Source organism: Nansenia antarctica (genome assembly GCF_963989245.1).
Source record: "Nansenia antarctica genome assembly, chromosome: 2".
In the NCBI taxonomy this organism is placed as follows: domain Eukaryota; kingdom Metazoa; phylum Chordata; class Actinopteri; order Argentiniformes; family Microstomatidae; genus Nansenia; species Nansenia antarctica.
The window spans coordinates 63437635-63509723 of NC_137675.1; the positions used below are offsets into that span (position 1 = coordinate 63437635).

Sequence of the window (72089 nt, forward strand, 5' to 3'; positions counted from 1 at the left end):
AAAGCCTTTCCTTGTATACATGGTTTTTCATGCTACTTGCATACAGTAGCTTGCAAAACCATATTATATACAGTATGTAACATTACTGATGACTCTGCAATGATACAACAATTCATACTTGAAAGAACCCTTGAAATAATTGTATATTGCACCTCAAATCGGTGTTTACTAAATGCATGTTACAAAATAGCAAATGCTTTTTACAAGCAAGGTTCATTGTGACATATCTGCGACACTGAAAGAGTAGAGTAATCCCCAGAGTTTCAAAAGAATGCCACAGGTCACACTGGTCCTACACACACGTCATACTGGTTATGTAAGGTCATAAACACACACTTTGTTTATGCCTTTTCTGAGGCATTCCATGGCTGATCTTGACATGTCATGACACATAAATTCTTTCAAGTCAAGTCAAGTCATCTTTATTTATAAAGCACATTTAAAAACGATTTAAAAAGATTTTATTTTGGTCTAAGTGGGACAACAGTTGGCTGAGAATGAACTTTTCAAGAATTGAAAAATGGGAGTTTAGAGATTACTAAATTAGTAATTTACTAGTTGACCTGTTTTACTGGTTACTAGGCAAGGTGGGGCTGGACCACTGCGTGCTTAAAACAGGTTGGAACAGTGCCAGTGGCCAGAGAGCTGTTGATAATAGAGAGGATGCTGGGACCAGCTGTGTCAAAGACATCCTTCAGGAGAGTAGTGGGGACAATATCAAGGGGACAGGTTGCGGGTTTCATGGAGGAGACAATCTCTAAAAGGGAGGGTAGTGTGATGGGTTTAAAACAGTTCAGGACAGATGAACAAGCCAGTGAGACAGCTAGGTCACGTGTGGAGGGGGAAATGTTAGTTCTGATGTTCTCAACTTTGCTAATTAAATAATGTTGGGTATACATCTATGCTGGTACTGGGGGCGGGGCAAATGACAGAGTTGATGATACTAAATAGAACCTTTGGGTTATGAGAGTTGTTGGCGATGTGGTCAGAAAAGTACTTAACTCCTTCCTGGTATTTGAAAAGACCGTCCCTCAAAATTTCGAATGAAATCTGGAGCTTATCATGCTCCCATCTCCGCTCTGCTACTCTGCACTCCCTCCCCAGGTCTCTGGTGGTGTCATTAAGCCAGGGCAGACATTTAGGTATAGGCTTTTTCATTCTGAGGGGGGCAACAGAGTCCAGGGTGGATAGGCATGTGGTGTTATACATGTGGTGGAATAGGGAAGTAAGTTCCTCAGTGTTGAGAAGGGGAGGAGGAGACTCAAATGTGCAGGTATTGGGAGCAGCTACGAGGGCCCTGGAGAACTTACAAGCAGTCGAGGAGTTAATGTAACGAGAACCACATACAGGGAGATGGCATTTAGTAGGTGAAAAGGGCAGAACTGAATCAAATAAAACAGCACTATGATCAGACAAACACGCATCAATTATTTCAATATAAAAAATGTTAGAACCAAACACTTAAGACTAGGTCGAGTGTATGGCCTAGTTTGTGAGTAGGGCCAGTGGTAAACTGAACTAGATTGATCGTGTCCGGTAGCTCTAGGTGTGCTAAAAAAAAGTCACAGTCATTAGGACAGATTTCCACAAGTGGAGCGAGCTCAGTTTCCATCACTAGCAAGAAATCCAATCAATGGGTTGTGAAGAAGTCATTTAAAATAAAAGTTTGATATACTGTAGATCTTGTGTTGATCAAAGTGAGAGGGAGGGTGAATGGGAAAAGGGTAAGGAAAGAGGAGAGAGAGACAGAATGGGTGTGTGGAGAGAGAGGAGAGAGAGAGAGAGAGAGAGAGAGAGAGAGAGAGACGGGAGTGAAGAGTAAAAGAGAGACTGTATGTCTTTGAACATCCAAACAGTTTCCCCATGTCCCTCAGATGCTCTTTTTACGTACCAGGAACATCCAGGATACAGATCTGTTATTCCAGCCTTTCCAGAAAATTCTGACCACATGGTTACTGTGACAACCAGGTGACATGTCATGTGGTGCCATGAAACTGTTATTATTTGCAGAGCAAACAAGCACGGCAGCCGGGCAGGGAGGGCCTCTTTATGGTCAGCAGTTCTGACAGGGAGAGAAGGCCACAACGGCTGACCCCAACCAGACCAGACCGTCACTGACGCAAACCACCGCACACTTCTGCTCTGCCAACACTTAGTCATTGCCACATAGACGACGTGCGCACACACATGCACTCTCACAGATCCAAGCACACACACTGCACCACCACCATTACCACAGCTGTAGAGAGCCCGGCATAGAGTCGTAAAAATGTCTGTCCTGAGTGCAAATAAATCCAGTGCCACTCTGGCGTTCAACAGCATGGTACATCCCTTTCTCTTCTGTGATGAGCTTGCCGTGGTGAATGGAGCAGCCTTAATGATGATCGCGCATGATTTATGAGTCAAAGGCCATCTGTGAATTGTAATCTCTCTTTTCTCATTCACAGGGATCAAATATCATCATACTCTACTCTGCAGTCCCGTCTAACAACACCCTGCACAGTTAACATCAGTGCAAGGTCTGAGGAAACCAAGTAAACACAATTGATTGAAACATTGCTTCAGTGCCCCCCCCCCCCCCCACACACACACAAACTGACTGCCAGAATCAATTGACACTGAGCACAGGGGGAGATAAGCATGAGAATGAGAGAGAGAGAGAGAGAGACTCAACATGTCCAGATTATGTGGCGGCAGCTGGTGAAACCAGGAACATGTCGGCAACCAATCAAATTGTTCTGACTTTTATTCATAAAAATGTAGATACATTTATCAATGACACACTCGCTAGTGAAGCAAAATTGCAAAATATTGCAATGCAATGGATTCGGTGAGTAATCCCCACTACTACCTAGGTAACTATAACACTACTTTACATTGTTAGCAGGCTCATAAAACAAGCTGTGTTAGTTGACTAGCAAGCGTGTTATTGATTTTCAACAACGTTGAAATGTATTTACATTTTTCCTTATAAAAGTCCCATACATTTGATTGGCTGTCGACTTGGTTTCAGCAGCTGCTGTCACATATTCTGCAGCGGATCATCTGACTAATGTGATCTTGTCATCGCTGGGCCTGCAGTGACTGCTGCTCCACAGGACATTGACCCCGAAAGCTGTGGAGGCTGAGACAGGAGAGAGCTCTCCTCTGGTGGAGGGTCGGAGCCCATTTGTCCTGTGCTGTGCCCACTGTGAGAAATTCAAGCTCCTCCGGTCTGAGGTAATGCCAGAAGCTCTTCAGGCCACTGGATGAAGTGGATCAGATAACAGCAGGGAGACGAGGGGTTGAACTACTTCATCTTTAATCACCTCTAGGCAGTGACACACACATCCTTTCTCATCCACACATGAATGTGTGCACGTGCACACGCGCGTGCACGCACGCACACACACACACACACACACACACACACACACACACACACACACACACACTCTCTTTCTGAGGAGAAACACATGGTCATTTAAACTGTGCCTCTCACAGTAACTGACGTTCAGAGCCTGTTTATCCCACAGGTCCACAGTTCATTGACTGTTTATACATGCCTATAACACAAAGCCTGTAATCAGGTGTTCCTGTTCCAGGAACTATCACAAGGGGCTGCCCTTACTGCACAATGTTAAACATCTCGTCTCGGTTCCCATCTACTGGTGATCTTGAGGAAGTTGACTGTTCCGTAAAACCCCTCAGGGCACAGACAGATACTCGTTAGTCAACAGATACGAGAATGAAGGAGGGAGGAGCTGTCATTCTTTCAGGACATACTCACCCAGGTATGAGACACAATGAGTACCACAGAAAGTCACGAGACATGTACCATAGTTACTGTAATCTCACACTATCCATTGTCTAAATGGCACATAACCAACTGAATGGGGAAGAGAGAGAGAGAGAGAGAGAGAGAGAGAGAGAGAGAGAGAGAGTGTGTGTTTGTGTGTGTGTGTGGGTGTGTGTATGTGTGTGTGTGTGTGTGTGTGTGTGTGTGTGTGTGTGTTTGTGTGTGTGTGTGGGTGTGTGTGTGTGGGTGTGTGTGTGTGGGTGTGTCTACTCGAACGGGTCTAATTTTGAAAGTGCTAAACCTGCTTGTTTTACTGGAATACGTACTGTATCTTGTTGTTATTCATTCATCCATAATCTAGTAAATGCTATTGTTCTGGCCACAGAAGGTGTCTCCCCAGAATAGACAGAATGTGAGTAGTAGACAAGGTAACAATCTGTTCTTACGATGGAATTCAACAGTTCTTTTTTTAGGAGTATCTGCTATTGTTCACAGCAAAGTAAACAGTCCACTTCAAAGGCTACTACCCACGTCACCATATCACCTGTTTGATAAGAACATTTAACTGTGTGACGTAACATTTTGAACTTATCTCTACTAGTTCAAACAGCTACTACGATTTTCATTTCGGTGTAATCTGACTCACTTTTTCCCAGGAACTTTTTTTTCCATATTACCCAATAGGTCAGTTTACAAATATGGCTTGATAGTCAATCATTAACCTCTGAGTGCAGGAAGCCTACTACGTTACTGTAAACCCATGGATTTGTGTATGGAGAGCAGGCTTGAATGGGATGTGTTGACTCATTGTGTGATTAGTGATTAGGTATGGAACGTCACATGACTCTTCTGAATGATCCAACAGTTGCGATGAATGAATGAATGAATGAATGAATTAATGAATGAATGGTCTTTATTGTCATTGATATAGTACAGGTACCATACAACGAAATTTGGGAGGGGGGGCTCCCCTGGTGCTAGGAAAAAAACTAAAAACAAGAAGGGAAAAGAGCTGGTTTACATAAATAAAGGCTATGTACACTATCCACTATACTATACAAATAAAACACTGTGCTGTACTCTATGCTATGCTATACCTATTCTAACATTTCCTATCGATGGCCTGTTCTGTACAACCTTGCCGCTATAACAGCGCAGTTTTGTTCTATTTCATTACATACATGGTGATGGCAAAGGCATTTATTTTATTTATGTTCTACCCCATAACTTCCTCAATTTTGTAATCGAACAATGACATAGACCATAGACTAAACTCCCTAGCCGGCAATAGTAACAGTAATGGAAATCTTAACACCTCTCTCCCACCCAAATGCTCAGCTGTCTCACCTCTTCCTCTCCTCTATTTTCCAATATTCACTTCACCAAACTGTGGAAATGTTTTTCCCCTGCAAACCCAGCAACACAATTCTATTCACACCATTACATCATTGGAGAGAGAGAGAGAGAGAGAGAGAGAGAGAGAGAGAGAGAGAGAGAGAGAGAGAGAGAGAGAGAGAGAGAGAGAGAGAGAGAGCAAACATGTGAAAACCTAAATGGGTGAACAAACCGAATGTGTTTGATATCATTACAGCTCTGACCGCTCTTTACCGTAACACTTGGCCTGGCTCCTGTGTGGAGAGTCAGTGTAAAGTCTGCCCCACCCCACCCCACCCCATCCAACCCCTCTACTCCTTTACTGGAGAGAAGAGGAGAGGAGGGGGAGGAGGAGGAGAGGAAGGGAGGGCTGGCAGGGCCAGCAACAATGACCTCATGCTTGGCTTAACTTTAGCTCCATCCCCCGGGGTACTGAGCAGAGCTTACCTTGAGGCTTGGGGCCCCTTTATTAATGTGGGATGGGAGGAGGGATGTCCCTCTTCAGACTGGGAAGGGGAGGGGCTGGCAGGAGGTGATAGGCGGAGACTAGTCTCCTTCTATCAGAGACCTGGAACTTGTTTGAATTGGAACCAGATCCACAGCCTGTCTACGGGAACCAAGTCACATGATCACCTGGACCATGATGGCACAAGTGACACGGTCAGAGTGCTTCTCAGAACAGATGCGTCTGCAGTATTAGAAGCCAGAAAGGTGCAAATTGATTATCCATGCGAACGTATTGTGTGTCTTTACACACCGCATATATTTGCTGTACATGTTTGCGATTCGTTTCCAGGAAGGAATGTTTATTTCCTCCCCAAAAATGTGTTTACATAAGAATTCAAATTCCCTCCCTATAGCTAAATTGAAAACAGATCCCCTCAGAGCTTGGCAGTGAGACCTGTTCCACGTGCTGTGATGGAAGAACAAAAGCTTTTCTTCTCCTAAGAGACATGGGCGTCCTCAGCCACATAAAAGTCCTTGGCTAGCTACCACTGTCCCGCCAAGTCCTCTTTGGACACAACAAGGATGCCTGAATCTCTCACAATAGGGGAGCCTGTTGCGAAATGACAGAGTATAAACGGGTCATTTCAGAGCAAATCCTCAGGGAGAGCAGGAAGAGTTCAGTTGGGTCATTTTGAATGCAAAGTCAGTGACTGTAAACAATGAAATACGCGATTCCGTTCGGAGGTTTACAGTAACAGCGAGGACAGGGATCTGAACTTGAGACAACAGAGGACACAATCATGCCATTACACCTCTGAGATAATGATGCCTTGGCGTCACGATGACTTCAGTGCATTACAGCCACTCTAATCACAGGATTGTGAAGGACACACATAGCATCTGTTGGTGATGTGACAGATCATTATTACCCTGCATTCTTAGTTAAAGATAGCAGTGGTTTGAGTGGATCATACATTTCCTGGAGCCTTTCCCACAACACCAAACAGTAGCAGCAGCAGCAGAGCCTGACTGAGGGAGATGCCTGCCAGGAGAGGGGCCAAGGGCCGGGAGGGGGGAAACAATGCAGCAACTACAATGTGGGCACACCCTGCCAGCCTTTACTGGAAACCAGAAGCCAGCTGTGCCTTCTGGTTTCCCCGCCTTGACACATTCATAGGAGCACATACCCGCCAGATGGAGGCATGTGAGAGCACACTTCCGCTTCACGGGCGGCCAGGAAGAAAGAAATCTGTCACTCAGACACAACAGATGGTGACAAGAGATATACAGTGAGAATTGGAAAAAATGATGTGTGCGAAATGCAACAGAATCTGCAATGAGTGTTGCTTTTGCAAAAATGCTTCTGTGATGCTCTAAGGCCAAGGTTTTAGTGCCAGGGCCTGCCCTCCAAAGATCAAAAAGCATGATTTTGTTTTCTTGCTTACTTTGAATAATGTTATATTTGTTTTCTAGTCTAGCACACACCACCCATATGATGGCTTATTCAAAGATGAAAGAGCAATTTTGGCAATATAACAAACAAAGCTGTGTAACTGCTGGACCACAATATCATGTGCATACATGTAAAACAACAGTGAGTGCCTACAGTACAACTGTACTTCCAAATGATCCAAATGATAAAGTATGTTCTGTGAATGAGAAGCGGTTGTGGCCACAAACATACACCTGTAGCAGTTGCCAAAGGAATACGAAGCTGATAATAATAAAGGAATATGATATTGCACTGCCATCTAGGGGACATTAATATGCTGACAAATATGACAAATAATTTATACGGCTACTGTAGATTGAGTGGTCTGTATCTTTCCCATTCAACAGGTTTATCTATACATATGTATATACATACAGGTGCATCTAAAAAATATATAATATTGTGGAAAAGTTCATTATTTTCTGTAATTTAATTAAAAAAGTGAAACTTTTATATATTCTAGATTCATTAGACATGAAGTGAAATATTTCAAACCTTTTATGTTTTAACGTTGATGATTACGGCTTACAGCTCATGAAAATCAAAAATCCAGTATCTCAAAATGTTAGAATATTACATAAGACCAATCAAAAACAGGATTTATAATACAGAAATGTTGACCTTCTGAATGAATGAAGTATGTTCATTTATGCACTCAATACTCCTTTTGCACGAATGCAAATCACTGCATCAATGCGGCGTGGCATGGAGGCAATCAGCCTGTAGCACTGCAGAGGTGTTATGGAAGCCCAGGTTGCTTTGATAGCAGCCTTCATTTCGTCTATATACAATGGCTTTCAGGGTTCCCTGTCGCGTTATCCATCATCTGTTCCACCTGCTCATTCTACATCATTGGCTTCATCACCCCATCATTAGCTCTGCTGTAAAGACCGGTCCAGCCTTCACATCAGTGCCAGATCATAGCTTCTGTTACCTATTTAGTCACGGTTCCAGCCTTTTGCTAAGATTCTGTTCTGTCCGTCTACTTAGCACTCTGACCGGTTTTCCCTCTCCTACCTGACTCCTACTCCTACCTGACTCCTGCTGTTGACTCCTGCCTGCCTGTCTGCCCCACCTGCCCTGTCTACCTGCTTGCCCTGCCTGCTTGCCCTGACTGTCTACCTGCACGACAGCCCCACCTGCCCTGTCTGCCTGCCAGCCCTGTCTGCATGCCTGCCTAGCCTACCTGCCTGCCCTGCCTGTCTGCCCTGCCAACCCCTGCCTGCCTGCCTGCCATTGGAGCTCTTCTCCTATCTCTGTTCACTCAATAAATACACCCAGCTTTGTGTTTCACCTTCATCTGCCTCTCTGGTGTGTTCTGCATTTGGGTTCACTAGTCTGACCGTCACAGACATACCTTTTTAGTTTAGCATTCTCTTAATCCATATTATTTTAATCTACCCTCTTTTACCGTGCTACACTGGTCTCTGTGTTCTACCATGTCTCTTATTTCCTATACTACTCATTTAATAATTGCCTTATATTACCGTTTATATTTTATACTGTATTGTTGTACTCTTATTGTATTGCTGCATTGTCATTCTATTGTTAAGTACCTTGTATTGCAATTTTGCATGAAAGGCTCTATATAAATTAGGGAAACAGTATCTTCAACATTAGAAAGATAATTTGTATGCTTGTTTACTCAGTGATTCATTTCCTATTTTTGTTTTATTTTCTTGTTTTATTTATTACCCAAGGTCTATTTTGTTATTATGATGGAAACATGAGCTGAGAGGAAGAGGAGAAAAATGAGATGAGTTGACTTGGATGGATTGTCCCTAGGCTACAATCCTGTATGGGGAGCTGTGAGTGAAAGAGCATGAGCTCTCTAGGAAGATATGAGGATTGGTTCAGATGTTGTTCATATCCTCAACCACACAGTATCTTGACAAAAAGAAAAACAGTGGTGAAGCTGTGAGCAGTGCAGTCCTATCTACATTTTGTCTTGGTAATAAAGATTACCAAGAAACATGTCCTGAGGTTTGAATGTATTTTGTATGGATCATCCATCTTATCTTCCCTTGGAGCATCATGTAAGTCCAGTGCCATGGTGAGTGTTATTTCTGTCCTGTTGGAGATAGAGTGCTTCCCACTCACACTAATATATAGATGCATTCCCTACTCCATTATCTGTTTATCGTTCACCACATAAGGAAAGGGAATTTTCTCTTGAGATATGTTTGCCCTTTATTCCACCAGAGATAATGTTTCAAATAAAGAGGGAGAGAAGTAGAGAAAATTAGGCAATCTTATGTCTATTATTTCCATGGTTCAATGTGTTGTTTACCTGAATACATTAAGATGTTCTAATTGATTCAAAGAAAGCAATTACACAGAGATTTACATCTGTGCCCTCTTTGTTCAATTTATAAATCTAGCACATCACTGGGGCCTCGCTGAGCAAGGGAAGGGACTTGGCTAATTATCTCTTCAAGTGGTTTGTCCAGAAAGCAGAACAGCACATCTCATTCATTTCCCTCAGGGAATTGAGCCCCTCCTGGGTTTATGAGACCACTCCATCTTGAGATATGTGACTCAGACACCCGCCTGGACAACAGTGTAAGAAAATGAAGAAATCCTCCTCTCAGTAAATACCGAAAAACATGCTGGTTCATTTTTAACCAGTGTAGATTTGTGTGTTCCACTGGGTCTCTATTGCTCACTTCTTTATGGATCAATGCTAAAGAGAGGGAGTTCCCCCCAGAGCAAGTGGAATAAACAGTACAGTATGCATCATGTTTCCTGGAAAATGCAGGCAGGTTGAGATTGAGTGAGTGCGTTTCTACCAGAAATAGTCAAAAGTAACAGTGCATAAATACTGGCTCCTGCTGTACTATGACACTTAACACAATAATCCACAGTGTGGCACCCCACCATTTTTAAATTACCCCCAGATCAAAGCAGGACAATGAATGACTGCAGTGGTGGGAAATTAAATACTTCTCTGTAAGGCGTTCTCTCCAAGTGCTCAGTTGAATTAAACCAGATATTTTCCCTTTTTTTGACAGAGGGACATTTTGTGCTGGGTGGAGAGTTGTTGTTACAGTAGTTCCCCCTCAAGCAGCGTGGAGGTAGGTAAGTCAAAATGACTCCACTCTGTCAAACCCCTGCAAGGGCACACAGATGAGAGAGGAGGGGGGGGGGGAGAGAGAAAGAGAGAGAGAGTCTTGCCACTAGCTATGCTCTTATTATGCAGCTAGAGAGGGTTGAAATATTAGGCTCCATAAAACTTTAATGTGATTTTGGCTGCCCTAATCGATAGCTGCAGTGCTGCCTGAGCCCACTGCCAAAGCGTGGTCATTCATTCACAGTCCCCCACTCCACAATCTGACACCTGAATACTGCTGAGGAGGAGAGCTTCTGCACAGAGCGCTGAGTGGACACAGTCTATCACGGTTTAGAGTAGCCTCGGATTCCCTTCCGTAGCACAGTACAGTATGTTGCAATTAACCGTCATGTTCTCACCAAAGCAGTCTTTTACTGCAGCTCCCCAGTTCTTCTATCTTGAGCAAACACTGTTGCTGCAAATATTGGCCATCCAGGAGGATGATGGGCAATAGTATTGAGGAATTACAGGTGTAGATTTGCTCTCTGAGTCATGGGCTCTAGAAAGTGGAACCAATGACATCTGTGTGACCAAAAATCGATCAAACACTCAGCCACACCAATATCTGATTTGCTCCTTGCCCTAACAGCCCAGCAGATCCTGCTGCTTCTCAGAGCAAACAAAGGTTTCGCTTTAAATCATGGTTAGAGCCCAGAGTTTTTCCTGGTTAGGTCTCGCAGATAGGAGAAACTCCTGGCCAAGCATGGCATGGCACATGTCTGCTTTCATCTTTAGTCATTCATATTATAAAAAGAAAATAGTCATTTGCTCAATTACGTCAATTAGGAGTGAGAGCCAGAGTTAATAATGCCATTCATTCTGTAGAGTTTGAGTGGTCAATCTGAAATTACTCAAATTACTCTCAAAGTATTAGTGGTAAATTACATTTAGAAGAGGAACATAGGTAAACCTACAGCAGTTGTAGTTTAACAGAATTATATGGCCAGACTAGACCTATGTTGAAATAGTATTACATACACTGTCTGCTTGGTAGCCAGATGGACATTATTTGCAAATTTGGGACAATTCCATTGGCACACATTGTTCCATATTATGTGCTAGGCAAAAAAAGAAAGCAAAGTTGCATTTTTCCTCTTTAGTATTCCATTCCCCTCCGAAAGTTCAGAACACTAATCTATACAGATGGGCGTAATGAAGATGTAAATTGGCCTATTGGCACAGTGCCCTTTTGCACTAAACACATTGAAGCCGCAAATATATTAATGCATGGCAACTGAATTATGCCACCCTTTACTGACAAACATCCCTGCCTGTCTCGAATGTCACACAAAATTCCACTTAGAAACCAAAAGGGTTCCTCAAAGGGTTCTTCCACAGGGACGCTGAATAACCCTTTTTGTTTGTACAGTCATGGTGAATAAATATATCTAAATATAAATATATAAATAAATAAACAAAAACATTGGCACTTCTGTTAGATAATGCACCACTTCTCCCGGATTTTTTTTTTGCCATTACAAATGCTTTGGTATGCTTATGTTTTGGACATGTTTATTTCTTTTTTTTTGCATTGGAACAACACAAACAAGCTGAGAAAAAAAAAATCTAAATCTGATGTCATTCCACACAAAACTCAAAAAAATGGACTGGACAAAGTGTAGAACCAATTATAATTAATTAATTTATTAAATTTATATAGCGCTTTTCCAAGGCTCAAAGACGCTGACCATATAGGACACACATGGGGAAACACAAAAACAACAAGTAACAACAACAAGTAACATGGAACACAGAGTCAGCGAACGGGGAGGGGGGGGTGTAGAGTCCGGTGTTGATGTTGCTGGGAGCCTCGATGGATGTGGCGGCGGCAGCGGAGAATGCCTGCCTATGGAGTCTAGCACCAATTAATTAGAAACAGTTATTCAATTATAAATGTCCCATTACACAGGATAATGTATTTATTTTGGACAGATTAATACATCTAATCAGATTGATCTAAATCTGGGGTAAGCAGGCCTGTAAGAAAGGCTGAAACTTTACAAACAGTCCCCCATAGTTTCAAGGTTCAATTTCTCATTATTGTCATCTCCTCACAGTACAGTATACAGTACACAGGTGTATGAGTGGATGTGTCATACCACGAACAAAGCAACATCATAACACTTCTGATGCATCACATCATATTATATTACAAATTATATTATATTCTTAAAGATGGTGCCACACTATCATACTAGAATTATGAACTATCTGGCTTCAATTTGCAGAGGTGTCAAGGGGAGTCAGGGCAGCTACATTGTGTGGGAGGACTAAAATAGTCTGTACTGCCTGTACTTTACATGGAGTTTTCAAACTGCATGTCATGTGGTTAATATCGGAGATGTGATTGCCTACAGCAAGAAAACCATCTTCAACCCTAGTTCTCAATTTAATGTTGACAAAGGATATGAAAGAAGCATACAAGCCAAACAAAGACAGCTATGAACAATATTCAGACTGTTTTGTCAATCCAATGTTCATAATTCGTCAGCTTGTTTACAGTAATAATTGCATTACAAAGCATTGTCTATATTTGTATGTTAGAACATGAGCATGTTTAAAATGTAGTACATCTTTACAACACAGGTATGTAAAACATTAAAAAAAAAAAAAATTTACAAAGGATTATCCTCATTTGAATTAACAATTATTGAGACACAAATACAGGACAACAGAATACAAAACAGTCTGATCTATAATTTCAATAATTTCATGATATATCCTATGTACAGTACAGTAATATGTCAGAATCAATGAAGATGTTTATGTATGGTCAGTCGCTGCAACATATTTATATATCAGGCAACAGCAAAAAAAAAAAAAAAAAAGGAAGGCTTTGCTAAGAGGTTGGGGGTGTGGAAAGGGTGTATAACCAAGACTTGCAACTCAAACGTCACATGTTCGACTGGACTGCAAAACTTACCCATCCTAAACGTACCCTTATCTGAACCACTCAAAGTTAATTCCTAACTGTAACTAACCCTAACCACTCAAAGTTAATGCTTTACCCTAATCCTAACTCTAACCAAACAAATCAAAAGTTAATGCCCAACCCTAACTCTTACCAAAGTTCAAAGTTAATGCCTAATACTAACCGCCATGTCATTGCAAAAGTCATTGCTGAAGCAGTGCTTTGTGGAAGATATTTAAATCTCACACGGAAGTCACATCTTAACATTGTTACATTTTCACACAAGGGTCATTACGTACAAATGATTGATCACACAGGAAAACAAGCAAGAGACTCAAAAACACTATACAAGCAGTTAATTAAAAAGCTCTTACTTCACTGCCAGAAACTCTTCAATAATTCACAACAGTGCCACTAACTGTTTAATTTTTCATAATTGCTCACTAAATAGCAAAGAGCTATTATCTAAGATAATAATGTGTGGTCAAAGTACCTTGCTGAGTGCCCTGAGGAAACCATTGAGTAGGTAAAGCAGCGGAGCCTTGTGATTGATGCTTCATTAACTCTCCAGCCATTAAGGATGTGGTTGTGGTATGTAATATCATTGGATTATATTTGTGTGTGTCTGTGACTGTGTGTAGGTGTAAGCTTACTCTTCAAGAGATGCTACAGGATTTTTTTTATATTTGCAGAAACTAGTCCTAATATTAGCACTCACAAGCCAAAGATAATGAATGGAATAAATAGAAATATGTGACCGGGTCTGGTTTAAAAGGTCCTCAAGCAGGCATGGTCATTTAAAGAAAAAACAAGATTATGAAAGTGCATATTATAAGATTTCAAATTATGTGTCATACATTGAAATCTGAAAATAGTTGAAGGTATGCTCATTTGAATGTGCTCTGAATCAAAACACAGGCAAAACAGCTGCTAATAGCTAGCGCTAAAAAGGAATGAACATCTAACTGCATGTTCAGCACATTGCATGCTAAAAACACATAACTACACATAATTAGTTGACCACACAGTCCTTGCTTTTGAACACGTCCTTAAAAAAATGTATGTTTGTTTACAAGCCATGTATCACTTACCAGTAGGCAGACGAGACAGTGAATCCAATTCACAAATTATAAGTATTTAGTGATCCTAAAACTGTTGTTTGTTAGTTGTTTGATCTTGTTGTGCTCTTCAACACTTCAACTTTCGTAATATGCGAAATTTAAATGAAATCAAATGAAAGAAGCTTTTTGCTGAATTTGTGCAAAGAGAATTCAAATAATTGTGAGAATTGCTGACATGCCCTTTTCACCAGACCGTGTCACATTCTCTTTTTGGGGGGGGATAATTTGTTTTATTATTCTTAACAACTCGACACAAAACAAGCACATTACAAACAATAACAACAATTACAATACAGAACAGTAGGAAAAAAAGTGAATACCTCCCTCCCCCCTACCCCCTCCCCAAGCCATCCACTCCATCAGGTGGTTATACTCAAGAAGCTTTTGAGGCTTAATGAAATTGAGTTCCACATCACCAATATTGACTCTTTCGCCCCATGCTGCCGCGCTGTTGATAGTTCTAAGTAGACTATTGAGAACCACTGGTCTAGTAGTATGTAGCATTCAAGCTTTCTAGTGGCATTCAGGGAACGAGATCCCGAAAGAAATATTACATTTACAAATGCTGCTTTGCACTTTCTAAAATGGAGTGTCCTACCTGACCCTCAGTTTGCATACAATGTATGAACATGTTGTTAATGGCAGGGATGTTCTAGGGGAGTGGACTCACCGATTGTTGCTTTTCTGTGTCTGATGGCTGTCTCTTTGAATTGTGCATGCATGCAGAAACACAACAGCTAATGACTGAGAGGACAAGCCGAGAGCATGCACACTTCCAGTGTGTCCCTTGCACTGGGGAGTCTGATGGTGTTTTTGGAGGCTCTCAATAGGTCATGACAGACTCGCGATGTCCCTGTACTTGGGCCGTCTTGGCAGCCACCATCAGCAGCAGGCCAGTAGCCACCTCCAGGCTTAAGGAGAACCAGGCCATGGCCAGAGACCAGCCGAATGACACGTCCACGTGGGCCATCTCCTCTGGCCCCAACTCCTGCTGGAGCTCTTCCAGAGCCTGCTGGGAATAACTGATGTAGATACTAACTCCAGATAGGGTGAACAGACCTGGGGATGCACGCACACACACACACACACACACGCACACAGGTCGTTAGTTATTTTATTTTAAAAGGTCCAGTATGTCTTTTTTAAAATAGTGTTAACGACCATGATAAATCGGTAGCGCTCAAGGAATGACATTACATGATAAAGAATGTTCAGTGAGCACTGTTTTGGTCCAAACTAAACTACATGCATCACAATTTAGTCAATGAGCACATTTGCATAAAAAAACAAAGATCATTTATCAGTGTTTTCTTTGGGGGTAAAACTGGAATAAAACAAAAAAAGCCACATTGGATGAAAATGCTGAACAGCTTCTGATGAAGCTCAGTCAGTGTGGAGGACATGCCAGGGAACCAGTGACTAGCATCTGATGAGCACTAATAATCAGCACCTTGTTTGATTTGAATTATGAATCATGAGTATCTTTGATAAAACAGGGATAAAAACAACACTGAGCAGGGGCAACATACAACGTTTATTATTAGATTCAACCTGTCATTGCACGGAGTACAACAACATGTATTTTTGGCTCTAGGCACACGGTCAGCATCCCTAGAGCAATTAGGGGTTAAGTGCCTTGCTCAAGGGCACAACGGCAGTGGTAGGGACCTTAGATATGATGCCAGCAACCCTGCAGTCACTTCTGACCTTCCGATTGCTAGCCGGCCTCTCTAACCTCTCTAACCTGCCACCCTCATAGGTGGGTCTTAAGCCAGGTCTTGTCATGTCCACTGTCAGAGGCTCTGACTGCAGAGCATGTGCAGCAGAGAAGATGTACGACAAAGAAGAAGGCCCCGTCACCCAAGGTCTTTTACTTTTTGGGGAGGACCAGGAGATGATCAGAGCCTGAAGAATGGAGGGAGCAGGAGGGACAAGTAGGGTGTGAGGGTTGAGTCAGATAGGAGGTGGCAGAGGCTTGTGCTGTATGTGTAACTCTGCTTCATTTCCACAAAGCATACACTGGGGTAAGACAGTATACACAGTACTGTATATGATTGTGTTACAGTTGTTTTCTAACATGGTTCAACAAATCCACTTTCATGAGAAAATAACACACCGACAGTAACACACATATTGTCACATGTTGGTAGTTTTCTATAGTTTCCCATGGCAACCACACAAAGATCTATTGTCTGCGCTTTCAACCTACAGTAGCTATACAAGTCTCATCCATCCAATTAATCCATCCAAAATAATTCCAGGTTTTCATCATGAAGGGGTACAGCACATATCTGATTATGGTCTAAAACCCTTATGGAGCTCTTCAACGCAAAGGAATTACAATAATATTGTTCAAAAGCTCATGACATGTCATTTCACTTCATGTCCATTCAAATTCTCATCAGATTCCGCTGCCTGTGTAACTGTGCTTCATTTCCACATACAGTATACAAAGAATACACTGGGGTAAAACTATTTTCAATCAACAATGACCATTACAAATATGGACCTGGACACAGAACATCTGCATTTTAAACACCCATCTAAAAGCCAATCTCGATCAGATTACACATGTTACGGCTGCCTGGGCCTTCACACACACACCCTCCCCCGCCCCCACAGCTCGAGCACAGCGTGCTCTCCACCGCAAGTGAAGCTTGTTCCCGGTAATTGGATGGTTATCCAGCCTCAGACAAACCAGCACACCTGTCTCCACTCCCCAATCAACCCTCTGGCTACTTCTACCCTGGACTTCTACTCGCTCATCGTCAGTTCTTCCCTAAGAATGGCCTGGCAAGTATTATCTGATACCAGTCGTGTACTTTGCTCTTGATACTATTTTTGCGATTTGTATTCTTCCCGTATACAAATTCCCTTGTGCCTTTTTGATGTGCACATACCTTTGTACTGGTCTACCATTGAGACTTACTTACCCTGTTTCTCTGTTCCTCTACAGCCCACGCCAGCCACTACCCCCAGTCCGCCAGGCTGAAACCCCCGGACTCATCATCCCTGTTTTCCCACCCCCCTTCACTGTAAATAAATACCCTACGGGGCTAACACTGTATTCTGCCTCCGGTGTCGTGACTCGTGTCCTTGAGCCCCCTAACTACCGTGGCTTAACAACACAATTGCCACGTGCACAGCTAATTACCTGGATGGAGAATGAGCAAAATAATCAAGCAGGAGATTTTTTCTCCCATAAACAGAATGAACAGATTACAATGTGAAAGCATTATGACACTAAATAAAGACCATGTACAGTAAATGTGGTTAATGTAGCTAATTTGTTGTTCATTGATGTTCAATTGTTCATTAATCATCTTGTGGTGTAAATTACACCTACTAATCTCATTAGTGATAGAGGCAATAAACAAGTAGGTTGTACCGAAGGTTGCCCTTGTAATGAATTTACCATTTCTATAAGATAAGATAAGACTTTATTGTCCATTCAATAAAATGGCACAAGAATATCCCCTGATCTCATCCAGTACTGTCAAGCTATGATTGGTTGAAAAAACACACCAACTATATTTCAGTAGTACAGTATATTGTAATTTGTTATAATTTTGACAGACATACAGTACCTGTAAAATATTCTTACAAAAATACTAGAGAAAATGTTCAATATTTGTGTGAGAAGGTGAGTCTTCCACACACTTACAAGGGCACCCAACACTGCCTGTGCCTGCTCAAATTAGTTAATGCACTTGTGTGACTGGTTCACTGCTCACTCGAGTTTTTACTCTAGGTTTAATCTTGCCCCAGCACCATCTCACATGCAAGGTGACTGCTTTGTTGTTTTTTGAATCCCATATTGCCCCTTTAACTTCCTGAGTAGAGCGAGACGCTGTATTTTCCTGGAAGGTATGTAACAGGATGGTGTGGTTGGGGGACCAACCTTAGCCAGACAACGCCACCTTGGGAATTACACCCAAGGAAATAATATACAGGGGGAATAATTCAAACACCTTGAGTTACAATACACAGTATTCCCTATTGTCACAGCTCCGCCCCTGGCTCATCAGCCGTCTATCAGTGGTGCCAGGTGTGGCCGATTAAGACCGCGACTGGCTCCTACTTAAGCTCTGCTCCTGCTTCCAGTCAACGCCAGATCGTAGCCATTTATGGTTGGTTCCTAGTGTTCGTACCCTCTACTCTATTCGTTACCCGTTATCCTAGCCTAACCCTATTCTCGCTGTTCCCCGTTGAAGGATTCCCTGCCTGCCGACCTCCTGCCTGCCTGACTACCCTGCTCCCTGCCTGATCCCTGCCTGCCTAATACTACTCCTCCTGCCTGACCCCCTGCCTGTCTGCCGACCACTCCGCCTGCCTGACCCCCTGCCTGTCTGCCGACCACTCCGCCTGCCTGACCCCCAGCCTGTCTGCCGACCACTCCGCCTGCAAAAGATTTAAATGTATTAACATGTAAAAAAGGTATGGCTGGAAGCATCTGTGGGGGGGAAGGGTCAATATCATCTAATGAGGAGACAATCGATACTCAATTCAATGATCAATAACCAATAATCACTTGTATCAATAATCAAATCAATTTTATTTTACAATTTATACTAGATGCAGAAGAGTATAAAAATGGAGATCACCACACAGGGCATATATCTGGGTTCCAGCATACGTGGCAAAATCTATTATCTAATAATAATTATCTACCAGGTGGTGGATGTCACACCCCTCTGGATCCCAGTGACTGTCCTGCCTTTCACAATAAAGGTCAGTGGCAGTCCTACCTGTCACATAATCAACACTGATATAATCAGATACTTGAAATGTGTGACATACCTCCACATATCTCCACTTCCCCCCTGTTGCCTCCAAGACAGTTCTTTGGTTTTAATGACATTGAGGTCAAGAAAACTATCATCAAACTATGAGACAAGACAGTCTATGAGCTGGGAGTACAAATGATCTTATCCTGTTGGCAGACATCCAGGGCCATGTCGCCCGCATACTTAATGAGGGTGAGGTCACTGTTGTTGCATTTCATCTAATTGATGTACACTTATATGGGATAGGACACATCCCAGGAGGCGGTCAGAGAAGGTAACCTTTGTTGCAGACCTATTGGAGTCGCACTCTCAAGACCTCTTAGGACCAGGCTTGTGTTGACGTTGAGGTCACACAGATGTCTAAGGAGATAGTGGGGCTGAAATGTGTTGAAGGAGAAATCAATAAAGAGAATTTATGAACTGTATATGTTGGCCTTGTCTATTAGTGACAGCAGAGTATAGAACAGTTTCTCAGTACAAACCAAAAAGATGACCGCCTAGCAGATCATGAACCTCATTGAAGCTTCTCTGGATACTAAACAATTTAAATAATGAAAAGGTTTCTGGTAACGCCCTAAAACAGATTGACAAGACACTATTTATTGTGTAGAACGTGTGTATGTCTTTCTAGTGTAGAATGTGTGTAGTGAAACGCACAACATTGAGGTGCGTGAGGTGCTGGGCAGAATAACAAGAAACTGAATTGGACTGACACTCAAATAGCAAAACCTGTCATGGTGCAAGCAGACAGTCATCATAATAAGTAAGTATTGACATGGATGGAAACAAGGTATGTATCAACTAGGACAAGGTACTGTGCAATGAGCATGGCCAGTGCTATTATTCTGTTGTTACTGAGAAAAACTAAAATCTTCTTGTAGCAATTGGGTGAAACTGGGAGGCGGGCAAAATGAGAGCAGCTTATTTTCTAGTTCCCTGGAAGATTGATGTCTCTATAGATGTTGTGAACTTGGGTGTAAAAACAGATGTTGATTGCTGTGCCTGTGATGTAGGAGCCTACAGTGACCCCGTAAAATTGGCAATCGCTACCCTTTCAGTGAACTGCACCACAACAATTAAATCCTACAGTACTTCAATCATGAACAATTAAAAGCCAGATTTAGCCCCTCTACAGCATCGAACCAGCAGCTATACCATTCATAATTGTGACACGGCCTGGTGAAAAGGGCTGCATATCGGCAATCCTCAAGTTTTTTTTTTTTTTTAAGTGTTGAAGAGCCCACTCGATATAATAAAGAACAGTTTTAGGATCACTAAATACTTATAATGTGTGAATTGGATTCACTGTCTCGTCTGTCATAGGCTACTGGTAAGTGATACATGGCTTGTAAACAAACGTACAAGTTCAAAAGCAAGGACTGTGTGATCATCTAATTATGTGCAACAATGTGTTTTTAGCATGTTGATGTTCTATCAGCATGTTGTGATGTGCTAAATATGCAGTTAGATGTTCATAGTGATGTTCCTTTTTAGTACTGGCTAGTACTATTAGACCCTGACACAAATGCTCTAGCTAGACATACAGTAGATCAACCTGGAAAAAAATACTTTACAAATGAATTTGATAGTTCAGCTGCAGCTTGCTAACTACCTGCATTATGCTACCCACTCATCTCGTTAGTTAACCAACTAGGGTCCCTGGGTGTGAAGAAAATCCCTCCCCCTCCCTAAACTGCACCCCTAGCTCCATTTAGCCCGATGAAGTCCAGGGGGGTAGTGCTTTAAAGATGCACAATCAAGCTATTCACCGCAAGTTTAGTGCTAGGGTGGCGCTATGTGGTGCCAGTGAGTTAGATGACATAAAATAGTTTACTACATCAGCCTCATGCAAGGGGCACACGCTTTATGTGTAGAATATTGACAACTCATAGGGTCTGCATGGATCTTTAGTAAATAAGCTGGATGTTGGATGGACTGAACCAAAAGCCACATTTTCATTAGGAGTTGCTTGTCTCCCCTAACCAAAATTGTAATAATTTTTTTTGTTTGTTTCAATATTTGCATAATATATGAAAATGATATTTGATTTTACTAAGCTACCTTGAACTACACTGGGGAACCCCCTTTTGTAGTTTTTAAACTGCCTCTGCTCTGTGCTTGCTTGCCCAGAGAAAGCCTTGCATTAAAACTACGAGTATTTGCAAGGATTACCAGGGTTTCAAATAGAATCTTCAAGCACCACTGAAACCCGGACTGTGGAAAAGCAGAAGCACCGGGAAGCACTACTGTTAGCCCCACTGTTGAAATGGGGCTATTGATTGTGAACTATTATTATAATTGCTGAACAATAATTCAGGAATATTTCACCAGTTATTGCTGAACAAGGATGCTGTAATATCATAAATTATTACAGTATATAATACAGTATCTCCCAATTGAATTCATGAAACGTTGAACACATGAATGTTTAGTTCACACACTTCCTCCCTAAATATGATTTCAACCTGGAGTGTGATTCGATTCTATTCCGTTGAGTTTGCTATAATGCCAGATCTAATGATGTTAAGTGACGGATTTGATGTTTTCTGTCAGTGCTCCCCGCTGAACCCTTCACGACCCAGCCCAAAGCAATCACACTGCCTTAGTACGTGCCAAGAAAATTATTATAGAGTGATACTCCATACCAGGTAAGCAACACAAAATCAATCCCCATTTACTGTAGCATATACAGTACATACAGTACAAGCTACAAGCTACATGCTTTGCCAACCCTTGGCATTTGGCATGTTCATACCATTGAAGCACTATTAAAAGGAGTAGAAGCCGCACACTCTAGTTCCAGATGCAAAAAAGTGTAGATTTAATATGACAACGGTTTCGATTTAATGACTCTCCTTGTTGATCAATTAAAACAAGATCTGAAAGACATTGATCAAGCTATTGAGGAAAAAACCTTGTCTCTACGCCTTGTAGGCCTACTGAGTTGAGAGTGGGGTAGTGAGTTGAGTCTAGTGGGGTGGGTGGTCTAGTGGATAGTGAGTTGGACTTGGGATCGGAAGGTTGTGAGTTCAAATCCCGCCTGAAGCCACACCACTACTAGTGTGCCCTTGGGTAAGGCACTTAGCCCTCAGTTACTCCAGGGGGAATGTCCCTGTAATTCGTAATTGTAAGTCGCTTTGGATAAAAGCGTCTGCTAAATGACAAAATAAAAAAAAAAAAAAAAAAAATCAATAACTCTATTCAGTCGAATACCCCAGAAACCCAGATTCCTCCCACGTCTCAAACGCCGACCCACATTAAGACACCTTTTCGGGGGGAAAGCCTATTCATCCCTCCCAGTAATCGTAACCCCTCTATTGAGACATACTGTAGACTAGTGACACATGACGTGACTGCCCTCGCTCAAAATAAGCATAAATCAAATTCCTATAGTAACCTTAAGGTAGAAGAGAAGGCTGCCTTAAAGGATTTGCAAACTGATAACTTCATCATAATTAAACCAGCTGACAAGGGAGGAGCTACTGTGGTTATGAATAAGACTGATTATGTTAAGGAATGTTTACGGCAACTTGCTGATGAGACGTTCTATAAGAAACTTCCTGGTGATCCGACCCAACTATTTAAGAGGACTATCCATGATACTATTGATCATTTTCTTCAAATGGATGAAATCATTTTGGATGAATTTTTTTTTCAAATCTGATCATCATCAGAATCAGAGTTTCTAAAAATGTAACACCCAGTAATGCCTGCCTTTTATACTCTACCTAAAATTCACAAGAGCCTGGTACAACCCCCTGGCCGCCCTATTGTAGCAGGCATTGGATCATTGACATCATCCATCTCATCCAAGTCGACTTTTTCATTCGACCCCTAGCCGAGTACGTCCCGGCTATCCATTAATGAGGAGAATAACACTTTATTTTACGATTTGTTTACCAAGCTGTGGGGAGCATGGCGCGTTCTGGCCTGCAGAGGGAGCCAGACTGCCGTTGTGAGGGGGTTATTAATGAGCTGATTACGGACAGGTGTCAGTGATCAGACTCGTTATCCCACTGGTCTATTTAACCTGTGTGTGTTTGTTCGTTCCCTCGAGAGAAGGAAGGAGGCAGGAAGTACCTGCCGCATGGAGACACACCGTGAGACCGGGAGAGAGAGCCGGGCAAACTGAACGCAGCGGCGCAGTTTCCAGTGGACTGTATTATTATTTGAAAAGACTCGCTCAGCACGTCAGTGACGGTGCTGAGCTATGCAAGGCATAAATAAATAACGATTCTGCAACAGTTCCTCTGTGTCGACCTCCCTCTGTGCTTAGAGACATTTACACAAGCCCACTGCATATAATAGTCTCCTTAGAGCAGATTCCTGTCATCCTCTTCCACTCAAAAACAGCCTTCCTTAGTAAATTCTGTAGAGTTAAGAGAATTTGTAGCAGGGAGTCAGATTTTGAGTGAAACATGAGTGCCATGAAGAACAAATAACAAAGAACAAAGTACCATGTACCAAACTACAAATACCTTGGCATTCAACTGGACGACAGCCTCTCTTTTCAATTGCATATAGACAACCTTCTAAAGAAACTAAAATTGAAGCTAAGCTTTTTCTTTAGAAACAAGTATTTTTTCTCAGCTGCTGCAAGAAAACGTCTGGTTGCTGCCACCTTTCTGCCTCTCTTGGACTACGGTGATGTCTTGTACATGAATGCCTCTGCTACCTCTCTTCAACATCTGGATGCAGTTTACCATGGCGCTTTAAGATTCATTACAGGCTGTAAACCCCTTATACATCACTGTGTGCTATACTCTCTGGTTAACTGGTCATCTCTCTCTATCCGCCGAACCCTTCACTGGTATATTTTCATTTACAAATCCATCCTTGGTCTGCTCCCCTCCTACCTTTCTAACCACCTGTCACGCAAGCAATCCGTCTACGGCCTTCGCACACAGGACATCATCACATACTCCATCCCCTTGGTCCGGACCATGAAAGGCAAAAGGGAGTTCTCATTTGCAGCCCCTTCCTCTTGGAATTCATTACAGCAGAGTCTGAAACTGTCTCAGCTGATCCCTCTCTCCAGTTTCAAGCTCTTGCTGAGAGGCATACAGTGCGAGTCCATGATTTGTTCTTGCTATTAAGTTGACCCTCCCTTTTGCCCATTACTGACCCCTCCCCGTCCCTAGATCTTTAGCTGTCTAGTTTTAGGTTTTTGTAGTTTTAGTTTAGTTTTAGATTATCTGAGACTGTTTTAGACTAGTTTTAGTTTTAGACTATGTAGTTTTAGTTTAGTTTTAGTCTATACTGACGGAAAGTTTAGTTTATCTTAGACTATTTTAGACTAGTTTTAGTTTTAGACAATGTAGTTTTTAGTTTAGTTTTTAGACTATGTAGGCCAGGTTTTGTATTGTATTTGTTTGTGGTGGATGTTGTATGCCTGTGAACAGGTCACACTTGAAAATGAGCCCTTGGGGCTCAATGTGTTTCTTACCTGTATAAATAAAGGTTAAAAAAAATAAAATAAAAATGTTTTTAAAAGTTCAGCGCAAGAGGTTATAAACAGACTCAAACACCCATCCATTATCTTCTCTACCCAGTATTCTTAACGCTCTGAACAGATAAGAGGCATCATTACTAATCACTGGCATAATACTTAAATCTGATACCAGTCTGCACAATACATTTAGGGATCCCCCCCTCACTGTGTTTAAGCGGGGTAGTAACTTGAGAGATCGACTAGTTAATTCTGATCTACCTCCCACCCGTGTTGAACCTAGTCAATTTCTTCTACACCTATCGACGCTGTGGAGCCTGCTCTCAGTGTAACTACACCCACCGTTGCAGCACCTTTAAGCACCCTCATACTGGGAAGACCCTCCCTATCAAAGGGGTGATTACCTGTAACACTAAATCAGTTCTACCTGATCACCTGTCCCTGCGGGAAGTCCTATGTTAAATTAAAAACCTGCATAGCGGAACATCGAAGTACCATTAGGTGTAAGAATCTCAATTATCCTGTAGCAGCGCATTTTTCGGAACAAAATCACCCCATAGCTAGATATATAGGTACGAGACGTGATGGAGACCTTGACAACCTGCTATCTGTGAGGGAGAACATCGATATCCATTATCTGAATACTTTGTCTCCTCTGGGTTTGAACGTTGAATTTGAATTGAAATGTTTCCTTTAACTTTATCGACCGATCGAGACTTTGATGTCATTAGGATCACCTGTTACTTGTTACACCAGCTTATGACGCCCTTTTTCAGGGCTGATGATCCAGCTGTACTGTGTATATTCTGTTATTTTAGAGTTGGTCAGGTTGTGTTTCCCACCCTTGTTTCCCACCCAGGTCCCCCCCCCCCCCCCTTGTCTCTACCGGTAATTAGGGACTCAGAACTCAGCTCTCTGCTTATGGCTACATGTTATTTATATCCAGCCTTCACTGATGGGTCTATTCATGTACATAGAATTTTGAGTCAGTGTAAAGCTTATCTGTGACACCGATTGTTTTTATAGTTTTTTCATGTATTGATGACGTAATTGTAATCTCACGCAGGTGTCCTCACAGATGTTACCTATTCAATCTAGCCTACCTGTCTATTTTTATTTAAAGCACTGTATGTATATGACTTGCCAAAGGCTACGGCCGAAACCGTTGTCATATTAAATCTATTTTTTTTTGCATCTGGAACTAGTGTGTGCGGCTTCTACTCCTTTTAATAGTATTTTGTTCCGTTGCCAGCACCTCGCCCAAGTTTTCTGCGGTGTGCGTTCTCTTCCTTTCCAATACCATTGAAGCAAACAGGATATTTATACGGTGAGGAATATATCTATCTCATTCTGCAATCATTCAGGTAGGATATAGGTAGCCCCATTTTCTACTAGACTTACTAGACACTACTTTTTACATTTGGATATTGTTGAAGACTAGTCACAGATTGGTAGGCAGGTTGGTGACTTACTGGAGCTTCAAAGGGAGCAGACAGCTAAACGACTCACATTGTGGATTTTAAATTGCTTGGCATCAGCCTCTGATGACTTCAGGCAAAATTCCGAAAGATGGCTGGGGTGAAATCAGGGTCACGTGAATGCAAATGTTTTTTTTCCGGTGGCCATCTTTCGAAATGCTGATTGAAATCGGGGAAATGCCTTAGACCAGGTAATTCTTTCCAGTTTATTGTACCCCTACTCGTAAAAATGTCTTCAAATATGAGTCGTTTAACTGTCTGTTACCTTTGAAGATAAGTCACCACCCACCCAATCTGTGGCTAGACTTCTACAACATCCAAAAGTTTACAGTCTACATTGTTATAAGATATAGGAAATATTTTGTTATTTCAACCACACACACACACACACACACACACACACACACACACACACACACACACACACACACACACACACACACACACACACACTCATATATACACACACAGGTCTGGATAGAACCGGAGCAGCCCAAACAGACCACCGGAGGTTGGAGACATGGAAACCATGTCTGACGTTGAACCTGACGACGTACCTGACACATCTGACTGACACTGAATTCACACTGTCCATGCCAGACCTAGAGCCCGTGGGAAAGATCACCATCAGAGAGATAAGACTGGTGAACTGTATCTTAGATGGAGTGAGAGACAAGCGGAGAAAAGGAGGAAGGGCGAGGTGCAAAGGAATGGAGGGCCGGAGACTAGTGACCAGGCCAAACGGAGTAAGCTGATCCGGAGTCCGCAGCTACCGGTTACGGACGACAAGAAGCTGGTGTGTTCCCTGCCAACACCGGCAGCATGGGGGATACTGGGATCGAACATCGAGACACGGGAGACTCCCCTGCCTGAGTGGGCCAGCCCCATCCAGTCCGGATGGAGTATCGTGTGACCACCACCACCGCCAGCAACGAGTGTTGTGGAAACACCACTCCCGCCGCTACCACCACCAGAGGGAAGTGTTACGCAGCCACCACCGCAGTACACCGTCCTGATACCAGCAGAAGGAGACGTTGTGCAGCCACCACCGCGGACGACCCCATACCAGAGTTGGGCCTCGACTTGAACTTTGACATCGACCTGTACAGCATGATCAACAAAATGGGGCACTGCCGACTGCTGAGGAGATCAGCAACAACGCATGCAAGTTTGGTCTATGTATGGAACCATGTACACAGTGTGACTAATGCATCCGCCGTAGAAGATTGTGTAACCACAAATCTGCCTTATACTGTAAACCACAAGATTACTATAAAATGTAACCACAGAATGGCTATATAATTATTATCAAAACAGGTCATCTGATGGTAATCACTACACTCACTATACAGTGTTGATTGTTTCATAAGGAAGTGTGGTGTAACCAGTACGAAGTAACCATGTAACCAAAAGATCAATGTAATCAAAAAGACTAAAAAGAATGTAACCTAGGATGATTCATGTTGTAATGAGTATTATACAACAGTTAGTTCCGACCAAGTAATTTCATTGGACAAGAGGCATTCCATGAGTGCTGATATACAGTATAACAGCACTGGGACTTTTAACTATATATTATGTATCACTCCGCCGCACAGATGTTCTACTAAATGACCGTTAATTAGACTACATGTTTGTGTTCAGGTTACTAGGCAACAGTCCATTTGAAGTTCAGTTGCGGAACTATTTATAGTTTATTTTTATGATTAAATAAACGAACAAATATTGTCGCTTATTACTGTTAACTAATACATCGCGCTGTAGAACTGTTGTATAAAAGCAATATCACACTCGAGGTTGTGTTGTTATAATGAATATCAGCACGGCTGTGATCGTCTTCGGTACTCGGCCTGCGGGCCTCGTACCTACGACCGAATCACAGCCGTGCTGATATTCAGTATAACACACTCCCTCTCGTGTGATATTGCTTAAATGTGATACATGTATTCTCTATATGGTTTATCACTCAAATGTTGTTTTGATGTTGAAATGTAACCAAGACTTAGGGACAGTACGGTTGCACTAGGCCTTAAGAAGAGAGGTTAGGTGAGGACTCAACTATGCAGCAGGGTTGAGGATTGCCCTGCAGAAGCTGCAGAGGACTGGACAACCCCAAACTTTCCGTAAAAAACAGGATAGGAATGGTAAGGTCCATGTGGGTCTAGGAGAGAGAGTGCACTGAGCTGGCGACTCTCTATCTTGCTATACAAGTGGATGAGAGATGCTCTGGCTATAGCTATGACACCAGATCGGGGGAGAGTGTAAAAGGAGATGTCAAAGACATCTCAACGGGCACTTCCACTTCGAAGAGATTGCGTTAAGACCTTGGGACCTGAAGGATCTTGACAACTAGAGGTTCTCTCTGAGTAATTACACAACCCCCTCAGCCTGTAGTCTTAGGGCTAAATTTCACTGGCTGCGTCAACCTCAGCAACGTGTGTGGCGCCCATGTTAATGGGTTAGAGCAGCCATACAGCCCTCGTGAGAGGCGTATCTCACGCGAGCTAGAGAGTCGGAGTGTCGCCTATTTTCTCCACTTGCCGCCCGCCGGAAATAATCATACCAGCAACATACACTACAGACACTACAGTTCAAATATGTCTTCTTATTTTTTTTTTTTAATAATTAGCAACACTATCTGTTTCAAATTAAGCCATATTAAAATATGGTAGTCACAGCAGAAACCCCACGTAGGCTATAATTATATGTTAAGTTAACATCAGGTGAAGGGCAGTATTGGTGATATCTCTCTCTCTCTCTCTCTCTCTCTCTCTCTCTCTCTCTCTCTCTCTCTCTCTCTCTCTCTCTCTCTCTCTCTCACACACATACAGACACAGACAAACCCCCGGTTTCTCCTCAAGATTCGGAGCAACAGATAAAGTGCTGGCTCTCCTTTTGTCTAGAAGCTCTAAAAAACGAAAATAAAACAATAAATGAATTAACCACATTACTATTATTTCGAAAATGCGAATAGACAAGTAGGCTAATAAAGTAACATAAATAGATAATACGTTGTCCTACTAGGCAGTCTATTTCTTATTTTCACATGCAGTTTTACAATTAAACAAATAACAGAGGTACTATTATACTATAGTAGGTGTTGCTGAGGTAATTAAGTAGGGCTAGTTTGTCTTAGTTTTGGCAGAATGGTGTATCAGTGAGGACACAGGAATGAAGATGAGGAGACATAATTTATTCTCTGTTGTATTGTGTGTTGTATTCTATAGCTGTATTGTGTTCCAGCAGTGGTTATTTGTAATGTTCACACTCAGTATTATCATCAGTCTGAAATAACAAATAAATCACCATTAGGCTCATTCAACATAACACAATCTTAGGAGGAGAGACCTGCATAAAAGGCCCCGCAACCTGCCGTCTGAGGCTTGATCAATCTGATCCTATGTGGTTAGTCGTCTCGCTCCCTCGTTTGTCTCCTGTGAATTCTAGATCCGAAATTACTTGTTTATTTTTCCCAGTCGTTTTATTTATTTTGTTTGTTTGTTTTCTCTCCTCCACCAGTCCACTCCTGCCTGCCTGCCTGCCTGCACTGCCTACCCTCCTGCCTGCCTATCGACTACTCCTCCTGCCTAAGCCCCTGCCTGCCTAACGACTACTCCTCCTGCCGAAGCCCCTGCCTGCCTAACGACTACTCCTCCTGCCTAAGTCCCCTGCCTGCCTGCCGACTACCCCCTCCTGCCTAAAGCCCCTGCCTGCCTGCCGACTACCCCCTCCTGCCTAAGTACCCCTGCTTACCTGCCGACTACTCCCCCCTGCCTGACCCCCGCTTGTCCTACGACCATTCTCTGCCTAGCCCCTTATAATAAATACTATTATTATTACCCAAGTCTCTGTGTCTGTCTGTTCTGGGGTACTGCCACATTTGACCGCTTGATTCAGGCCGTAACAGAGCCAATCTATCTCGGCGTGACATTGGACAGGACGCTCACGTTTCGCCGACACCTCGAGTCACTGCGCAAGAAGTTAACAGCTCGTGTGGCGTTGATGAGGCGACTGGTTGGCTCGGGCTGGGGCGCCGGCGCAAGGACCTTGCGCACGGCAGCCCTAGCCCTCGTTTATTCAACTAGTGAATACTGCGCCCCAGTATGGTGTCGCAGTGCCCACACCCGCCTCATCGACTCGCCTATAAACGAAGCCTTGCGCATTGTGACAGGATGCCTGCGTCCTACCCCCGTGGACAACCTTCCCATCCTAGCAGGCATCCAGCCCGCAGGCCTCCGCCGCATGGGAGCCACAGCACGTCTTGCCTGCCGGGCCATGGAGCTTAATAACCATCTGCTCCATGATAGGCTCACTATAACAGCGGAGCCCTCCCGGCGTCTCAAGTCGAGACACCCATTTGTGCCTGCCGCACAGGATCTCAGGCAGCAATGCAGAGATCTCAACATCAGTGGGAGGCTAACACCACCAAACTCCGCGACCACATCCCAGTCACCGGCCCTGAGCCCCTCGGGATGGACTTGCCAAGGCTATCCTGGGTGAGGCTCAATCGTCTCCGGACCGGCGTCGGGCGTTTCCGCTCATCAATGCACAGATGGGGCTTGGCCCCAAATGCGTCGTGCGAGTGTGGCGCAGAGGACCAAACCGCAGACCATGTTATCCTGGATTGCCCGGTGTACCACCCACCCAACGGGATGCATGGTCTGTCGGTATTAGATGACGAGACGATGACGTGGCTTCTGGAGGGTTGTCCAGAAATATAGCCCGGGTGAGCCCCTCAACCAGGTCTCGGGGTGGTAAAAGGGTAGCCCCTCGGCCCCGAGCCTGGTGGAGTGGAGAGGAAAAACAACTACCCATACGCCGAAGAAGAAGAACATAACACAGGTTCAATGCTCATTTTACAGAAATAATTACCTAGAATCACATAGGCTACACAAACTTACTCCAATCAGCATGAGTATCAGCATCAGCATGAGCATGAGCGTCGGACAACATTGGAAATATTTCTCATCATAGGTAATTCACAGGAAATTAAGTACTCTTGCTCTGAAAGAGGGTAAACAAAAACAATGTGACTGCTTTCTGCTTATAACCGTTTCACCTTTCGAACCGCTCATTAAGGATGGATGACAGCAGAGACTGCACTGAACCCAGAACAATTTATAATGAAGTGAAATTAAACATTATATTATTGACGGCCATTATCAAAGGCAAACTCAATATACAAAGATAGGGCTGGCTGCAGCAGCTCCGCAGTCCAGCAGCAGTACAAACGCTACCAGTGGGGAAGAGGCGACAGAAAGTGCAGCAGCAGTTCCGCCACGCGCACGCGCCGCTGAGGTAACACTGTCTGTGAAATGTAAGCGTTAAAGTAGTTTCTCACCGTGTGGCACTTAGTTTTTAGGTCCTGGATTAGAGATTGAGAAACGGCTTACCTGTTTTGGGAAGCGAAACTCAAGCCCAAGCCCCCATACCGCAAGTGTCCACCTCAGACGCGTGTGTTAACGGGTTAGAGCAGCCATGCAGCACATGTGAGGCGCACGTCTCAAGCATGTCTCACGCGTTGCAGGCAAAACTCAATGTACAAAGATAGGGCTGGCAGTAGCAGCTCCGCAGTTAGAGCCACAGAAGACACGCAGCCAGTGTGGAAGCCGCAACAGTGAGAGCCGCAGCAGCCGATGCTGAGGTTGGCGCTTGCGGTGTATTTTCGCCGTTAGGCATAGCTACCGGGCTGAATAGAGGAACCGAGAGTGTTTGGCCGATGCTGCTCGGGACTTCTCCAAATTAGAATTAGGACAGGCAGTGTAGGGACAGGCTAAGGTTTTATTTCATTTTTACTTTTGTTATATTTTATAATTGCTTTTATTTATTTCTTTTATTTATGTATTTTCTGCCTGGTTAAATTGCTAATATCTAACCCTTTTTGAGAATTAATAAAGATATTACCTGCATTTAAAGTTTTAATAGATTTTATTTAGAAAGCAACAGTCACTTAATTTTACCCTTCTTGTCAACTGTAAAATGTTAGATTTTCACTGCGCATATAGGATCTAAATCTAAATGGTTAGTCTAGCACATCTTAAAATTATCTCCTTTGGGTGAAGGTGTCCTGCAACCACAACAACTCATTTAAGGATAGAGCTGTCATTAACTATGGGGACTTATGCGACACGTTCTAATGCTTTGGTCCTCATATCAGGATCCAATATACAGTTAGGTCCATATATACTGTATTTGGACACAGACAGATTTTTTTTTATTTTAGCTATTTACCAAAACATCTTCAAGTTACAGTTATATAATGAATATGGGCTTAAAGTGCAGACTCTCAGCTTTAGGGTAAGGATATTCACATCCAAATTGAAGGAAGGATTTAGGAATTACAGCTCTTTAATATGTAGCTCCCTCTTTTACAAGGGACCAAAAGTAATTGGACAATTGACTCAAAAGCTGTTTCATGGGCCAGTGTGGGCTATTCCTTCATTATTTCTTTATCAATTAAGCAGGTAAAAGGTCTGAGTTGATTCCAAGTGTGGCATTTGCATTTGGAAGATGTTGCTGTACACGCACAACATGCAGTCAACGGAGCTCTCAATGCATGTGAAACAGGCCATCCTTAGGCTGCAAAAACAACCAAAAATCCATCAGAGAGATAGCGGGAACATTAGGAGTGGCCAAATTAACTGTTTGGTACATTCTGAGAAAAAAAGAACGCACTGGTGAGCTTGGCACCACAAAAAGGTCTGAACGTCCATGGAAGACAAGAGTGGTGGATGATCACAGGATCCTTTACATGGTAAAGAAAAACCCCTTCACAACATCCAGCCAAGTGAAGAACAGTCTCCAGGAGGTAGGCATATCATTATCCAAGTATACCATAAAGGGAAGACTTCACATGAACAAACACAGAGGGTTCACCACAAGGTGCATGCCATTCATAAGCCTCAAGAATAAGACCCTTCAGGCTCTAATCCGTAAGTAGGAGGACTAGGCCGGGGTCCTGTACTGGACTTTTGCCGGGAGACAACACACACACACACACACACACACACGCACACACACACACATCAGTCCTACGTGCTACTGTACCAGGGAGACCAAGAATGTCGCTTGTCACTCGATGGGTGACACATGGTTTCAAGTCGACAAGATGTGACAGTACTGTATTTACCACACGATGAACAGCTTTCTCTGAATAGCTTTACATAAGAATACTGTAGATGCAACCCCTTTTTTTGCAACCCCTTGTTTGCAGTGTTGTTCCACTCCATGTATTGCAATAGAGAGGCTCTTATATAAATAGAATATCACTCAGACATCGCCATGGTTTCAGAGTTTGTTTGGGAAAATTATGTGACAAATGTGTCAGGATTTGTTGACCACTCTAAAGGTTCATTTTTGGCATTTTTGTTTTTTGTTTTTTTTCCTAGCACCAGGGGAGCCCCCCCTCCCAAATTTGGTTGTATGGTACCTGTACTATATCAATGACAATAAAGACCATTCATTCATTCATTCATTTACCTGATGCCTTTATACAAAGATACTTACAGTAGGCACAGTAGGAAATGGTCCAACACCATCTGTCCAACACACACGCACACACACACGCACACACACCCACACACGCACACACACACACACACACACACTCACACACACACACACACACACACACACACACACACACACACACACACACACACACATGCATGCAAGAAAACATGCAATACAACTACAATAACCATTTCATTGATGGAGGATATTCCAGTCAGACTTACTGCAGAAGAGGAAATAAGAAGCAGAGCCAGCGAGCAGGCAGGGACTCCGGGCCAGAGAGCTGTAGAGACCACAGATCCAGCCAAACACCAGCAGGACCAGGCTGAGGGGCAACAGGATGACTATCACCTTATGCAGGTCTGCAGGAACACCCGGAGAGCAGGGTTACAAAGCAAGAACAACACGTCTGGATTCACAGTACATCCTCATGTTTTGCAATTAGCATGTCAATGGGTACATAATTGTATGCAAGTGGAGAAAAAGAGCATGCTGTGAACATATGGCTGATTTGCAGATTAAGAATTCATCATTTAGGCTTAGGGTTAGTTCATCATATAGGCTTAGGCGTCATTCTCTTTTGACAGTCTAACAAAGCTACTCACTGAGAAGATGCCTCTCTACCTCAGAATAGTCTGAGTCATCCACAGAGAACGAGAGGATCAGATGTGAGCTGGCATCTTTTCCTATAAAGATTATTGACATGAGGAAATATCAATGACAGCGTATACAGAACACCACTGCAAATACCCCAGTGTAAAAATATGTTTACAGTACAGACACAAGGGGGGTGTAAAAATCAATGATTCCAATGACCTAAAAATATCAAAATACAGCAGGATAGACAGACATAGAGTATAGTACAAAGACATCAGTATACATTATAAACATCAATATACATTATAAGAATAGTCCTCAGAGTCCTATTAGAAGAATATAATCAGGGCTTACTGTTTGTAAATAAGCCATGGTGTCATTAATCACACCAATCTTCCTTGCTGTACAGTATAGCTGAAAAAGAAATGATTAATGCAGCATAGTGCCTGCATTGTGTATGATCCAGAACCTCTGTGTGGAGGTCCATACAAGCCATCCTGAACTTGTAATATGTTCAGCCAGTGTCTCTAGGGGTCCTGGGGCTTTAACATCAACATCCGTTTGTATTACTTTGCCTTACTACTATGCCTGAAGACTTAGAGTAATAAAACAAAACAAAAGCCTTGATTAAACACGTCACTATGTGTAGTTATTGATACTGTACGTGTGTGCTATCTGCAGTAGTGCCAGGCATGTGCATGCCTCCATAAGGTGCTTGTCTGTAGAGAACCTGCTCTTTAGTTGCTTGAGGTAGCAGAGGGTAGAGCAACAGGTCGGCTGGGTGAGCAACTATCATTGTTACTGTATGTGCTGAGTCGGCATGACGTGGAAACAGAGACTGCTGGCCTTATTATTAACTTATTGGATTATTTTGATGTAGCACTATAATCACCAGCAGACATGAAATGTGATTATGCTGTTCAGCTGCACCTGGACATTGTCATTGTGTGGACATAGTGTACTGTCAGTAGACAGGTGTGGCAGTATAGGCTACTTATAGTACTGTACATAGCATGGTATGGGGTACAGTCTAAAGAGGTTGGGGGTCAATTTCAAAGCAGTAGGAAATTGAGGGTCAATTCCAGTTCAATTAATGAATATGCATTTGCATTCGTTAATAGGATCATTACTGTAATGGAAGAGATTTCTGCATGAAAAAAGCTAATCTAAAAAATCCCTCTTTTATCGGAGCATGAATGTACACGCACAATGAGCTGATGGGCGATTAAAAACACGCGCATATTGCTACTTGTGCAACTGCAACAGGTTATCAGATAAGTGCATATTCCTTAAAAGTGACAGCCAAATATTTTAAGTGATTATTACATCGACTTACCCTCATTTATGCTCCAGAGCCCGGAATGGGAACTCTGGTCCTCTGTGTGATTCGGTTTATTCACCTCAATGATGTACCAATATTCGCTCCCAATTGAAACAGCAAGGACGCTAAAGCTGAGTAAACCCGTAAAGGCAGCAATAAGAACAGCCACGCCGTATGTCGTCATTGTGATGTGAACTATGTTAACTAATTCAAATTAGTCAATTCAAACCAAGTCAATTCAGCATCATCAACGGTCGGCACTGCACACTAGGAATGCGCAAAGCTCTCCAGGTCCAATCCATCGGCGTCGAGTGATGTGTTAACTGTACTTTATTTTGTCTCTAGGAGGCTGTAAGTGAATGCAATTTCTAACTTAATGGAAATAATCCTACTGCGAGCAGATTGCATATTAGAAACATATTAGAAACATAAAGTATAAAACGGAAGAGTACGTGCCGTTCTCGCAGTGCAGGCATACTACGGTACTAAAATCTCCCCGAGAGATTCTGGCATTCTGCCTGCATTGACTTTTAGGCTGATGTTGGAAACAATTTGGAACTCTGTTGCATAACCCTGAACTAGTTATATGTTTTATTTATTTAAAATTCAATAGCACTTCAATCAATACAACAGAGATCTAAAACCAAGTTCATTCAAACCAAAGACACACTAGCAAGGTTGCACAGCCTTTACTTTTCCTAACATTGGTTTCTGTAGATTGATGTATTCTTGGCTGTCTCTCTGTCCATCTGTCTGTCTGTATTGGTCTGGGTAACAACAACAGTATGCCTGATACACTCCCACTTAGTTTATGTTAGATCTGTCACCCCTGACTAGAGACTGAGTGCAATGTTCCAAAATGTAGTGAGTTTCCGGCTACAGACTCAGAGATGCTGGGCATGAGCTGCATGCCTAAACTGATGAGTCCTGAGGCTAAGGACTGCTCAGGTCTCAGACAACCAAGCCCTGCAACGACAGCCTGGCTAGAGAACTTCTCCTGATGTCTAAAGGCCTTAATTATAAGATATGCACTGGGCTGGCCTGGTTAAAAGTCATCCAAAGTTGCCTTAAAAGAGCTGGAGGAGAACATGTCATAGGAAAATATGGAACAGCAGAGTACACTTCAGATCAGCAATCCCACAGTTTACACCTGGCTGTACACTCCACAACACCGGAGGCTCATGCACTAATTCATTCATTCATTAATTAATTAATTAATTAATTAATTAATTAATTAATTAATTAATTAATTCATTCATTCATTCATTGGTCCGATCAGACAAGTGGTCAACACTCACATAGAACTTTACTTTGCTTTTGAACCTGTGTAATAGCACTACACTTATTATGTGACTGCATTGTAATAACAACTGTATTGTAATGGACTTGACTTACACCCTGAGGTTTCATTCAAACATTTGAAAGAGAAGCCAATTTTCTGACATTTTAAAAAGGCTGTGCAACCTTGCCAAGTGGTGTATTAGTTAGTACTGGGCTGAAACAATAATTTATCAATAATTTATAAATGTAGAGTGGTCACAGGACCAGAACTGAAAAGAATTTAAAAATAAATGAATGTTCCTAATTTGCCCTTCAATGGGAAATAAATCCGAAAATGCTGGTGATGACCACAATGAGACAGATACATACATTGCACATGTTACGGAAGGTCACTAATGACATAGTTTGCTGCACACACAATGTTTAATTAACCTGCAGTCCAGCTCTCTGTCATGTTCAGAGAAGTGTGCTGTAAGCCTTAATCTGCAGAACATTCTGGTGTAGAGAGGTCAGGCCTGAAATCTAAAATAAATTATGTGGTTTGTGATTCTCAAAGATAAATCAGAACTTAACAGCCAGGTCAGGTCAGGCCTGAAATCTAAAATAAATTATGTGGTTTGTGATTCTCAAAGATAAATCGGAACTTAACAGCCTATTTAATTAAAGAGCTATATCAGAGAAGCCTCATTCAGCTTAAAACTGTCAACAGCGTGTATAGTAAAAAGTTGTCTGTGGCACAGCAGTTTGATGATTGACACAGCAACATGACTTAGAGTGTTATTAAAAATGAACCACGTATGTCCATTAAATGAACATTAGACCGATCACTTGTACCTCCAGTACTGTACCTCCAGGATACACAATTAGATGGCAATGGAAATGTGATTAAATAACCCATGGGCAGTGTGCCCAGAGGGTAACAAATCTGTTACATTGACCTGGGGCGTATTCCATAAACGTTGCTAAAGGAAAATTCTGGCTTATTCTGACAAGTCTCGCAAGACTTATCAAAGAATCCAGGCTTATTTTGATAAATCTTGTGAAACTTGTAAAAAAATAAGCCTGGATTTTCCTTTAGCAACATTTATGGAATACCCCCCTGCATTGCAATACTTAACCATAACAACAACAACAAATTATAAACATTTTAAGTAATAGTTACATGATGAAACATATTTCTATGAAGTGTGTGGTAGTTTAGAATAATGAAATCATGGCAAATTAAATGTGTACTGCATTATGAGTAAAATGAATGACACTCATACAGTAAAGTACTGTACAGTAGGTCTACTAAGAAATGTTTGCCACGGTTATTGTATGACAGCAAGTAACACAGTGACAGCATGAGATGAATGCATCATCTAATGTTGGAATAACAGACAGTTGAAGCAGATGGCAGAATGTACAATACAATCATACTAAATACTATGATTGTTTGTCAACTAGTACTTGTGTACTTGCCTTACCTATGATTGCAGAATCAGAGTGCCTGCTGCAATGCACCTGTTACAATTGCCTGTGATCTTCTTTCTTTTCAGTAGATTAATTGGTATGCGAATGTTAAAAAGAGTGTCCTGCCACCTAGTGTTGGAAGGTGGATCAGTCATCACCATAGAGTTATATCCCTAGAGAAGGCACATGCCATAATTCCCATGTATTGCAACTAACTGGGTTAGGGTTAAGGCATCAGCCAATTGGGTTAACGCATGGTCTTCTCCTTCAATAGGTTCATCTATAGATTTAAAATGGCTTTCGGGGGTATGATACCATTTACTGGTTCTCTTATTTTCCTCTGACTGATGTGAAACACTGCAATTGTGTTTATACGTGAATGGACTCTCCAGCAGCTACTCTCCAGCATTGGATGTATGCCTGCTCAAATCACCGAAGATGAAGAAAGTTGACTACATGGTGCTCCCCATATACTGTAATCACTGTACATTTAGGACGTAGGGAGGCAACTCTATGGTAGTCACATTTATTAATTCTGAACTGCTACTGCGTGCCTACAGCCTCTGTGTCAGATTAAGCTCATTAATTACAACTCAAGGTCATTTGAATTTAAAGTATGAGTCTCAAAGTTCAACAGACTAGCTGTGATGATAAAACTGACATTATCAGCAGTTTATCACAAGAATGTTTACAACAACAATACAAAATGTACATGCATATTGTTGATTTTATTATTAGCAACACTGTGTCTTTTAAAAATCAATTCAGGGAAAAAAAGAGAAAGAGAAAGATGAAGATCTATTTAACTGACAACATGTGAGTGTATTTCAAAATGTGACCACAGGATTTTCTCAAAATGATAAAGGATGCAGGATTTGACACTCCAGCATTTGAGACAATGCTCTCTCCATGATGATCTGCAATTCCGAACACGTCTCATGCGTCACAAAACCATTAGTTTGAATGTAACACTACATTTAAACTGCTCTGCATGTGGTCCCTACGGTAGAATTGGTAAATATCTAGGGGGCGTAGATTGCAGATTATTAATTCCATATCAACCCCTAGCCCCAGCCACTCCTGTAGATCTGAAACAATTTGATTGGTATATGACAAAATTGACATCCAGCGTATAAGAGGGGAGGGAAAATGTGTCTATTGTGTCTATTGCCCAATCATCGTAGACCTCCAGGAATGGAAGGGGTGAGAGATTGATTTAGAATTCAACAAGCAATTCCAGAGGGGCATGAGATACAGGTTCTAGAGGGCATAATAGGAAAATGTTAAGGCCCCTAGGCAGGACACCAGAGCAGCACTTGAAGATTTTCCCACTGGTACAGTAATTATTATAGTCTTGACTGCAGATTTCTAGCCTGATGGTACTGAAAGTAAATCCAAATTGCTTGCCTTCCTCTAATTAGAAAACACCCTAAGTATGCTCCACTTTCAAAACAATTTTTGTCTCTTGCTTTTCCCACATGTTGATGTCTGACAACTTTATAATGCTTTGCTACTAGGGATGCACCGGTACCGATTATTCATAACACATTCGGCCAATATCAATTATATTTACCTACAATATTTGTACCCTGGCATAAATTAAAATGAATATTTTTCTGATGTTTTTCAATGAACACATATTCAATCATACAACTACAAAGTGATGGAAGAACTTTTATTATTATTTCTATAAAAAAAAGAATGATCAAAACAATGATGTAGCATATACTGTAGGTGTGTACACTTTTAAGGGCCCTGGGAATTATGGGACAGACATGGTTAAGGAAGACAGAACAAGTTAAGAAAAGATTCCGCATCACTGGATGCCAGGTTATAAATCAATAATCGGTCTGAATAATCAGATATTCTGACAATCAACGATCACCGATTGCGCACAATTTTGCCAATATCAGCCGATACCAATTGCTGAGCGATCAATCAGTGCATCCCTATTTTCTATTAGTGGATTGTCCCATGTAGTGGAGAATCTGATGTTTGATTGTAGTTACTCTGTGAGGCTTTCATACACTGTAGGTTGTGAGTGGGACTAAAATTACCGATTTTATTTTGTATTCTCTGATGTTGGCAATGTCACTTGGAAAAACATGTAACACAGATGCTCTTAGGAAAAAGAAGAAAAAAACACAGACACACACAAATAACCTACATTTTCACTTCTTCCCAATACAAAACCAAAAAGTGGGGATCTCTCAGAGAGAAAACAAACAAATGTGAAAATGTTCTTCAGTCAGTCTGTTGGCTGAGCTGTTCATATGGGTAGGTCCAGGTGGTCCCTCTCTCCTCCATCCTCCACCCTCCTCCTCTTCCCTCCTTCCCTGAGGGTCCCCAGAGATCAGTACTCCCACAGGGAGGTGATGTCGATGCTGACAGCGTCACCCTTCAGCGTGCCACCCTGGTCTCCACGTAGGTACTTGCCATTGTTGCCCTTGATGCCCACCCGCCCGTGCTCCAGAAACTGCAGGAAGAAGTCCTCAGGCTTGTCTCCGTCTGAGCACACCAGGCCATTGCTGGAGACGTACCAGAACTTTCCACTCACACCTGGCCAAGGACAACATGAGTTGGTTAAGGTTATTTTAAATCTGAGCCAAAGCTTAGCCATAAAACTTTAAGTTGGTTTACGTAGCTCAAGGTTAACAGATGAGTCCACTCACTCTTCTATCTTTTTTGACAAATGCACATGCAGGGCACACACAATGAAACACATACACAGACACACACACACACACACACACACACACACACACACACACACACACACACACTGACCTTTTATGTGGTAGGCGCCATCACTGAAGAGCAATGAGAAGATGTCATATACAGAACGGTTGGCATCCAGTGTGTTGGAGCTCTTGTGGTGACAAACAAAGCCATTTTCCCCTCTCAGGATCAACATAGGGCGGTTGATGAGTTTCATCAGGAACAGCTCATCATCACCTACAATAGAGAGACAATAAGATATGGCTTCAATGGCAACATCTTCTACACATTTGGTAATGTTTGCATTATCATCACAGACATGTACAAATACCCTCTACATCTTGATTCGAGCGACTGGATATAAGAAATATTGTTCTCAAAGTACTCACCTACAGCATCACTGACAGCTGAAAGCTGCCCGTTCTTTTTGGTGCAGACATACTTCCCATTGCTAGCCTTGAGAGCCACTCTTCGGCCAAGCCACTCAATGTCAAACATTGTGTTGGTCTCCCTTTAGTTTAAGGAGAGGGTTGGAAAACAAAGAAAGACAGAGGTGCATCATAAGAATTAAATGAAAACCCTAGGAGCTACACATACAATGTTTCTCCCCTGTGGCCAGGAGTAAAGATTGCAATTACAATGAGCATTTTTCACACTAGTCATTAGTACTAGCTAGCATCCATCACACAATTGCTAGTCAAGTGAACAGGTAATATATTTCCTACAAATAGTTTTGATTTCCATACTTTATGTAATGAGGATTCGAATGACGATTTAATAACAGTGGCTGTACTGGCCAGAAGTAATCAATATTACTATGCTATTAAATTACTTTTAGACACTTTCGCTCCATAATCCATGCAGATTTTTCAAGAACATGTTATGCTGTAGTACAGTGAAAATGACATGTGTAGCTCCTAATTTACATATATCATTATCAAGTTAAAAAACGTTTCTCACACTTCTGTGGCTGTGGACTGGATCCCTCCATGAGACACCAGTGTCCAATAGGAGCCTCCGTTGGTCCTGAACATGCACTTCTTGTTCTCCTTATCAATCTCCATTTGGAAAGTCTCCATGTCTGTCTCCACATCCTGATTGGCTGAGATGCTCACCCCTGACAAATAGAAACAAGAGAACAAAGAAGGACATTCAGAAAAGTATGCCTTTGTTCGCCAGACATAATTATAATGTTATCTCTCCTCCACACCATTTCCACATACAGGCATTTCCTAGCTAGGATACAGCATTAAGGCGACATTTAATTACAAACCTTGCTCCCTCTTCTTTATTGTTACACTGTACTGCAAGTCACCTTTACACAACCTTGGTTAAGCAGTGTGTGTACTTGTCTGCATGGAGTATAGAATGTGTAGACAGACACAGATCATGTGTAACACATCATATCACATTGACAGCAAGGTAAGCTCTCTCCCGCATGCAATGCTGACAACACTTGATAAACTCTTATCAACTAGGATAGGGTTAATGGCAAAGTAATTTTTGTCATGAATGAGCTATTTTTGACATTTTTGAAATTAGAATTTCTCCCCTAAAATGTGTCAATTTGTTGTCAGAAATCATTATATGTTGTCAGAAATGCACTCTCCTCTTCTGCACTATAATAGTTTAGGGTCTTTCATAATGTAGACCATACCAGAGTACCTGACCAAAGGTACTTGGTAAGAAAACAACATGAATAATGGCATGCTGCAGTGTGTGCTCCATTACTGGATAATGGCCTTGACAAAAAGCTATTGTTCAGCTTCAGTAATGTGCATGAGTCTGGACCACTGAGCTGAGATCCCTCTCTGGGGTGTTGGCAGACACACAAGGCGGTGTAGGTCGACCTCGTCACTGGGTTACCCCGAAGCCAGCCTGCTTTTTTACATGTCTCTCTTATCCTGTCACTTTAGATCATTCAGTGAGTCTGTATCACAGCACAAAAGAGTTTGGGATCAATGAGAAACAGGGTGTGACATTTGGAAATTAATAGCATTCAATTAATAAGTTCCATACGATAAAATCCACATTTCTATGGATTGCATGTGTGTTGCATCAAGTTCTCTCACACACGTTTCTCCTCTAAACCTACACACCACCAATACAGTTGAATCTTGTAGTAGCGTTATCTCCTTCAAGTGACACTGCATATACACTTGTGCATATTATGCATATTCAATTATTGTTATTATTATTATTATTATTATTGTTGTTGTTATTGTTATTATTATTATGATATATATCATGCATATGGATATATGTGCATACACTTCATGTGACACACCATATGGCATTTGAGACCAAATAATTGATAGGAGGAATGGACCATCTGACCAAAGGGTCTTAATGTAGGTATAGAAATTGACTTATGATGCACATTTGTCAAAAGTATATTTGAAAAGCAACGCATTAGAGAGATAACAAGTAGCCTATCACAACAATGATTCTCTGTTAATGGAAGTACATTCAGCACAATAAATAATAAACTCAAGCTCATCACTATGCCCTCCACTTGTGCTCTAAAACCAAATGAATATAATCACAGTCTGTCTGTCTGTAAACTGAATCAGTTGGAGCACGCAACACTTATATAGCAGATTGTGTCTGCTGTAGTTCAAATTAGATGCCACAGAAATATCCTTCAACCTTTCTCTTAAGCCTGTTACCACCCTAATCCTACACAACCACCCCTCCACCCATCCTGCTCATTCGCTTGCAGTAATTCTCTGAAATGCAAATCTGCACCACAGGGCCCACTAAGCAGCTTTGTGTGCCTTGTCCCTACATTTTTTTTGTAAAAGTGGCAACACGGGGCAAAAGGCTCCATTTCATAATGGCTGGGTTTCCATGTTAGAGTCCCATGCCCTTGCTGTAATATTGATCCAACAGGTGAAAAGTGACCTTCCAACTGGACTATAGTTATACTTGACTAAATCATGAATATATGTAGCCTAGGTCGACTGTGTTGCCTTAGCTATGATAGGGTAAAGCTTTTCTATAGGCTATGATATCATGCATCTTTGAAATATGAAGTCAGAACGAGTTGGAAATATGGAACCAGAACAACAAAGTTGCTCAAAATAGAACCACTGAAAATAAGATGCCTGTTGTAAAACCAGCGTTCATCCTCACAAGCCCTCACAAGCCTTTAAAGGCCTGTCTCTGTGTCACTTTCTGAAGAGCTCATCCCCAGATACGCTCTCCGCAAAGTCCTCAGCGATAACGGAGGACATGGTAACTGATCTGTCTGCCCAGTGCTTACCATTGGTCCAAATTAAGCTGCCTGATAACTGCCTATCCAGCCCGAATCAACCACTAGCTGCGACAATACAGGAACTGCACTTGCATTACAACCACTGGTTTGGGGGAAATAACTAACACTCTTGCCCCAAAGAAAAAGGTTCAAAGTCCAGTATCAGTCTAACTAATGGCTGCAACGGTGATGCTCATTAATGGCAATGAAGTGACACCTCCCCTTCGTGTCTGACCGGAGACATCTGCACTCCTTAATCTTCTACGGCTACACAGTGGAAATGACAAAGCCCATTACCATGATTACCCCTCTGAATGGATTTTAAACGACTGACTGGATGAATGATTGAAGCAGGGTAGACAAGCATGGCTCCCTCTCCGTTGTATGTTTGCCTCCCATTATACATTAGAATATACTGGAAGGAATTTCAGGTTTAACAGTTTACATGATTATAGGACCGTATGTTTTATTTCTGCATGTCTGTAGGAATGTATAACTGTATGTTTTTAGTTGTGTTTGTAAACCTCTGTTTGTGCACAATGCAGTAGGCCACAGCCACCATTCATTCTTTCCCCACTGTATTCTGCTTAGCTCATGTTGACACGTGGAGCATTTCATCAATTGTAATCACTCACTGAAATCACCTCTCTAACAGGATACCTCCTGATATCTCAAGATGATTATCTCCCCTATTGTATTATTCTCTTTACCTTGAAGATCCATTAAGGATTTCGAGTATCTATGGTTCTTATCTAAATCCATCACAATAGACAGACCCAGAAATATCCATCGACCTCTCTGCTGTATCTACTCTGACTTGGTATTCATTGGCCATCCCAAACAACACACCAGCATCCATAACTGAAAGAATGTTCCAGTCATGCCACCAGAGATCGGAAGTGAATTTTAACAGTGGACTGTAACTCATCATCTTTCTAAGGAGTACAAGAGCAAGTGGCATTACTGAGCTTGCTTTTTTCAACCTCAGGTAATTCTATTTCACTATGATTGGCTTAATCTGCGATATAACCAACTTGTGAGTGTTATCTCTAACTTTGGAAAGTATTGATCAGAATACGAAAATGAACTGTTGGAACCTTTCACATTCAATGAACAGTGGCTTCACTTATCAACTGCAGTTTTGGTTGTCCCGGATTTGTCCTTGTGTTAAATTGCAGAAAGAAACCATGTAATTACTCCACTTTTGTGAAAGAGCATATACTGTATGTAGAGTACTATAATTGTAGTTATTTGTGAGGACCCCAACAATTAAGCATGAGAACCACTCAGCACAGAGGGTCGTATCGGCCTACGCAAAATCCCATTTCTTTTCCTTTCTTCTCTCCTCCAACCTCCTCTAAGCAGGTGGCTTCACAGGAAAAGATGGTAAAACATATTTCCTAGCAACCACTGATCACCCTGAAACCCTCAAGCTCTTCTCCCACTTCTTTTGAATCTTCTCTCTTACTCTGCAATTACTTTCGATAAAATCAGCTTTATCATTCAAGATACTCCCTAGACAAAAGAACTAAAAATCACAAAACACTAACAGAGTGTTCATCATGTCAACATAGGCTGTTTACCTTGTTTGACAGAGACAAATCTTTTGTTGGCTGCCTGGAAAACTACTTGTGGATGGCTCTCCTCTAGGTCAAACAGCTCGTCCTTGCCGGGCTTGGAGCATCGGCCAGAGCGGAGTGTGCCAGTGGGGCCCATGGGAGTTAGGTACTTCCCATCATAGTCCTTGAAGGCCAGCTTGCCAGACTTGAGCTCCAGGGTGAAGTTAGTGGTAGGGATATTCTCCTTCACCAGTTTACCATCGTTACTGAGGAAGCGCCTGTCGCAGGTCTTCAGGCAGTACTTCCCCTCCTGGTAGAACAGGGTGACCAGCGAGTCCACGCCCCAGGGGATGTTGCTGTCCACCGAGATCTCCCCTTCTCTAGAGGACAGGTGGGCATAGCGCTTGCGTGTCACACTGAGCAAGCTGGCCTGTGGGTGGAGGGCTAGATGGACAGCCCACTGCTCTGGCTCCCCGATGACCTGGCCAAAGCAGGAGAGGTAGTCAGCTGAGCCTCCGAAGTAGCGCAGGTAAGGCTCAGACTGCAGGGCCCAGCGTCCATCTGACTGGGCCACGATCAGGAAGCGGCAGTCCAAGTTGGGCTGTTCTGCCCCACAGCTCACCTTGCCGTCCTTGTCGGAGGCCAGGTAACGGCCCAGGTGGCTGCGAAGGAACACCACCTGACCATCCTGATCATCCTGCTCCAGAGTCCAGATCTGCTTCTTCTTCATACTGATGGCCGACGCATTCACCTTGAAGCCAAAGGCCTCTGCCGTTAAGTAGCGGTTCTCGTGGTTGATTAAGCCAAACTGCAGCTTCAGGGCTTTGTTAATTCCGTTTGTGGACATTGTTGATCCGTCCACACACCAAGGTTTGTCGTGAGTTTTAGGATGAACCAGGGGTAGGGTAAGGGGGGGGGAAGTGTGCATAGAGTAGTAGAAAGTGAGCAAAGTATTAGATCCCCCCCTGTTCCGTCTCTCAATGTGGAAATTGGCCCCGCTTCACAATTTACCGAAATGCTCCGTTTCCCTATCCTCCTGCTCTCAGTCCTTCTGTCTCTCTTCCCCAGAGGGCTTGCACAGGCGCTTGCTCTCGCTTCCCTAATCAGTTGGGATTAAAATCAGCAGGACACAGCACCTCAATCCAACAAGCCGCTGACGTCACATAGTACCAGTGCACTAACTCCACCTCTCCCTCTTTCTCTCTCTTACCCTCTCTGTAGCCTTCCTTCTCTATCTCCCTTTCACATTTGTTTTATTTTACACTGTCTCGTCAAGCTTTTACTTTTCCATTCTCTTTCTATCAGTCACACTGACAGTCTCATTCTCATCCTCATTCCCTGCTGGCACTCTGTCACATAGGTCCGTATATACTAGTCAACCCATCCAACCTTGGGATTATCCTGGCTCTGATCTCCTGGCAAGCTGCAGCCTAATTAGAAAAAATTCAGAGAGTAAAGGTGCTCTTTGTATCTTTCTAGATTTTCCTCTCTTTCAACACCCTTTTCACAGGTTTTGTCGTAGATTGATTTGGTTGTAAAATATCAGTATTTGGTTCCTTATTTAAATAAACTTTCCTTGTGTGCTCGAGGCTACACAAAGAGATTTGAATAGCAAATAACAAGGCGTTCTTTCACTTCTTTCATTCATTTTCTTAACACTTTGGTTTGACTGAATCGATTTACTTGAGAGTATGAATTCAGTGAGATGCTGCTATTTTTCAGCAGCGAGAACATGTCATTTATTGATTAAATAATTAAAAAGCAGAACATTGTTTGTTATAAGAACAGAAATAAGAACAGAAAGTTATAAATCTGGCGGGCCAGGCTATGAAAAGAGCAGTGCCAATTTGAAGGCATCAATAGATCAACTTTCCCCACTGGGACTGTACATATTGAAAAATGTATGCACTCACTGCAATGTAAGTTGCTTTGGATAAAAGCATCAGCTGAAATGGCATATATTATAACAAAACATGACCTGTGATCGCCACAGCACACGCTGCAATCAACCTTCTAGCATTGCCTCATTCACCAAAGTTTCTGGTACGGTACTGGGCAATTTAGGTAACTTCACTCTGTTCAAGCAATGTGTGTGGCCATGTGTCAGCCCAACAACAAGGTATGTTAGCAGATACTGTAGAATGGGGCAAAGCAAAGGCTTTATGGGGTGTCCAGGCTTTACATCATAGTACAATTAACCTTGACAGAGGACACAGAGGGATTGTCAAAGGAATCCCAGACCACCAAAAGAGGTTTAACTCTTTTACTGTCTAGGGGGTAAAAGGTGAAAAGGCAGTAATTACCCAATGCTGACTACAAGCTCAACCCCCCAATGTAACAGACAGGGTTCAATTCTTCCAACATTTATGAAAACAAGAGGTAACATTTCATAACCACCATTGAATCTATGATACTGTATAATAATATCAATGTATACATTTGTATTATCTAATTAGGATACTACACTTTATTTGTGAACATATAGTTAATTGGTTGGATTGTTCCTAACACTATCCTAACTTTTCCACTTCCCACTATCCTAACCCAACTTCAATGTCACGCTTGCTTACAGTTGAATCTGTTAGACCCAGAAAGCACAATTCATTGTTTGATTAGTCAGCTACCCACAGACAGGAACATGAAACGTCAAATGTAATAATGTCAATGCAGTTCACTCCTTTCACTGTTTTAATCTGGGTGAGGGATTCCTCATGCATTCTCTATTCATTCATTTAATCTAAGAGGGTTTAATCCAGCAAATGCCCATTGTCGCTAATGGGATTTAGTCCATTAGTCATTCAGTCGAAAAGAAATGGCCAGGTGAGCCTATGATGCAGGGTCAAATATCACCAGGGGGCGCTGTAGGAGATGCCGGCCATTTAGGAGCAACGAAACCCCAATCACACTACAGAGCTGAACCGAACTGAGTGGAGCTGAACTGTAATGGGCTGGCCTGGTTATGCATCCACAACAGTTGCTGTAACTGTGTGGGAAAGGACAACGTGAGAGGTGTGGAGCCCCAACTGGCTCCCACTCTCTTCTACATGGATACCTATAGACATTCACAATTGTTTAATTGCTGGTTTCACTTTATTGCAATCCTGAATGTCTATCAGCATATCAAGGACAGAAATGATGTGTAAAAGACAGACAGGCTCTCAAAGGACTCTCAATTTTTTCTGAGTGGGGCAGTCCCACTCATATTTTTCATTTTTATTGACAATACAGTATAGATTATGACAGGAAGGATGGGTGAGAGAGAGAGGAGGGATGACATGCAGGATATGTCCCCGGCCAGAATCGAACCGGGGACCCTGCGGTTACATGGTCAACGCTTAACCCGCTACGCCACCTAAGCGCCCCCCAGAATGCTCTTCTATCTATTAATAGACCGCTTACTTGTTCTGACTTGGTGCAGTCAGAACAACCTGGAGCTTAACGCTGGTAAGACAGTGGAGATAGTTGTAGACTTCAGAAAGAACCCAGCCCCACTCACCCCCATCACCCAGCCCCACTCACCCCCATGTGACTCCCCAGTCGACATTGTGGAGTCCTGCCGCTTCCTGGGAACCATCATCTCCCAGGACCTCAAGTGGAAGCTGAACATCACTCAAGTGGGAGCTGCTCCATCACGAAAAAAGCCCAGCAGAGGATGTTCTTCCTGCGGCAGTTGAAGAAGTTCAACCTGCCAAAGACCATGATGGTGCACTTCTACACCGCTATCATCGAGTCCATCCTCACCTCCTCCATTACCATCTGGTACACTGCTGCCACTGCCAAGGACGAGGGTAGACTGCAGCGCATCATCCGCTCCGCAGAGAGGGTGATGGGCTGCAACCTGACATCACTCCAGGATCTGTATGCCTCCAGGACCCGGAGGCGTGCAGGAAAGATTGTGGCCGACCCCTCTCACCCCGGACCCAATCTGTTTGAAACACTTCCCTCTGGCAGGAGGCTGCGGTCCATCAGGACCAAAACCTCTCGCCACTAAAACAGTTTCTTTCCATCTGCAGTCAGCCTCATCAACAAGGCCCGGGACCCCCACTGACAGAGACTCTTACCCCGCCCCCATAGACACTATATATTGTAAATATTAATTCATTCATATTTATATCTTACTTTATTTTATATCTATGCTCCTTGACGTTTTTTGCACTACTTGCTTTTTAATTCTTGTTATTATTATTCTTATGTTGCCTTTTTGCACCAACTACCACAGCAAATTCCTTGTATGTGAAAACCTACTTGGCGAATAAAGTCATTCTGATTCTGATACTCATACAGTACTTCTAATCCAATTGTGTTCCCTCCAAATGCATGGCTGCTGACCTTCCATTGGATACTTGCATTGCATACATGGTCAGACTTCACTCTTTTTTATTTCTCTGGCTGAACTGTTTCCATTAAAAAGTCTCTCCAAAAATCCTAAAATAGCTTGTTTAAGCAACCAGTGGACCGACTATGGGATATAAATCTACAAATCTATGCATCATGGATGGACTTTTATTTGTGTCATTCTTGTCATATTCTTTGCCAATCACCATTTATTCTCTGCAGTTTAGCGGTGACTGCACCGGAGGCTCTGGAATCACACACTCTACGGTTTACAAATGCCTATGGTGCCATCATGTGGTGATGTTTCATGATAATATACACAGTTGTAAATATAGCAATAATTTTACCTTTTGGTCCAAATCAAGGGTGAAGTTTACACTTGCATGCACACAGAGATAGCATGTGGTTACTGAATTTCAATTTCTTGGTATGATTAGTACTGAAGTAATTGCTTTGTAGTAAGTAACCACACTTAATAACATAGCCTGTTTCATGTCAATTCACTACATCACCTACAAGTCACCAAAACTGAAAATATACATTCTGGTTAGCAAGGTATGTAACTACTGTTGGCATATTGCTAACTTAATGTCATAGGGTAAGTAGCCTTGAGAACCGATGGTTCTCTCAAGCCTATGGCGGCTACACACTAGACGACTTTTCAAGTTGTAACATCGCTGAGCCTCTCACACTAAACGACCGTCGTGCTGGTGTCCGCGTCGCAGCGGCGCGCAGACTACAGGATGTGGCAACGACGGGGGCTCACAGACTACAAGATTCCACTACTATTTGAGAATATGACGTGTTATTAGAGCAAACATTACTTTGTGCATATTTGCCAGCTGACATTTTAGCTCTAATAGGCTATATTGTGCTCCTCACCCCCTCCCTCCCATCTTCCCAATAATAGATGAATGATAGGACTGGGTTCAGGGAGCTGCTACGGATGACAGAAGATGAGTTTGATTACCTGCTGGGGAAGGTTGTTTGCCTCATCACAAAGCAGGACACCAAGATGAGAAGGGCAATTACTGCAAGAGAGCGTCTGTCTTTGACCCTTCGATTTTTGGCAACCGGTGGGTAGGCCTATATCATAACAATTTCACATTATCATGTTATAATACTGTAGCATATTATGGCCTACATTTCAAATGTGTGCATTATATGTTGGCTGAACTTTTATTTTCTCATGAAGGTGAAACCTTCAAATCACTCAGCTTCCAATACCGAATTGGGAGCAGCACTGTGTCCAGCATTGTTGTGGAGACCTGCGAAGCCCTGCATCTGGTCTTGAAGGAAGATTTCCTGACGGTAGGCTTTGGTCACCACAGAGCACTACAGACATAACCCGGTGTTCTAAATCCTACAATACAAACCTGTTTTTCAGTTCAATCTAATATTCTCCTCCCTTTTATCCTCAGACACCAGCATCGGAAGCTGAATGGCGAGCAATTGCCAAAGATTTTGAAGATAAATGGCAGTTTCCGCACTGCCTTGGTGCCCTCGACGGCAAGCATATCTACATACAACCCCCAAAGAGCAGTGGTAGTATGTATTACAACTACAAATCAAGGTTCTCTGTCCTCATGATGACTGCCGTGGATGCAAACTATAAGTTCATCTATGCCAACGTGGGCGCCCAGGGCAGGGTCTCTGATGCTGGACTGTTTGCCCACTCTGACCTCAGAAAAGCAATGGACCAGAGCCTCCTAAATGTTCCGCCTCCTGAGCCACTGCCCAACTCCAGTGCTGTAGTTCCCTACATGTTTGTGGGGGATGAGGCATACCCTCTACGGACAGACCTGATGAAGCCCTATCCATTTCGACAGATGGACCACGACCAACGCATTTTCAATTACCGCCTCTCAAGGGCGCGGAGAGTGGTCGAAAATGCCTTTGGCATCCTGGCTAACAGGTTGAGGGTGTTTAGGTCCACCATCTGCCTTGAACCGGAGAAGGTTACAAAGATAACCATGGCCTCCCTCTGCATACAGAACTATCTCCGAGAGTGCAGGTCTGAGGCATACCTGAGGCAGCCTTTGCAGACTGGGTGGATGCGGACCACAGGGTCATCGAGGGAGGCTGGAGGAGACATGGATCAGGAAATCTGCAGCCAGTGGAGCCTGGAAGGGGACGCAGCCCCACAATCAGTGCAAAAGAACAACGCAACCTGCTTAAGGATTATTTTGCTTCACCTGCGGGTGAGGTTCCATGGCAGGAGGAACACATTTAAGCCAAGGACACTGTTTAGTTTTAGGCCTATTGGAAGGCAACCATGTGTAAATAAATAGCCTAATGTCTCACAATGTGGAATCTGAACAATCAAAGAATGTGTGATGACAATTTATACTTACTTTTTTCAATAAAGTGCAAAGGCTTTTTTCTCATTGACATTTTATTGTACAGATGTTTCTTTCAAAACTCAAAACATACCTGAATAAAAAATGGCACAGCAACAAAACTGGCATAAATCAAGGTCAACATTCTTGTGTATCTTCAAAAGCAGTTTCACTCATCAATAACACGGTGAACCTGAATACAAAATGGCACAGCCATAAAACTGGCATAAAACAAGGTCAACATTTCAACAAGTATCTTCAAAAGCAGTGCAACTGCATGAAAAAAACCAACGCTAACAAATAGTGTAAAGTAATTGTAAACAACAAATATAGTAAACAGTAGTGCAGATTTTGTAAACACCTTGAATTACATGTCAATTGTCAGAGTCGCATAGCATCTGAGTAAAAGATGTCTGAGGAACCTGAGGTGGCATGTACTGAAGGTGGTGTGGTAGGGGTTGTGTTGGTGCCACTGCCAAGGTGTGTGGGTGAGATGCATACATTGCTGCTGCTGCTGGATTATATGAAGTTGGTGATCTAATGTTAATTTCAGAGTCCTGGGCATCATACAGCAGTGTCATGATGTTTCTTTTGACCTTTGTTTTGATTGATAGGTCTTTATATTTCAGTTGCAACCTGATTTCCAAATGAAGCCTCTGGATCATCGCGCTGCTTGGCACCGATAGCCAGGACTTTTGACGACATCTGCTTTAAGGTAGCAAGCTTCTGGAGCTCGATGTCAAGCTCTGTGTGTTTCTCTTTGCAGCGTTTCTTTGAGGGCATCTTTACAGGCAAGCTGGCAGTGGATGAGGCGGGAGGCTGATGACTTTCCTCACCATCTGAATCAAAAGGGGTACCAGGTCGTGATTCAGGCATGATGGCTGACGTGTCAACTGATGCCACAGATCTTGATGAAGTCTCCGACATGTCATCCTGGACATCATGTTCCTCTTCATCCAGCATGTCTCGGATTGACCCACCAAGCTAGAATAGAGGAGGGAGAGAAAAAAGTGTAATATGCCATCAAATGCTACATTCACAAGGTGACCGTGCAGACATGTGAAAGAAGTGTTTGGTGGTTCATGAGAGCTCTTGCTATTGTGTAGATTTTATACCAAGTGATGTTCTTTGAAATGCATCACTTTGTGTGACATCTCAGCAAAAACAAGAGATATCCCTTGAACCACAGAACGCTTGTTTCACATGTCCACACAGTCACCTCATGCAGAACACAGAGGTATAGGCCTATGTTACTTACGGTGGTCTCACTTGGGCGGTGGCCAACATGTTTTTTGAGGAAGTCCATGATCCTCAAAAGCCAAGACTGCCTGGGTGTTGGATTCTTGGTCCCACTCCCACTTGCCTGTGGTTTCAGCAGACGTGTATATTGGGTCCTCAAAGATGTGGCCCTGGTCTTCACCTCCTCAACTGAAAAGAAGAAAAAAAACATTACAAGAGGTATTGTAACTAAGGATACTCTACATCTGTTGTTGCTGAGAAGAAGGCCATTTGAAAAAATTGCCTCAAAGCTATAAATATGACAACTGCCTTGCAGGCACATTAGACACTCTCACTATTCATTCATCTGTATCTAGCAAATTGATGCAGATCAGCCTGAGACATGTTCCAAGAGGTAATGTTACCAGTATCAACATGGTATTGTTGTGTTGGGATCAAACAGATGTCTAAAGGGGATCTGTCTGACAATCTGTCTCCTGAATAGTTGCATGCAGATCATGTAGAACATGTGGGCAAATCTCCTTGTTCCGCTGACCAGGATATAGGAACAGCAGCTTTTTTAATGACCGCTGTTTCAGTGGATTCAGAAAAGTAACATAATTACAGACACAGACAGGCAGGCAAAAACCTGTTCTCTTTTTAAAGGATAGTTGGGACATAGGCTAAATACTGGCATATCAAGCCCCAACCTGGATACAGCTATTTTAACAATAATTACAGTACAGTACCTGGCCACAGTCCAGTGTAAACAGAATGGTATTCTTCAGAATGGTAGAGTGACATTTCTTTCACTTAACCTAACCCTCACTTAGTGAGATTCAACGGTATGCCAACATGAAATTAACAAAGCAGTATAACTTTAATTTAAAATGTTTTGTCAATAGTGTGGTCAGTAAAGGTGTCTCTTTGAACTTATCATAAGGTGCCTTGCACAATATTTGTATATTACACAAATCAATACACAAATAAACTGTGAGTAAGTTCCAGTTGATGGAAAATGTACACTCACTGAACACTTTATTAGGACCTGTACACCTTCTCATTAATTCAGGTGGTGTAATGGTGTGGGGAATGTTTTCTTGGCACACTTTGGTGCCTATCAATCATCGCTTGAATGCCACAGCCTATTTGAGTATTGTTGCTGACCATGTGCCTTCATCCTTTCATGGCCACAATGTGCCCATCTTCTAATGGCTACTTCCAGCATGAAAATGCACCATGTCACAAAGCAAAAGTCGTCTCAAACTGGTTTCAAGAACATGACAATGAGCAGGGCTGCCAAGTTTCACCAAAAGTTTGGAGTGAGATTTTGTGACCCAAAACCGCGGCCCCTCTCTCCCACCCAATTATTTGTGCTAGTTATCTGCAATTTGACATACTTAACCACAACATTCACACCTCCCACCCTAACCTAAGTATAACAACCATGTCACAGTTGGTGATGAGCGTGTTGGCCACTTCTCTTAAAAATACATACATCGCGTGTATGTGAGTCGAAGAAATTGCAGCTCACAGAGAAGTTTATTTCGTGCAAAAAACCTTGTGATATTAATAAACAACTTGCGGTTTGAAAGTACCAGTAGGCTACCAGATACGATGTTGTATGCACATACTGGCTACGTTCTTACATGCAGCTCGCGTGAACACAGATTCTTCCATCAGCGCCTCCCGCTTCGATTGCAGACTCAAGTTAACGCGCGTGCAGAAAGATGCACGTTTCCAGTCAGATGGATTTTTATTTTTTTAACCCCAAATATATATATATATTAACCCAAATCAACATAACAGGGGGTAATTTCCGTATGACATTTTCTCTTATCTTTTTGACTCCAAGACCCAAGATAATGAATGTGATATGATGTTCAAAATTGGTGAAGTGTCCCTTTAACCAAACTGTTACGACGGTCCAGATGAGTTGATTAGTTAGTTTAATTAAGCTCATTTTTAGTAATTAATAATTAATAAGAATTTAGCTTGTCCCCGCCCAGCTAGGTTTCCCCCCCCCCCTTTTTTCTCTCTGATTTCGTTTATTGTTTTCTTGCCATTTGCCTAAAACACATGTTGTGTGTCCAAGTAATGATGCCTTAGTTCAGTTGGCGGTTTTTTTATGTGCGCGTGTGTGTGTGTGTGTCCTCACGCGAGGGTCGAGATACGTTGAGCTGTGAGTGAGCTGAGGAGAGAGAAGAGAGCAGCGAGTGATGTGAGTAAGAAAGTTTAATGTTTGGAGACCAGGGGTATTATTTAGTTGTGTTAGTGTGAGTAAATGTGAGAAAATAGTAACCAACGTTTGTGGTTACTATAATATATAGTTTGGACTGTCAGCTGCCTTGTTAGCTAGCTACTAACGGAGCTTCCAACAGTAGCTAGCCATAGCCGCACCAACGCATCGCGGACCGTGGGACGCCGATTATGGAGCTATTTTAGTGCCATCAGAAATTGAATTGTATTTGACAGATTGAATTGAATATGAGCACACATTGAATTGTATTTCACAGATCTGAATTGTATTTGACAGATTGAATTGAATCTGAGCACACACTGAATTGTATTCGACAGATTGAATTGTATTCAATTCAGTTTTCATTATTTTCATTCAGTTTTCAAATTCAGTTTCTCTAAATACAATTCGTTTTTTCTCAAAATACAATTCAGTTCTCTAAATACAATTCAGTTTTACTCAAGTTTATGTTAATTCTCTAACCTCTGCTTTTGTTAATTGTCTTGACAGTTGCCTGAGACTACTGCTCAACTGTCGTCCGGCTCCCTCAACCAGGATTGATATCATCAGCTCTAGGAAAACAGCCACTGGACTCTGAATATGGAACCCCCCCCAATGGATTACTCTAGCTATGTTGAGCCAGATGGAGAAGCAAGTGCCTTCATCTGCACAGAATGTGGCGATGACTTTATCCGCTACCCAGAATTCCTCAACCACATGGTTACACATGGACCATTGGATTCGTTTTCCTTAGATGGTGCTTCAAATTGGTTCGAAGTCCCCCGTGAGTATGTGCTCCATGAAAATGGAACACTCACATTGGTCGACAGGTATTCGGTCAAACCACCTTCCGCCAAACCACCTTCCTTTAGACCACCATCCCCGACTCCGCCAGTGAGGAGACCGCCATCCCCAGAGAGAGGTTTTAAGTGCACCTTGTGTTGCAAAGTCTTTGAAAGCAGAGAGGAGCTAAAGAAACATCTTCAAACATCTTCAAACTTCACAGCGATCAGAGACTTTACTGCTGTGGTCAGTGTGGAAAACGCTTCCTGAAACGGGAGAGCTTGAATGCTCATCGGACAGAGTAACACAGTTGAATCCCACAAAACAAATACCATCTACTGATGAGTGCCCTTTCATTCTTGTGAAAGAGAAATGTATTAAATATTTTCTTGTGTAGAAATCAATAAAAAATCAATTGTAATTGTGTCTCCTGATGTTTTTCTATATCCTTCTCAAAATCCTTAGCACAACAAAACATAATGAATAGAAGATGGGTTTGAGCTCAATCAAATGGCATTGTAGAGGCATCTTGTCACAATACAGAACTGAAGCAATCCCTTAAGGTTTTATTTTGATTTTATTATAATAAGGGCAACATACATTCACTACTACAAATCGAGATAATAAAGTAAATAGAGTAAATTATAAATGCCTCCCGTTCAGCTGCCATCAATATTCATCAGACAAGACAAATGGGGAGACATCCGGTTAAGAGTATGTTGCTTTTACTATGTTGTAGTGTTGCAGGCATCGTCCACTTGCATCTTCTTTTGGACAACTATGCAACATCTACTCCCCACTGTCCTTCCCCTGTAAAATAAAATAATAATAATAATACATTAGACTTATATAGTGCTTTTCTAGACTATCTCAAAGACACTTTAGAAACGGAAAAGATCGAGTAGTAATAATAAAAAGAAACCAAAAAAGTATAGGGGTCTTATTAATTTTTTGATTACTAAATCAAAATCTAAGTGTCTTTGTAGGACAATCTACTCTGTATACTGCAATTACACCTAGATTTCGACGGAGAAGCGGTGAACAAGCAATGCCAGTGTCCTCTCTCGACCTTTTGAAAGGAGGAATGCTGAAAATAAAACGCTTTCGAGTTAAGATTTGCTTAAATAAAATACGACACGAAAAAAATGGCTGCCCATCAACTCACCATGCCCATGTCACGACTTTTGACCCTCATCTTGTTGACCTGGGATTCAGCAATGTCCGCACGTTCCTCAGCCTCCTCCAGCTCATGCTGCACCTTCCTGAACTTGGTCAGATGGGTAGTGGCTTGCTCCTCCTATCAAAGCAAATGTCTGAAGATGAATTCTTTACCATGACATGATGATGCATGATTTTTAAAGGGGGTTCAAAACCATAAGCTGGTTGCAGGTTGAATCGTGAATAATAAGCAGTAAAAGCACTCACAGCCTCCTCAGCCTGTCTCTTGTAAGCTTTGACCTTAAGCTGTAACTTATCCACCAACTCTTGCAGTCTCATGATGTTCTTTTTATCCTTCTCAGACTGTTTTAACAGGAAAAACAGGAGATGTTCAGACATGACAAACACGTTTGCAGGACTTGGAAGAATGCAACCGGTAGATTAAGTAATCAGTCATTAATTTTGAAAGATTGTAATGTACAGTAAAATAACGTGGAAAATACACAACTTTGAATGTACTAAAGACTAGATAAAACCATGGGAATGGGAAGATTCAATTGAGACATATACAGAATGGTGTGAAGTGCACCCAGCTGCCGTGTTTACCTGTACCTGATAGCTGAGCTCTTTGATCCTGCGCTCAAACTTGCGCACACCTTTCACAGTGTCTGAGGCATGTCTCTGCTCTGACTCAAGCTCACCCTCTAGCTCCCGCACCTGGAGGACACCAACATGACCATCATCACACACTACTACAGAAACCAATTTATCAGATTATATTTAAATGCTTCTTTCCACCCTTCATGGCCAGGTTCTCAGCTTCATCCAGACGCTGCTGCAGGTCCCTGACTGTTACGTCCAGGTTCCTCTTCATCCTCTCCAGGTGACCACTAGTGTCCTGCTCCTTCTTCAACTCCTCAGCCATCATAGCAGCCTGACCAGGAAATAGAACCAGGTTAGGATATAGACAATCCTGTACTGTAGGAGACACTCACTCTAAATAAGGGTTCTTACATCAGTGATGGCCTTTTTAGCGTTCTCCTCAGCATTCCTGGCCTCCTGTATATTGTCTTCCATCTCACCCTGAATCTGGGCAAGATCAGCCTCAAGCTTCTTGCGAGTGTTGATCAAGCTTGTATTCTGTAAGAGATGAATGGAATGATGGTGCCTTTGGTCTATTGAGATATACTGTAATAGATTGATTTATTTTAGGACTGAGGTGGCCAAGAAAATGTATTACCTGCGAGTGAAGGAACTGAACTCTCCCACTGGTATCCACTAGCTCTTGTTCGGCTATTTTGCGGCTTCTCTCTGTCTGCTCCAGAGCAGCCCTGATCTCCTCAATCTCCGCTTGCAACAAGTTGCTCCTGCGCTCAGACATGGCAACTTGCTCCTTCATGTCATCATTGCTTGTCACTGCATCATCAAGGTGAATCTGGGCTTCCTAAGGGGGGAAGAATCAATGGAATGAATGTATCCAATTGGAAAGTTCACTCATTAAAATAAGTTGCCGTTGACACGTTTTTATTTGCATGCATGAGCGTTATGAACATAATTATGTTCCATCATCAGCCAAGTGCTCATTTCAAACAGAAGAATGGACAATTGGGGCACAGACATTTCTTTTAATGCACACGCTCCCTTGCCCTCCCTCTGTCTCTCCCTCCTCCATCTCCCTCTCCCCCCCCCCCCCCCTGATGCTGGACTGATGCTGGACTGTTTGCCCACTCTGACCTCAGAAAAGCAATGGACCAGAGCCTCCTAAATGTTCCGCCTCCTGAGCCACTGCCCAACTCCAGTGCTGTAGTTCCCTACATGTTTGTGGGGGATGAGGCATACCCTCTACGGACGGACCTGATGAAGCCCTATCCATTTCGACAGATGGACCACGACCCACGCATTTTCAATTACCGCCTCTCAAGGGCGCGGAGAGTGGTCGAAAATGCCTTTGGCATCCTGGCTAACAGGTTGAGGGTGTTTAGGTCCACCATCTGCCTTGAACCGGAGAAGGTTACAAAGATAACCATGGCCTCCCTCTGCATACAGAACTATCTCCGAGAGTGCAGGTCTGAGGCATACCTGAGGCAGCCTTTGCAGACTGGGTGGATGCGGACCACAGGGTCATCGAGGGAGGCTGGAGGAGACATGGATCAGGAAATCTGCAGCCAGTGGAGCCTGGAAGGGGACGCAACCCCACAATCAGTGCAAAAGAACAACGCAACCTGCTTAAGGATTATTTTGCTTCACCTGCGGGTGAGGTTCCATGGCAGGAGGAACACATTTAAGCCAAGGACACTGTTTAGTTTTAGGCCTATTGGAAGGCAACCATGTGTAAATAAATAGCCTAATGTCTCACAATGTGGAATCTGAACAATCAAAGAATGTGTGATGACAATTTATACTTACTTTTTTCAATAAAGTGCAAAGGCTTTTTTCTCATTGACATTTTATTGTACAGATGTTTCTTTCAAAACTCAAAACATACCTGAATAAAAAATGGCACAGCAACAAAACTGGCATAAATCAAGGTCAACATTCTTGTGTATCTTCAAAAGCAGTTTCACTCATCAATAACACGGTGAACCTGAATACAAAATGGCACAGCCATAAAACTGGCATAAAACAAGGTCAACATTTCAACAAGTATCTTCAAAAGCAGTGCAACTGCATGAAAAAAAACAACGCTAAGAAATAGTGTAAAGTAATTGTAAACAACAAATATAGTAAACAGTAGTGCAGATTTTGTAAACACCTTGAATTACATGTCAATTGTCAGAGTCGCATAGCATCTGAGTAAAAGATGTCTGAGGAACCTGAGGTGGCATGTACTGAAGGTGGTGTGGTAGGGGTTGTGTTGGTGCCACTGCCAAGGTGTGTGGGTGAGATGCATACATTGCTGCTGCTGCTGGATTATATGAAGTTGGTGATCTAATGTTAATTTCAGAGTCCTGGGCATCATACAGCAGTGTCATGATGTTTCTTTTGACCTTTGTTTTGATTGATAGGTCTTTATATTTCAGTTGCAACCTGATTTCCAAATGAAGCCTCTGGATCATCGCGCTGCTTGGCACCGATAGCCAGGACTTTTGACGACATCTGCTTTAAGGTAGCAAGCTTCTGGAGCTCGATGTCAAGCTCTGTGTGTTTCTCTTTGCAGCGTTTCTTTGAGGGCATCTTTACAGGCAAGCTGGCAGTGGATGAGGCGGGAGGCTGATGACTTTCCTCACCATCTGAATCAAAAGGGGTACCAGGTCGTGATTCAGGCATGATGGCTGACGTGTCAACTGATGCCACAGATCTTGATGAAGTCTCCGACATGTCATCCTGGACATCATGTTCCTCTTCATCCAGCATGTCTCGGATTGACCCACCAAGCTAGAATAGAGGAGGGAGAGGATTCTTAATAGGACTAGATGTTAAAATCCCTAAATAATTAGCACAACAATTGACTGAGTGGAGTTGGAGATGTCCTCTTGGGTGGAGTGGAATTTGGCAATGATCACGTGGTGCCACCAGTACGACACATCTTCAGTTGTGGTCCCCGACCTCATTGGGTGTTTCGGCCATTTATCACAAGACACCCTCTGCCGAGGTTGGCCCACCACAGGCTGATCAGGCCTGGGTGTGTGTCGCACGGTGGCACCACGTGGTCATTTGGGAGCCCATGTTGGGTCCCTACATTTCAGCCACAGCCAGTGACTGCTCCGTTCTGCTGCAGTGGACAGTTCTTTAATTGCCTTCCGTTGGGCCTGTCCTCTGATCCCTACTGCCCTCAGGAGCCTTGTGGTGGAGCTGGCTACAAAGCCTCTGCAGCCCACCTCCACTGGCCACACCTTCACGTTCCAGCCCCGCCCCTCTGCTTCGACTGCTAAGTTGGCATACCGCAGCCTCTTCCGTTCGAATGCCTCATCGATGGCCTCCTCCCATGGGACCGTCAGTTCTACGATGAAGACACGCCGGCAGGACTTGGACCAGAGGACTAGGTCTGGGCGCAGGTTGGTCGCTGCAATTTCGGGTGGGAAGGTGAGCCTCTGGCTGAGGTCTACCCGCATTTCCCAATCCCGGGCTGCGTTCAGTGGGCCTGAGTCTGGAGCTGATGGCTTGGTCCGCTGTTTCTCCCCTTCCCGGATGAAGATTGTTTTCCGTGGAAAGGTAGTCTGGGCATTTAGAGGCATGGCGTTGGTGGTTACCCTCTTGTGCTCAAGTTCGGCAGCCAAGCACTTTAGCACTTGGTTGTGGCGCCAGGTGTATCTTCCTTGAGTTAGACTGGTCTTGCAACCCACCAAGATGTGTTTGAGGCTTGCTGGGGCTGCACACTGGAGACAGGCTGGGTCCTCTCCATACCAGAGATGTAGGTTGGTAGGAGAGGGCAGGACATCATATGTGGCTCTGATGATGAAACTTAGCCTATTAGACTCCATGCTCCACAGCTCGTTCCATGTGATTTTCCTCCTCTCCACGCTCTCCCACTTCATCCAGCGGCCTTGCTGGGCTTGGGAGACTGCCTTGGCGCACCTGGCTGCTTCCTCCTGGTGGCGCACCTCCTCAACCACCATCTTCCGCCGTTCGGTTGGAGTAGCCTTTTGCCATGTGGGTGTTGTTGTTTCCAAACCAAGGCCCCCTCTGCCATGTTGGACATGCCCCACTATATCCCGGTGTCTGAGGGCGGTCTTTGCCACCGCAACTGCTGCAGATGGCTTCCATTTCCTCCCCGTTGCTAGGATCGGAGCAGCACCTCTGACGAATGGATCCCGGGATTCTGTGAGAGTCATTTCCAGCCTTGATTTGGCACATTTGTACTCCTCCACCAGGCTTGAGATTGGTAGGGAGAGGGCTCCGTTGCCATACAGGCCTATGCTGCTAAGGCCTCTCGGCAGTCCAAGCCACTTCCTCACTTGTGCATTCACCAGTCTCTCCAGCCGGTTGGCATGGGATAGTGTGACCTCGTAGATGGAAATTGGCCACATGAGACGGGGCAGCAGCCCAAACTGAAAGCACCACAGCTTCAGCTTCCCAGGGAGAGCAGTGTTGTTGATCTGCTTGAGGCCACTGATTGTATCCTGCCTGAGTTGTTCCACCTGCTTCGAGTCTTTGAGTTCTGCGCTATACCAGCGGCCAAGGCTTTTGATAGGCTTCTCCAGAACTGTTGGTATTGGCTCGTTGTTGACGTGGAACCTCTCATTGGCGAGCTTGCCTTTGACAATGGAGATACTGCGGGACTTGCTGGGTTTAATCTCCATTCGTGCCCATTTGATGTTTCCCTGGAGTTTATCCAGCAGGCGTTTGGTGCATGCGTTTGTTGTTGTTATTGTCGTCATGTCATCCATGTACGCCCTGATTGGAGGAAGACGCAGCCCGCTCTTCAACCGTTCCCCTCCAACGACCCATCGGGATGCTCGAATAATGAGCTCCATTGCCATGGTAAACGCCAGTGGAGAGATGGTGCAGCCCGCCATTATGCCTATCTCGAGGTGCTGCCATGCAGTTGTACTGGCTTGTGCTGTAACACAAAACTGGAGGTCCTGGAAGTAGGCTTTGACCAGCCTTGTGATGCCCTCTGGGACTTGGAAGAAGTTGAACGCTGTCCACAAAATCTCATGAGGCACTGACCCGAAGGCATTGGCAAGATCTAAGAAAACCACATGCAGGTCTTTTTTCTCCTTCTTGGCCGTTTGTACCTGGTGCCAGATAACATTTGTGTGTTCCAGGCATCCTGAGAATCCACTTATCCCTGCCTTCTGCACTGAGGTGTCGACAAAGTTGTTCTTCTGCAAGAATACTGAGAGCCTCTGGGCCACAACACTGAAGAAAATCTTTCCTTCCACATTCAGTAGACTGATCTGGCGGAACTGGTCGATGGTTGAGGAATTCTTCTCTTTGGGAATCAGGATCCCTCCTGCCCTTCGCCATGCCTTTGGTATGATTCCCTTTTCCCATGCCACTTTCATTAGCTTCCAGAGGTATTTCAAGACGCCTGGACTGTTCTTATATAGCCTGTATGGAATGCCGTTGGGCCCTGAGGCTGTTCTTGCCCGTTTTACTGTGCTCTCAACTTCGCTCCATGTAGGGGGCCTTGTTTCCATCTGGTGCTCAGGTGGTTGGATTGGTGGCATGTCATCCGGAATGCTGGCTGGCACATGCCTCTGGTTGTCGGAGTAGGTCTTCCTCAGGTGCTCCTCTAGTTCCCTTATGGGTACTTTGAGGGTACCCGTTTTCTCCTTGACAAAGAGGTCTTTGACGAACTTGTAGGGATCTCTGTAGAAGGCAGTCCTCGTTCGCTCTTTCTTCTTGTGTTGCTTTCTCAAGCATTCTGCTCTTCGCAGTGTTGCAAGACGCTGCTTGATGTCGGCCTGTAGTGCCTCAAGTCCTTTCCTTTCCACTTCTGTGGCCTTCTTCCACTGTTTTCTCAGGCACCTTCTTTCTTTCACAAGTCTTTCAATCTCTTGTTGTCTCCTGGACTTGAGATGGGCTGATGGTTCCTTCTGTGTCCCATGGTTCTTACTTTTCACCCCAAATCTCTCTGCTCCATAGCTGTAAATGATCTCTCCAATCTTGTCCAGCTTTCTTTCCACGCCCCCTTTCAGACCTTCTAGAAGATGGACAAGGTCTGTGTCAGTGTTTTCCCACTCCTTTTTCTGGCAGGCTTTAGGCCACAAGATTTGAGGCTTCCGTCCATTCATCTTCCTCTCTACTGCTGTCTGTGGCTGGATAGGCTCTGGACTCATGTCCGTTGATGGATCTGTGCTTGGTTGAGCTTCGTCTGGGGTTCTGATACCCTGTGGACTGTGGTGAATATCCTGCCACTGGGCTTCACTCGACTGATTTGCCCTACCTCTGAGGAAGTAGTGGTCAATGCGAGGCACCTCGCTAAGCTCTCTTAGGCACTTTTTCCTGCCCTGGTGGATCTTGAGACCCTTCTCTGTTATCTTTTTCCAGCCACAGATGCAGCTTTGTAGCTTGTGTCCTGCCAGTGTTGTTACTCCGTCAACTACCGTGCTGATCATTTGATTCGTTGTCATTTCCGTTCCAGGGTCTGTTACCGTGTGATCCGCCGTTGAGTCATCTTCCGCCCCCGCTCTCGCAGACTCTAGGGGTGTTTTTCCTTTTGAACTTTTCGTAGCCATAGTTGGGTGGAACCAAGTCACTGTGTAGTGAAAGGCTCCTGCCAACACGGGTAGCTAACCCATGCCAGCCCCGTTGGGGTCTGTTCCCTCCTGTCAGCTGTCTCTTCAATCCGTCACCAGGTCTTTTCCAGGTTGTCAGCTGCCCTTTCGCAGCGGTCTCTGGTTTTGACACCAGACATCAGGATTCTTAATAGGACTAGATGAGAGAAAAAAGTGTAATATGCCATCAAATGCTACATTCACAAGGTGACCGTGCAGACATGTGAAAGAAGTGTTTGGTGGTTCATGAGAGCTCTTGCTATTGTGTAGATTTTATACCAAGTGATGTTCTTTGAAATGCATCACTTTGTGTGACATGTCCACACAGTCACCTCATGCAGAACACAGAGGTATAGGCCTATGTTACTTACGGTGGTCTCACTTGGGCGGTGGCCAACATGTTTTTTGAGGAAGTCCATGATCCTCAAAAGCCAAGACTGCCTGGGTGTTGGATTCTTGGTCCCACTCCCACTTGCCTGTGGTTTCAGCAGACGTGTATATTGGGTCCTCAAAGATGTGGCCCTGGTCTTCACCTCCTCAACTGAAAAGAAGAAAAAAAACATTACAAGAGGTATTGTAACTAAGGATACTCTACATCTGTTGTTGCTGAGAAGAAGGCCATTTGAAAAAATTGCCTCAAAGCTATAAATATGACAACTGCCTTGCAGGCACATTAGACACGCTCACTATTCATTCATCTGTATCTAGCAAATTGACGCAGATCAGCCTGAGACATGTTCCAAGAGGTAATGTTACCAGTATCAACATGGTATTGTTGTGTTGGGATCAAACAGATGTCTAAAGGGGATCTGTCTGACAATCTGTCTCCTGAATAGTTGCATGCAGATCATGTAGAACATGTGGGCAAATCTCCTTGTTCCTCTGACCAGGATAGAGGAACAGCAGCTTTTTTAATGACCGCTGTTTCAGTGGATTCAGAAAAGTAACATCATTACAGACACAGACAGGCAGGCAAAAACCTGTTCTCTTTTTAAAGGATAGTTGGGACATAGGCTAAATACTGGCATATCAAGCCCCAACCTGGATACAGCTATTTTAACAATAATTACAGTACCTGGCCACAGTCCAGTGTAAACAGAATGGTATTCTTCAGAATGGTAGAGTGACATTTCTTTCACTTAACCTAACCCTCACTTAGTGAGATTCAACGGTATGCCAACATGAAATTAACAAAGCAGTATAACTTTAATTTAAAATGTTTTGTCAATAGTGTGGTCAGTAAAGGTGTCTCTTTGAACTTATCATAAGGTGCCTTGCACAATATTTGTATATTACACAAATCAATACACAAATAAACTGTGAGTAAGTTCCAGTTGATGGAAAATGTACACTCACTGAACACTTTATTAGGACCTGTACACCTTCTCATTAATTCAGGTGGTGTAATGGTGTGGGGAATGTTTTCTTGGCACACTTTGGTGCCTATCAATCATCGCTTGAATGCCACAGCCTATTTGAGTATTGTTGCTGACCATGTGCCTTCATCCTTTCATGGCCACAATGTGCCCATCTTCTAATGGCTACTTCCAGCATGAAAATGCACCATGTCACAAAGCAAAAGTCGTCTCAAACTGGTTTCAAGAACATGACAATGAGCAGGGCTGCCAAGTTTCACCAAAAGTTTGGAGTGAGATTTTGTGACCCAAAACCGCGGCCCCTCTCTCCCACCCAATTATTTGTGCTAGTTATCTGCAATTTGACATACTTAACCACAACATTCACACCTCCCACCCTAACCTAAGTATAACAACCATGTCACAGTTGGTGATGAGCGTGTTGGCCACTTCTCTTAAAAATACATACATCGCGTGTATGTGAGTCGAAGAAATTGCAGCTCACAGAGAAGTTTATTTCGTGCATAAAAACCTTGTGATATTAATAAACAACTTGCGGTTTGAAAGTACCAGTAGGCTACCAGATACGATGTTGTATGCACATACTGGCTAGTGGCTACGTTCTTACATGCAGCTCGCGTGAACACAGATTCTTCCATCAGCGCCTCCCACTTCGATTGCAGACTCAAGTTAACGCGCGTGCAGAAAGATGCACGTTTCCAGTCAGATGGATTTTTATTTTTTTAACCCCAAATATATATATATATATATATTAACCCAAATCAACATAACAGGGGGTAATTTCCCTATGACATTTTCTCTTATCTTTTTGACTCCAAGACCCAAGATAATGAATGTGATATGATGTTCAAAATTGGTGAAGTGTCCCTTTAACCAAACTGTTACGACGGTCCAGATGAGTTGATTAGTTAGTTTAATTAAGCTCATTTTTAGTAATTAATAATTAATAAGAATTTAGCTTGTCCCCGCCCAGCTAGGTTTCCCCCCCCTTTTTTCTCTCTGATTTCGTTTATTGTTTTCTTTCCATTTGCCTAAAACACATGTTGTGTGTCCAAGTAATGATGCCTAGTTCAGTTGGCGGTTTTTTGATGTGCGCGTGTGTGTGTGTCCTCGCGCGAGGGTCGAGATACGTTGAGCTGTGAGTGAGCTGAGGAGAGAGAAGAGAGCAGAGAGTGATGAGTAAGAAAGTTTAATGTTTGGAGACCAGGGGTGTTATTTAGTTGTGTTAGTGTGAGTAAATGTGAGAAAATAGTAACCAACGTTTGTGGTTACTATAATATATAGTTTGGACTGTCAGCTGCCTTGCGTGCAGCGAAGAGACGGGGAGGCGTTAGCTAGCTACTAACGGCGCTTCCAACAGTAGCTAGCCATAGCCGCACCAACGCATCGCGGACCGTGGGACGCCGATTATGGAGCTATTTTAGTGCCATCAGAAATGGAATTGTATTTGACAGATTGAATTGAATATGAGCACACATTGAATTGTATTTCACAGATCTGAATTGTATTTGACAGATTGAATTGAATCTGAGCACAAACTGAATTGTATTCGACAGATTGAATTGTATTCAATTCAGTTTTCATTATTTTCATTCAGTTTTCAAATTCTGTTTCTCTAAATACAATTCGTTTTTGAGGGCAGACTAAACATGTCATCTGAACAAATTGCAATCATCATGGATGACAAAACATTCAAGGTCAACAAAAGCAAATTGATTGAAAAAAGCGACTACTTCCGTGCGCTGTACCGTTCTGGGATGCGAGAGTCCAGAGAGGATTCCGTCCAGCTGCAAGGACTGAGCGTGCCCGGGCTGGAACTGGTCCTGGAGTTCATCGACACGTCCGAAGTGCTGGTGGTCAACGAGACACTGGAAGACCTGATCGAGACAGCATCTTTCCTGCAAGTCACCTCGGTCCTCAAAGTCCTCACGTCGAAAATCCGACAGGACAACTGCGTGGAACTCTATATTCTTTCCGAGGTATACGGAACACACGACCTCCGCAAAGCCTGCCTCAGATACATGAGCTGTCACTACCACCCGATGGTGCGGAGGCCCGAGTTCGGTAACTTACCGGGTCCCCTGCGCCACCAGGTCAGGGAGATGCGCATGAAAGGCACGGCCACTCTGGTCGCTGTTACTACGGAGAGCACCTACTGTTATCTACTCCATTGCTACAGAGAGTTGGAGCAGTGCTGGAAGCCGCTCGCAAACAACCTGCCGCCGGACATGGTCAATGTCCGAGGCTACGGCTCGGCCGTGCTGGACAACTACCTCTTTATCGTCGGTGGGTACCGGATGACCAGCCAGGAGATCTCAGCCGCTCACTGCTACAACCCGTGTACGGACGAGTGGAACCAGGTGGCCCCGCTGAACCAGGAGAGGTTAGCCTGCTATGTATTTAATGACCTCTGCTCTGACCCTGTTCCCTTAACAATCATTTAAACAAAAAAGATAACCATGTTATCCGTCCGTTTGTTGTTTTGTTTTGAACTCCACAACCATGAAGCCCGATGCCAAACCCGACTAGATGTGATGGATGGGAGGCAGGGGGAGGTAGACAGACAGGCACATTCTAATGCGTGGAATGGAATCAGTATCAGTTCGAGTCGGGTTACCACTTCTCATTTCGTTCCCATGCATTACAATGAGCCCCGTCCTCTGATTTCTACCTCCTACCAGCCTCCCCAGATGTGATATAATGTGCCTGTTGTGTGTTAATTTTCTTAACATGTTTGTGTATCTGTATCTGACTCTTTCTGCTTGTCAGATCGAACTTTCAACTGCTAGCCGTGAGAGGGAAGCTGTACGCCGTGGGAGGCCAGTGTCTGGGCACGGTGGAGTGTTACAACCCAGAGCAGGACTGGTGGACCTGCGTGTCCTCCATGCCCGACCCCCTGGCCGAGTTCTCGGCCTGCGAGTGCCAGGGCATGATCTACGTCATGGGTGGCTACACTGCCCGAGGTGTGTGTGGTTAGTATTAAGTAATTAGTCCCGAAGAAAAGCGTTGTTAAAAAAGAATCATTGTTATTAAAACACTTGAACTGTTAAAACAATCGCATAAAACAGATGAACACACTGTCCTGGGTGCCTTGTGTTTTACAATGAATGAATGAAAGCTTTATTTCGAACATGTGTAAAAAGAAATAGGTATAATAACAAAAGACAAAACAAAAACAAGAAAAAACAAAAACAAGAAAAAACAAAACAAAACAAAAAACACTATTTACATGTCCGAAAAGGAGTAGGAAGAAGCATAAGCTTATTTAATCCTACCCCTTCTCCAATACTCAGAGATTACTAATTAATAATCTGCAGTTAACTTCAATATTAATATAATATTTTTTAAATTAAATCAAATTTATTTACGTATTTACATATTTACCAACAATAGAAAACAGATAATGTAAATAAACAAATAATCTGTGAAAACAACTGGTGACTATCAAAGCCCTTCTTCCTCCTCGTACCTGGTGAAAACCATGTTTTTATACCGCTTTTTGAACTGGGTCATGCTTGGACACCGCTTTAGCTCCACACTCAATCCGTTCCACAGCTTCACTCCACATATAGAAATACAAAAACTTTTTAACGTTGTACGTACATAAATATGTTTTAAATTTAACTCCCCCCTCAAATTATAACTCCCATCTCTATCAAAAAACAATTTTTGAATATTCCTAGGGAGTAGGTTGGTATTTGCTTTATACATTATTTGTGCTGTTAGAAGGTGGACCAGATCCGTGAATTTTAATGTTTTTGATTTTAAGAATAATGAATTTTTGTGATCTCTATAACCGGAATTATGAATTAACCTTATGGCTCTTTTTTGCAATATTAATAGTGATTGTAGTCTACATTTATAAGTGTTGCCCCAAACCTCTGCACAATAATTTAAATATGGTAAAAGCAGTGAGCAGTAGAGAGTGTGGAGTGATTTATGGTACAACAACAGGGTCTCGTGATGACGTTTGTATTCGTGTGTGTGTGTGTGTGTGTGTGTGTGTGTGTGTGTGTGTGTGTGTGTGTGTGTGCGTGTGACAGACAGGAACACCAGCGTCCTCCGCTACTGCCCCACCTCGGACGCCTGGACGGTGTTCCGCGCCTGCCCCGCCCACGTGCACAAGCAGCAGATGCTCTCGGTGGAGGACACCATCTACCTGGTGGGGGGGTACACCCACGAGCTGGAGCAGCCAGGGGGCCAGCGGACCAGCCAGACGGAGGACATGCTGACGGTGCAGTCCTACAACATCACCACGGGGGAGTGGCTCCAGCTGAAGGAGAACACCTCCAAGCCGGGCCTGAACCTCACCTGCACGCTGCACAACGACGGCATCTACATCATGAGCCGCGACGTGAGTCTGCCCACCCGCCTGGAGCACCGGGTCTTCCTCAAGTACAACATCTTCTCCGACGCCTGGGAGGCCTTCCGCCGCTTCCCCGCGCTGTTCTGTTCCCGCGCGCTGCTCTGTTCCCTCTACCTCCCCAGTGTTCTATGAGGGTCCCGGCGATGGTGATGGCGGAGGACTGAGCTAGGCTAAGACGACCAGTGGAGACGGTTCGGTCTGCGTCGTACTGTAGTTCAGTACTGTTACGTCAGAAGGGGCTGGTCTGTCCTGGTAGAGATGACGTTGCAGCCGGGGGAGGCTGGTTGGAGGCAGACATCGGAGGACGGGGTCACGTGTGTTGGATACCATTCCTTCGTTGGGTTCCATGCGTTACAATGAGCCCCGTCCTCACGATTTCTACCTCTACCAGCCTCCACTGACGGCAGCAATGAGGAGAAAGTGGCTAACAGTGTCAAGTTGGTAGCCAGAGAAAGCCTGGTGCCTGATTGTGGAACTGTATACAGGTTGAAGTTACATTATTTAAACAGCTACAGATGTTCTGAAATAACCACAAAGATGTCCTCCATAAGAACATCTGCACAACGATGAAAACATTAACAATTTTACAATGAAGTGATTTCAGGCTATTTAGATGGTCTATTTCACAATGGACATTTTCTAAACTATTTTACCTGAGATGTTGAGAGCAGGATCTTTGGTTGCGTAGTATGTCAGCTTCATGAGATATCTCTCTGTGTAGGCGTGGCATCCCTCCATGTCTCAGTGAAATGAACCTTATTTGAACGAATACAAAATGTGTTAAAACTGTTTGGAATGTCTCTATGGAAACAACATTTTTTATTGCATTCCTTATCTACCTTGGAATGTGTCTGCATTGTGACATACTGTAGGTGAAATCGCACAATTCTACATACAATGCTCTACCAGATGTGACTGGGGGCGGCTGTGTCTCAGGAGGTAGAGCTGCCGTCTAATGATCGCAAGGTTGGCAGATCGGCAGTTCGAGCCCCGGCAGGCCACATGTCGAAGTGTCCTTGGGCAAGACACTGAATCCCAAATTGCTCCCAGTGAGCGGGCCGGCGCCTTGCATGGTAGCTTGCCGCCATTGGTGTGTGAATGTGTGTGTGAATGGGTGAATGAGAGGCCGTTGTAAAGAGCTTTGGATAAAGGCGCTATATAAGTCAGTCCATTTACCATTTACCATTTGACTGTTCTGTGAGACAGCAAAAACAGCCATTGGAAAAACACTAACAGGACATGAGGTGATAAGTCGTCATACCGACACAAGGACTATCCATAGACGGCGTAGGGGGGGTGCCCGGGGGCACCAGCCAATGGGGGGGGGGACCAAATGATTAAGACAATGACTAGACCTTTAACATATGTCTGATTTTTTCTATATATTATATACTGGAAGAGATGCAGACAGGTACAATATACACTATGGACAAAAGTATGTGGACATGTTGTCATGGTTTGGGCTAGGCC

At 43.3% G+C, this 72089-nt stretch overlaps 3 protein-coding genes across 3 annotated transcripts; 1 reads left to right on the forward strand and 2 right to left on the reverse strand.

The window, feature by feature from the left end:
• Window positions 1–15055: 15055 nt before the first annotated feature.
• On the reverse strand, window positions 15056–34163 carry LOC308150418 (transmembrane protein 235; the record flags this gene model as incomplete). The annotated part of the gene is made up of 3 exons (XM_080523252.1): window positions 15056–15291; window positions 33683–33820; window positions 34064–34163. 3 exons carry the CDS (start codon window positions 34161–34163, stop codon window positions 15056–15058), a joined length of 474 nt encoding a protein of 157 aa, XP_080379378.1.
• Window positions 34164–40462: 6299 nt separating this feature from the next.
• Window positions 40463–46489, reverse strand: fscn2a (fascin actin-bundling protein 2a, retinal; the record flags this gene model as incomplete). Its single annotated transcript, XM_080524775.1, has 5 exons — window positions 40463–40668; window positions 40897–41064; window positions 41217–41338; window positions 41788–41944; window positions 45667–46489. 5 exons carry the CDS (start codon window positions 46487–46489, stop codon window positions 40463–40465), a joined length of 1476 nt encoding a protein of 491 aa, XP_080380901.1.
• Window positions 46490–67902: 21413 nt separating this feature from the next.
• On the forward strand, window positions 67903–70751 carry LOC308151987 (kelch-like protein 42; the record flags this gene model as incomplete). Its single annotated transcript, XM_080524891.1, has 3 exons — window positions 67903–68636; window positions 69023–69216; window positions 70297–70751. The coding sequence occupies 3 exons, from the start codon at window positions 67903–67905 to the stop codon at window positions 70749–70751; spliced, it is 1383 nt and encodes a 460-aa protein (XP_080381017.1).
• Between the last annotated feature and the right edge of the window lie 1338 nt (window positions 70752–72089).